The sequence below is a fragment of the Apodemus sylvaticus genome, chromosome X, assembly GCF_947179515.1.
Source record: "Apodemus sylvaticus chromosome X, mApoSyl1.1, whole genome shotgun sequence".
Classification (NCBI taxonomy): Eukaryota; Metazoa; Chordata; class Mammalia; order Rodentia; family Muridae; genus Apodemus; species Apodemus sylvaticus.
The window spans coordinates 16,557,336-16,629,424 of NC_067495.1; the positions used below are offsets into that span (position 1 = coordinate 16,557,336).

General features: G+C 40.5%; 3 protein-coding genes across 3 annotated transcripts; all 3 read right to left on the reverse strand.

Annotated features, from left to right (window-relative positions):
- Positions 1–1,072: 1,072 nt before the first annotated feature.
- Positions 1,073–1,826, reverse strand: LOC127675565 (protein FAM156A/FAM156B-like). Its single transcript, XM_052171629.1, has one exon. It carries the CDS (start codon positions 1,625–1,627, stop codon positions 1,073–1,075), a length of 555 nt encoding a protein of 184 aa, XP_052027589.1. The 5' UTR covers positions 1,628–1,826.
- Positions 1,827–12,036: 10,210 nt separating this feature from the next.
- On the reverse strand, positions 12,037–37,655 carry LOC127675566 (protein FAM104A-like). The gene is made up of 3 exons (XM_052171630.1): positions 37,642–37,655; positions 37,237–37,336; positions 12,037–12,279 (listed from the first exon to the last, which is right to left on the reverse strand). The coding sequence occupies exons 1-3, from the start codon at positions 37,653–37,655 to the stop codon at positions 12,037–12,039; spliced, it is 357 nt and encodes a 118-aa protein (XP_052027590.1).
- A 16,340-nt stretch (positions 37,656–53,995) lies between these two features.
- Positions 53,996–63,553, reverse strand: LOC127675359 (protein FAM104A-like). The gene is made up of 3 exons (XM_052171462.1): positions 63,464–63,553; positions 62,964–63,063; positions 53,996–55,729 (listed from the first exon to the last, which is right to left on the reverse strand). The coding sequence occupies exons 1-3, from the start codon at positions 63,469–63,471 to the stop codon at positions 55,469–55,471; spliced, it is 369 nt and encodes a 122-aa protein (XP_052027422.1). The 5' UTR covers positions 63,472–63,553; the 3' UTR covers positions 53,996–55,468.
- Between the last annotated feature and the right edge of the window lie 8,536 nt (positions 63,554–72,089).

Consider the following 72,089-nt stretch of genomic DNA (forward strand, 5'->3'; position numbering starts at 1 on the left):
ATCCACTGTTTGATATTGTCACTTGGTCATGTATTCCAATGTTGATATTCACAATTATTTTTGTATACCTGTCTTGTGATTCTTACTTGGTCATGTATATCCATGATGTTATTCACAATTGATCATGTATACATATATATGTGCATATATATGCATATATGCATGTACACATATACACATATACATATATACATATATTCATATATACATATATACTTATATACATGTATACATATATATATACATATACATATACATATATACATATATACACACATTTATACATATATGCACACACATATTTTATACATATAAGCATATATGCATTTATACATATAGATATATATGCATTTATACATATAGACATATATATGCATATATGCATATATGCATATACACATACATACATGCACACACACATACATATATAAATACATACATATATACATATACACACATATATACATGTATACATATATACATATTTACATACACATATACATAAACACATGTAAACATATATATACCTACACATACACATACATGCATATATACATATATACATATATATATACATGCATACACTATATATACATACAATATATATTTATACTTGAACAATGTATACATGCATACATAGATACATTCATACATATATACATAGATGCATAGATAAGTAGATAAATATTTACCTAGTTTCATAGATACATAGATACATTGATACATACATATATGAGCTCTCTCTTTTGTTTTGTTTTTGTTAAGCTCATTTAACTTTGCATTACAACCTGAGAGAATGCATGGTGTTCTAAATGTCACTATTTGCTCTCTTCTCTAATGTGTGTGTGTGTGTGTTTGTGTGTGTGTGTTGTTCTCCAATCTTCAGAAATTATCCACCCATCAGATCTCAGACACCGAGGAATACCCATTTTAACACTTTTATCAAAGTGCCCTGCACACAAGTATCAAGGTCATCTACACAAAAGAAATAGCATCTGTGGCCAGAAGTCATGGATTGTTCACAGACAACACCAACATGAGGAAACAAAGTAACCAATCTGCATACTCTCACTCAAAACCAATGACCCCTGCAGCTGGTGGCCAGTTTATGTCCACATCCTCTGTTGGCTCCCAGGCTGAGGGTGAGGCCATTGAGGCCCTGCACCAACATTTCCCAGGAGGGAGGGTTGGGGGCTGCGTTCCTCGGCCCACTCATCACAGCAACATTCTGCACGTGGCTCTGGCATTGAAGCTGATTCTGAGCTTTGTTGCCTGAGGGAAAGCCTCTGACATCTCTTTCAAGCAGGTAAGGGGCCATGTGATCCCGGTGCCAGCGTCTCGAGTGCCTCAGGAAGACTTTCTTCCTCTGAGGAAAGCCCTGCTTCTCCCAGTACTGCTGCCACAGAGCCGCCTTCTCCCGGGCCTGCTGCTGGAACAGCCGCTCTGACAGAGGAGCAGGGACACTGGAACTGGGGCTGGGGTTGATACTGAGGATGCTGAGGCCCATGCTTAGCTTTTCTGAAGAGGAAGGCTGAGGGGCTGTTGAGGCCTCTTGGGAGCTCGTCACAGTGGCTATGCGGGAGGGCACAGAAATTGACATTGGATCCCATTTCTGCAGTGGATCCATGGGGGTCTAATCTGAGCTGGGGGGCCACACTGAGCCCTGGTTCCAGGAAGAAAAGTGAAAGTGGAGGCTTGTGGAATAACTAGGCGAGAGCGAGGAGGGATGTGTACAGGCAGGAAAATCCAGACTGTAACAAGAGGTGAGAAGAGAAGAAAGAAAGCTCATGATTATTCATCTCACTTTGTCTGTCCCTCACCTTTAACGTGGGGCCACCTCCCAGGCTTCTTCTGAGGGTTACATGAGAAGATACATGTAGCTAGCTCAGGGCAGTGTACATCAACAGCATCTCTGGCACAACTGCAGTATTCTCTCATCTGACAGCTCATGAGGAAGGTATCATCACAAGGCAAATCACATTGACTCTCATGTGTTCCTCTCCCCCTCCCCCAACTCTCAGAGGCAACTCTACTGCAATGTGTTGACAATGATAGCCATTCTTCATCATGGTGCTCCCATATATTTGCAGGGCAGGATTTTATGAGCTTACAAGGAGTTGTCCTCCAGAAGCTCACCCATCTCTGACTTCTCGCCTTACTGATCATTGGCTCGCATGCTCTCCTAGAATCTCTCAGTTACCTGTGTGAACTCTTCCATGACATGTACAGATCATAAGCAAATCTCCCTCTGTGATAAGAATGGAAGGATACTGACAGATGACTTTGACTCTGAGGTGGCTCCTTCCTGTGATCCAACATGTGATATTAGGCAAAAGCCTGAAAGTAACCAATCCTGAAATTAGTTGTTGGACAGGCATTTCCTGATATGGCACTGAGAGCTGTCTACTGGTCCTCAATTTGATATGGTATCTCCTTTACCTTCTAAGTTCCTTGAGCCACTCATCATTTGGCCTGTAAATACTATTTTGGTCTTCATTTTTGGCTGATGTTCATTTTTTGCATTCTGCAACTGAGGTTCAATGTCCTTTCAACTTGTGACTGTGAACTGCTTCCCCATGGCATGGCTGATTGCTGCAAACTGCTGTGTCACCCAAAGGAGTCTCCTTACCCATAGGAAAGAAGGGAAGGTGAAACACTGTGAGTAAAACAAAAGAGGGACCAGATGACCTGGGGATGGGAAACATCTGCCACAGAGGGCAAAGTCCGGAGGGCAAAGTCTTGCTGTCACTTATGGATGGGACCCTAGGAGTCACATCTCTGTCCACAGATAGCAACAAGAAGGAGCTGACAAAGCACGCAGTGTCCTTAGTAACTATGTCAAGCACTGTTGACCTTTCTCCCTGAGGCAGAAATGCTGAGATCCAAGAGCAAACCATCTGGTCTATGCTACCCTTTCTGTAAAAACTAACCTTGGATGTTTTTTGTCATACTGTCCCTTCCAATTCAGAATAGAAGTCAGTGCTAACACAGATCACTTCCATGTAACTCAGATATAAAATTCCATGACCATGTGAGATCAAAGAGGTCACACTGAGGTGTAGTGGCATTGCTCAGCTGACCTGCTTCCTGCTTTTCTGAGGTGAATTTGGAGAGACAATCACAGAACCATGCAGGCTTGGGCAGCCAGCATCAGGAAGCCTCCCTCACATTGCTAGGCATTAGGAGACAGCCAAAGAAAGACATAGCCCATGCTTGGTAATCCATTCATGGGAAGATCAAGGTAAGAAAGCTACTGCATAGGTGTGGAGAAATAGCTTCTAAGGATCAGGTACTTAAACATGTCTTTAGGCAGTACTCCAAGTCAGATCTCAAATATCCAAGCTCATGAGCTGGAAATTGGAGAGATAGAGCAAGGAGAGAGGGGTGGGGAGACAGAAGAAAGAACACAAAGAAGAGACTATCAGAGAAAGTGATGGAGGGAGGGAGGAACAGAGGGAGGGTGGGGTTCCAACAGTGTCCATCAAAGTCATAAGAAAATGCACCACTGCCCACTTTAACCTGCTCTCAACATTGTTTTTGCTTTTTCATGCAGTCACTGAACAAGGTCCCTTGCATGGCTGCAGTAACTGTCCCTTCCATTTCACTGGCAACTGCACACAGGAGCCATGGTCAGAAGGATCATGTATAGTTTCACGGTGCCTAGTGAGAGGGGAGCCACAGCACAATGGTTTTCTCTTGTAGGTCTTTCCTTACTATTATCAAATGCTTCTCAAGATATTCAAAATCTTCTACAAACCTTTCTCACTCAACAGGTGCTTCTCTGGGTCTTTCCTGGAGGCAATGCTTTTAGAGGAATCCAACTTATTACTCAAATGCAAACTTGTCTTTCTCCAAGGTATGGATCTGTCCACACAGATTATCTCTGTACTGCAAAGGAACCCTTCTTATTAGGCATATGAGGTCCAGTCTGTCAGACAGGTATCCATACAACAACACATCAATCTATCAAACCCTGAGAGTTCTCACATGTTATCACCTGCAACTGAGAGAGAGAGGCATGTTTTATTGAGTGAGAACAAGGGAGGCAGAGGCCTCTGTATTCAGCCCTACTGTATGATATTTGGAAAGGTGGACCATTTATTTGTGTGGGTGCCCATGTGAAAGTTCATCTTTGTGGAAGGCTGCTGATACCATCATCCCTGCTGTGTGACAGCCTCTAATCCACACTGGAGAGTAGCTTTCTGGTCAGGTCTCTCACATGCCTTCCTGTACTCGGTACATGATATTAATTAGAAGCTTCCAAGTGCACTAAGGCCTGAGCTGTGAGTTTACATGCATTCTTTTTTTTTTTCTGGAGGGTAAAGGGTTGTGAAAGGCCATTGTTGCACCCACAAATCAGTATTTATTTGGTTCTAGACTGTATTCATAAACAAAAATGCATTATGTTCCAGGATCAACTACCACAGGAACCAAACTGAGTAAGCCCAGGATACCTGAAAAAGCTGCTAAGGCATGACCTTTCCTGTGGGACTCATAGGAAGACATTGCAGTCTACTGCTACAATAGTGCAAACTACAGACTTCTGGGTAAAAGGAGAGTGTGGTTTAAGGGTCTGAGGTTCAGAGCAGGGTGGCACCAGATGAGCCCAAAATGGTAGCCCTTGACCCTGATAGATAAGCATGCCTTTTGGGGAAAAGGTATGGATTTGGACATATTACCTTTAAAGCAGTGGCCAGGCTTGTGTGGCAGCTAAGAGGGTCCCAGTTCCCTCCAGACATCCCTTTACTGATACTTCTATTTTGCACTATTGATTGAGAATGCATTCTACCCAATATTTCTATAGAAGTATGTACTCAACCATACTCATCATTATAGAGCTTGGAGCAGAATAATGCCCTCAAATTACTTTATGAATTCAATGGTACCGCGATATCTCATCCAGCCAAAGGCTGGGAAGGGGATCGTTCTTACAATGGTCCAAATCAAGCAGGCTGTTGGGACAATGGTGAAGCTGCAGCTTAGTGGACAAATTCTATATTGGGCATCTAAGAGAGAACTTTATAGAGACCATGATGTTGACGGTGGACAAAAGGAATAAGAGCAACTTAGAGAGTTGTATATAGCTAATGGGTTATTAAGATCATGGTTGAAATCTACAAGTTGGAGAGGACTGAGATCTTCACTTGGAGACCTGTAGGAGGGGACATAAACCATGTGGCAGAGAGGACTTTCAGGCATACTAGGTGCTATATATTTGAACCTTCTTAGCACAGACTTATGCCTCATCAGGGTTGAGGCATTGGCTATCACTAGTGAGCAGAAACGATCATTGAAAACTATGCCTTGAGGCATTCCACAGTGATAGTCCCAGGCTAGATGGTTGGGCTAAACTGAGAAGAAGAAGGCAAAAGGAAAATAAAATACAGTGTGTCACATAGCTAAGCCATCATTTAATAGATACAGTGTGGAAGCAAGAGTCTCACCTCAGTCTTGTACCCCTTAATCGAGGAACCACATTCTCTTTCTTCAACAGTCCCTACCCTGTCAAGGAAGCACAATTCTAGCAAGCAATATCTGAGTTAGATTATAGAATTTATGTGGTCTTGAGTAGTATATGGGTGACCTTTATGTGCTTCTCTTGAGTGAGACAACTGCTCCAACACCCATGGAAGCTGCTTCAGTTTTAAAGCATAATATGTCTTCAGCTATGTAACTCACTGTTCTGTCGTCAGAAAAGTCAGACTCTATTATCTAACAATTTTTATTAATTTATTATCATTTATTCTCCTACATTATTTCTTTTTAATTTTTATTTCAGGTCTCACTTTAATGTACCTTAGGCTGGAACTCACATTGTGGCATAAAATCTGGTCAGAAGTATAGTCACTTTCCTGCCTTGGCCCTCTTAAATATTATAGGAATAGGTTGCTGTGTCTTTTGTATACGCATTGATGTGAGGTGTGTGTGTGTCCGCGCACGCGCGCACGCGCCATTGTGTGTGACTATGTCTCATGCTCATATCAATTGGTCCTTAAAAAGTACTAAGACATTTAAGTTCTTCAGCTCAATGTTGTAAACATGGCTCTCCCAGTATTGGCAAATATTTCCTACTAGACTACATATTCTATACCAAATCTACATGTTTCTCAACAGGAATGAGGCTATTCTAATAGAGGGGGGGAGGGGAAATTCACTACTTCATTACGTCTGAGAAGTCGTCTTTAAACTCCTCAGAAAATATTTGAAAATTTTTTTTCAATGGCTCCACACAATGAAAGAGCACATTTTAGTTTGTAGATTCTCTGCAACAGACTGTTTCATCCAAATGACTTTATCCATGGAAACAGATAAAGCATGACTCTGGACCCCAGTTTAATACCCTCACAACTTGCCTCCAGTTATTTTATATTTCACTGTGAAGTACCATTGCCCTTGTGCCAAAAGCAGCTGCTTTGTCAGTTTTTATGCTTCGCATCTGGTGTGTATGTCTGCCTTTTGAAATTAGGGTTTGAGTTGGAGGTTAACTAGGCTAATTTCTTCCTGATTCATCTTCCCTCTGATGATGTCCAAAGGCAAGAGTTTCAGACTGTGTCTTTGACATGTCTAGATGAATGGACTCTGAAAACATATGCTACTATGAGTCTGCAGCTCTAAGCAGACACACCTTGCAATGTCCTAGGGTGTACCTGCAGAGCACTATGGGGCATAGCCAAAGACCAAAATATAACCACAACAGTACCATACTGCACACAGTCCCCTTCATGGCTGGATGTTGCCAGTCAATACAAGGCACTGTTCCTACTTCAGTAATTGGACCTGAGGCCACACACAGAGCTGAGAAGTGACCCAAAGACCAAAATATAACCACAACAGTACCATACTGCACACAGTCCCCTTCATGGCTGGATGCTGACAGTCAATACAAGGCACTGTTCCTACTTCAGTAATTGGACCTGAGGCCACACACAGAGCTGAGAAGTGACCACGGATGTCTCAAGTCCACATCAACAGTGAGGGCCTGTGGGACATAAAGGAGACTCAAGACTGACCATGCTTAAGAAGAGTGGTGGCCAAGGTCATGGCCCAGTTTGGTCTTAGGGTGACCATCACAAAAAGCCTTAGTAAAGAGGGTATCACCAAGGCTTATGGTTGCATGTGTACAGTTTCAGCAGTAGAGTAATTTACCAAGTTGTTGTCTCTGTGCACTATTTCACCACTGTGAATCCTTGCACTAGCAAGAAAGAAACAGCCAGTCTGGTGTCATACATTGACTACTGAGAGATGAATACATAGGATGCATCTTCCAATCCAGTTTTGGGCATTATAAAGGGTTTTCATTTATTGTCATATGTTTACATTTGCCTGTATAGGGTATAGAATATGCTACCAGTGAGATATATTTCCAACCTTCTTTTTAGACTTTTTCTTTCTACATAAAGGCTCCAAACAGGGCACTGACTGTCCTTGAAATTACTCTCTACCTCTGGAATAGAGGTTGTGTTCCTCCTGGCTCAGTATTACAGAAAGTTGAAATTAAAGGTTTATACTTGCAGGCTTGTGTATTATTTCTGTTTGAAGACAAGCACGGCCCTTCCTTTTTCAAGTGAAGAATTGGACAGTAATCTTTCTTCCAGGAGATGGACATCAATCCTGTCCTCTTTATCTTAAGGTTCATTTACCTGGTATGCCCCATGGTGTATTGAGAATTGACAACTAATTCTTATGTTGTCCCTCACAGGAAAACTCAGTGTACAAAAATGCAGTCATGACATGTAATAGCCAGCCAGTCATGATTGGTACCAGTAATGATTGACTTTGGACCTCCCTCAAAGTAAAAAAGTTATGTACTATTTATGTACCTGGTCACTATCACAATCTCACAGGGAAACTTGAATTATACAAACATGTCTGAGAAGCCCATGTTGGGAAGAGTGCTTCCCATATGATGATTTATTCCTTTCAGAAATCATCCTGAACATGGTTCCCAAAATTTCTGGCAATATGCAGAGGAATTAACCGTCTGTACTCAGTGACAGCTGCCTTACTGGTAGGGACACAAGCAACATTATTACACTGCCCTCATGGGAAACAGGCACATAATGATGATGAAGAGGATGAGACAAGAGCTCAGAAAATCCTTCAATATCTAGGGTATGATAAGAGCCCAAAGTGACCTTTGCTTCTGTCTGTTCTGTCTTGTGGTCAGGTAGATAGAGAGAACTTCCCAAGAGGAAATATTCTGATGAATATCATAATGTGCAGCAGGGATGTTGTACAGGGAAGGAGAAAACAGCACAAGGACTGTGATATACATCATGCAGGTGACTCTCACTCTTCTCAACCAAAAATCACAAGTGAAATGAGGGTCTTCTGTCACTGCCTAAGGGTAGAATTTACAGAGGATAACTGAAGAACTCTTCAGTTATACATGTTCTATAGCGTTCTGTGAGAAATACAGAGGCACAAAAGCAAATCATCAGCTCCTTAGCATTTTCCAGTTATTATTCAGTGGCTACATGACCACCAGACAGTTGGACTCTAAAATTCTTTCTTGTTTACCCTGAGTCAAGCCATACCTCTTATCTGTGGTCATGAAAAGACAAGGACTTCATGGCTAGAGGTGCTGAAAGGACCCTTGGATCAAGTAGTAACTGTGTATGTAAGGCCATCAGAAGAATGGGAATCCAGGTCAGATTTCTTGACAAGGAGATGGGGGAGGAAGGGAAGGAGAGGTGTGAGAGAAAGGGGATGGAGAGAAAGAATGGACAGAGTACAGATGTGAGAGAGAAAAGAAGAGTGACAAGTGAGAGGAGGAAAAGAGAAAGTTCCTTAGGTTCTAAGGTCTATGGAGTGTACTCATACTTGTGTCTGAATCACTGAGCTCAAATATGGCCAAGATGCACAGTGAGAATAAATGGGCACTTCCAGCTCTAGCTGCTAGAATCAAACATGCTATGGCTAAAAATGCCAATTTGAGGTTGAGGATATGCAGCTCAGAAAAACTGGAAAATAGTTTTTTTTCAAGTCCTGTGCTACTACTCAACACTTAAGTACCTTAAGCTCATTATGGACTCCTGTCACCCTCTTCAGGACCTCATAGGACAGGTAAAAGACTGGATGTAAGGTCCCCTTGCTGCCTGTTACTTGTAAAGCTCACCCTACTTCTATATCAAGGGTGAGGTATGGAAGTGATGGGTTCTTAGTACTTACTAGGTTGTTCTTAGAGGTAAGTTAGGTCCTTACTCCCTGGGCAAAAAACTCTGGGTCATCCTGAGTGAAAAATGCTTTTCTTGTTACATGTATTTAATTCTTCATGGGAAAAGAATTTTTTCATCCCCATGCTATACTAAAACAAAACAAAAAATATATTGTACTTTTACAGGAAAGACATTTGAGATGGGTGATGTTCCATCCCTCCAATCAATTATGAGATATTGTAGGACAGAGGATGTTTATAAATTAAAGGAGTTCTACAAGACAGTAAGGTGAAGACTTATGTCTTTATCAGAACAAGAGATTTATAGTGGTGAAGTAGGCAGATTTGTATGAGTTTGAGGCAAGCAAGAGGTAGAAGCAATACACTTACAGCTTGTTCACATGGTAATATCCTGATTTTTTTTTAAAAAATAGATTTTTGATGTGTTCTTGGATTCATTTGGCAAGAATTTTATTGAGTATTTTTGCGTCGATATTCATAAGGGAAATTGGCCTGAAGTTCTCTTTCTTTGTTGGATTTTTGTGTGGTTTTGGTATCAGCATAATTGTGGCTTCATAGAACGAGTTGGTTAGTGTTCCTTCTGTTTCTATTTTGTGGAATAGTTTGAAGAGTATTGGTGCTAAGTCTTCTTTGAAGGTCTGATAGAATTCTGCACTAAAGCTATCTGGTCCTGTGCTTTTTTGGATTGGGAGACTTTCTATGGCCCCCTTTATTTCTTTAGAGGTTATGGGACCATTTAGATGATCTATTTCATCCTGATTTAATTTTGGTGTTTGGTATCTGTCTAGGAAACTGTCCATTTCCTCCAGATTCTCCAGTAGTGTTGAGTATAGGCTTTTGTCATAGGATCTAATGATTTTTTGAATTTCCTCAGTTTCTGTTGTTATATCTCCCTTTTCATTTCTAATTTTGTTAATATAGATACTGTCTCTGTGCCCCTTGGTTAGTCTGGCTAAGGGTTTATCTATCTTGTTGATTTTGTCAAAGAACCAGCCCCTGGTTTTGTTGATTCTTTGTATGGTTCTCTTTGTTTTTACTTGATTGATTTCAGCCCTGAGTTTGATGATTTCCTGTCTTCTACTCCTCCTGGGTGAATTAGCTTCTTTTTGTTCCAGGGCTTTCAGATGCATTGTTAAGCTGCTAGTGTATGCTCTCTCCATTTTCTTTTTGGAGGCACTCAGGGTTATGAGTTTTCCTCTTAGCACTGCTTTCATTGTGTCCCATAGATTTGGGTATGTTGTATCTTAATTTTCATTAAATTTTAAAAATTTTTCGATTTCTTTCTTTATTTCTTCCTAAAGGATACTATCAAAAGGACAAAATGGCAACCAACTAATTGGGAAAAGATCTTCACCAACCCTACATCTGATAGAGGGCTAATATCCAATATATACAAAGAACTCAAGAAGTTAGACCCCAAGGAAACAAATAACCCTATTAAAAATGGGGTACAGAGGTAAACAAAGAATTTTCGCCTTAAAAAAAATACTCAACATCATTAGTCATTAGGGAAATGCAAATCAAAACAACCCTGAGATTTCACCTCACACCAGTCAGAATGGCTAAGGTTAAAAACTCAGGAGACAGCAGGTGTTGGCAGGAATGTGGGGAAAGAGGAACACTGCTCCACTGCTGGTCGGAGTGTAAGATGTCACAACCACTCTGGAAATCAGTCTGGCGATTCCTCAGAAAACTGGGCATGACACTTCTTGAGGACCCGGCTATACCACTACTGGGCATATACCCAGAGGATTCCCCTGCATGCAATGAGGACATATGCTCCACTCCATTCATTGCAGCCTTATATATAATAGTCAGAAGCTGGAAAGAACCCAGATGTCCCTCAATGGAGGAATGGATACAGAAAATATGGTACATTTACCCAATGGAATACCACTCAGCAATTAAAAACAATGAATTCATGAAATTCTTAAGCAAATGGTTGGAACTGGAAAATATCATCCTAAGTGAGGTAACCCAATCACAAAAGAATACACATGGAATGCAATCTCTGATAAGTGGATATTAGCCCAGAAGCTCTGAATACCCAAGACAAAATTTACATACTAATGATTCCAAAGAAGAAGGAAGGAGAGGGCCCTGGTCCTGGAAAGGCTTAGGGGATTACCAGGAGAGAGAAGTGGGAGGGGGTGATTGGGTAATGGGTGGAGAGAAGAGGGCTTATGGGACTTATGGAGAGGGGGTAATCGGGAAAGGTGAAATTATTTGGAATATAAACAAAGAATATAGAAAATAATAGGGAGTACCAGGACAGAGAAAAATGAGGGAAGTGATTGGAGAATGGGTAGAGAGAAGAAGGCTTCTGGGACATATGGGGAGGGGGGAACCAGGAAAGGGGAAATCATTTGGAATGTAAACAAAGAATATAGAAAAAAAATTAAAAGACGAAAGAAAAATTCAAGCCTATAAAAAAGAAAATAATAATAAAAAACAATAAACCCTAAACAATAAAAAAAGTGAAAGTGCTGCTGAGAGATCACTCTCTCCTGGAGGGCTGTGCACAGAAGTCTGTGGAGTCTCCTGGCTCTCTGGTGTGAATGGTGGCAGGAAGACTTCCCTTGATTTTTCAAAAAAGAAAATTACATCTTGAATGACATTTAAAATGGATACCCTAAATTAGTATCTTGGAAACAAACCTGAATTGGACATGTAATATGTTCAGTCTCAGGAGAAGTCATTATGCTAACATTTTAACATGAATACCATTTTGAGATTAAAGTGGTAGAGCATCACAACAAAAGAATACAAAGCCCATTGACCTCTTACTGAAAATACAGACAAAAGACAGGACTGCTTTGCATGTATGCCATTGAAATTTACATACAAGAAAAGAATTCTTAGTTGGTCAGGCTTGACTGTCCTCTCTGCCTGCGGCTGTAAAGATGAGCTTCCTTCAAGATGTTGTTAATGTGGGAGTAAAGATGTACCTCTTGGCATACTTCATAGTCCTCCTCTTGTGATAATTCATGAATGTTGGAATATTCTTCAGCAGTGCTCTCGCTTAAGTTGTTACCTGGAACTCTCTCACAATTGGTGTTATTGATGTTGCTGTGGTTACGTCCATTGTCGTTGTTTGTTAACTGGAAGAAAACAGAAAGTGAGTGGCTCTCATGTACTCATCATTTCTTGTGCCCCTTGAAGAATATTGGCATCTACAAAAGACTTCATATACAATAATATGCAATTGCTTGTGCAATTCATCCCCTCCTGACAGCAGTCCTGTTGGTGAAGCAGTGTCAAATACAACCCATCTGACAGGACAGGAAAGCATTCTCCAATGGGCCTCAAAGCCATTTCCTGGGAATTGTCAGGGAGAAGGTTCAAAGAGAGGCTCTCTTGCTCCAGATTATTACATGTATCCACTGGCAATGCTTGAAGCAGGCATTCCAACTACATGTATCACGGAAGAAAGTTCCCATCCTCCAGGATCAAGCAGCAAGCAATTCTGCAGAATGGGGTAGGGATTGGGTCCAAAGCAAGTAGATGGAATACAATTCCAACTGCCAGTGTGGCAAAGAAATAATGGGAAACACTCCATTCACATATATGGGCACACATACTTACCTACAAATAACAGGATCTTTCACTACATATCTATGAGAGCAGACAGATGTGCACCTCCTCCAGCAATTCTAGGCTCTTCTCATATCTTATATGTTTTTGACATTTTTCAATTAAAGCTATAATAAGTGACAGATCAGCATTTTTGATGACTAACACCCATTGGTCTACTATTTGTGGCCTTAGTATATCGTGTTTCTGCGTTTTCTCTTAAAATTGTCTTTTCTTGAGATTACTTCAATCTATCATATTGGCAATACTATGTGAGATCTCCAAAACAGAGTCATACTCTAGAATTCTGTTGACCAGGGATGTAAGTCAGTGCTAGAATATTTTCCTATCATGCTTGGGACCATGGGTTCCATGTCTTTAGGTATAGGAATACACGTTCATGTTCATACACACAGCAACATCTTTCTCCAATATTAGGACTATCAAAGGAAGAGGATGTGATCACAGTGAGCCTTATCTAAAACACTGAACAATATTGGCTTTTATAGCTCCTGAGGCCATTTTTCCCAAGGTGGCTTTAAGAAGGACTGAAACCAAGACATGTCACCATTCTCAGATTATGTGAAGTTCCTCAGCTCTGTACATCACCCACATGTATCAAATAACAGTAATCATGCAACTAGACTCATGCATTCAAAGACTGTCTGTAAGACACGCTGAACCAAAAGCACCTGTGTGTGAGTATCTGAGAAATGTGTTTGAATGGTTTAAGGGCTATCTACATGTGTGAAAGGAGTCTCAGAGGAAAGTAGAGAAAGAATAGCCCATGTAAGTACTACAGTAATAATCTGCAGGTAGCACAAAATTTATTTACTTATTTATTTACTTTCTTGCTTACTTATTTTTATACATAGCACTTTTACCATATAATACACACATACATATACATACATATATATATGTGTGTGTGTGTGTGTGTGTGTGTGTGTGTGTGTATTTACATGTAGCACTTTTCATATATATATATGGTATATACCAGACCTAGTGTTCCCAACTGCTGAGACATTGTTCCAGCTACACAACACCCACTCATGATACCTATGCACTTTCAACGCAGATATGCACATGTTTTCAGGAAGTACTTGCCAATCCACACACACTGCAAGATAAAGTACACATCTGTGAAGTTGCTGGAGAAGAATTCTCACTATTCAAAATTTTCAAGTGTGCTTCACAATGGCTAGGTAGGTTCTATCTATGTGCAAAAGCAAGGCTGTATTTGGTTCAAAGTCTTCGTCAAATTTGCAGGGTTACTTCAAATCCAAAGAAGCTGAGGACAACATGAAACTGCTAAAGTTCTATTTGAGGACAGGCAAAAGAACCACCTTGCAGGAGGCAGTTTCTCAGTTTGCCTCACAGCCTACTTACCTGGGCTACACTTGTGGGCGAATGCTGGGTAGGAATATGTCCTTTTAATGCCCAGTCAATCAAAACAGTTGCTTATCTGTTTACTAACTGAATAAGAATTTCATCCCATACCCAGTGACCACCAGCTGGAACTGACATGAAATCTTTCTCCTGTAGGACTAGCTTTGATAAAGCCTGGCCTTCATGAAGACAAGCTTCCAAACCAGGGAATCAACCAAAAGCCCTACACAACTATGATACCTGTGAATCACCATATAGTCAGTGTGGTACTTAAAACCTAAGGGGGCACAAGTGGCACACATATGTTTGTGGTAACCTATAGCTCACTCACCTCTCATCAGACCTTCTCAAAGGACAAGAAAAATGCCTAATGCAAGAAAGCTAGCCACCTTCTTAGAAAAATATATTTAAGTAAATGGGGACAGAAACACTATCTGCCACTTTACCAAACCAGCATAATCCCTAATGGCATTCCATATATTTTCCCTATACCCACAGAGCAGTGCAGTGCCAGGCCACATAAATAAAACATCTCTTCCATCAGACTATTAAAAAAATACACCTCATAGAATGGAGAATTGTGAACCTCAGTCTCAACTGATACAACAAATAATTGTTAAAACCACAGGGTCAAAGACTGTGCTGTGAGACTATGTCTCTGAAGAATGTCAAATAGTCAAACCATACAATCTAACAATGATGACTATATAAACATGAACTGAAGAGAACAACCACAGTAGACATGACAATGAACAAGGAATACCTAGGAGAACTCAATGCTACAAAAGAACTACAGGCAACTAAGAAAAGCTGATGGAGGATAAGGGAAGCTGATAGGGGGAAACCATACCACAACTACTGGTTATCCACACCAAATATCTGTCCTAAAAATGTACATAAAAGTAATATGATACATACTGGACAGCATGTATTTCTAAGTAAGAAAGTGTGTGTGTGTGTGTGTGTGTGTGCGCGCATGTGAAAGAGAGTTTGTGTGCATTGTAAGATCAACTAATTACAAAGAAGACATGATTTAGTGAGCAAAAGGAGGCATATATGAAAGGGTTTAGAATGAGAAATGGGAATGAAAATATGCTATAATATCAAAAATATATTATGCTATAATATCAAAAAGTAAATGATTAAAACAAAAAAAGTGACCCACACTACACATTGCAGGAAGGGAGGAATATTAGCAAGAAGAGTCTGCCTACTAAGGAGAACAAGAACCTGAGAAGGGTGAGAAGAATTTCAAGGGGCAGTTATATGCTGCTAGGATAGAGATCTGTGGCCTTTGGGAAATTTTTAAGCCATGGATATGCAAGAGAAGACATGTCAAGAACAATCAGAGGACTTGCCTGTCCAGTGAGAACTCTACAGGAATAGGGTACCTAACTGAGCTGAACAGACATATATCCTAATGGATGGCTGTAATGGAAGAAGGGTAGAGGAAGATGAGGAACACAGAGACCACCCAGACTGTTTCGCAAACTATCCAGGAACAGGTTGTGCAGGTCATTATTCTGTTGGCAGAAACACAAGGGACAATCCAGTGATGCCCACAGAAGAGGAGGAAGGACTTGAGGAAAGCACACTACAGACACAGAGAGTGTACACACAAGTCACACAAGGTGTACTTGCCACCTCTGCAGGCAACACTTGGCATTTTAAACATTTCTGTGCTTTAAGTTGGCAGGTGACCCAGATTGAGTTCTCCCCATATGCTATAGAAAAGCAAGATAGCAGATGTCAAAAGTAAGGTGGAGTGAGCAGGTGGAGGAAAAAAGCTGCCAAAGGCTAGGTGGCAGGAAGGAATGCAGACAGCAGGATAGAATCACAGGGCAGAAGAAAGACAGCACCTTAAGAAGCTTCACAGACCTTCAAGCTTCACAGTAGGTGGAAAGAGAGTGAGCCTCAGTGGACTAAAGACACAAAATCTGGGAAAATGGACCTGTAAGAAAGAAACTTATCATGGAAGACCATGACAAGATCAGAATGGTAATTCATGTGTATTCACGATGTAGAACTGTAAATGCTTCCTAACTGGAGAACCTAGTTAATTCAACGTTTTTTTTTTTTTTTATATATCTTCAGTTCTGGATTTCCACCCAATTCCATTCTGGTATACCTTAGAGATTCTCATTTCTATGAACCCCAAGAGTGTAATGAAATTCAATTCTTCTATGTCTGAACTCCTGGAATTACATGTTGTTGTCTACCACCTGAAACTGACAAGGCAAGGCAAATTCACTGGAGTCCTTTGATTATGAACTCCCAGAGGCCCCTCACATTCAAAATGACTCCCTCACTTTCCCTGATCCCACCAAACAGTTCACAACCTCTTGAGCTAGGGGACAGCCATGGAAACAGGCTGTTAAATTAATACCACTCTGCAAAGGACCAAGGGATAAATGACATTCATCTGTGAAATTCTGTGCATAGGTAGGTGGCTCAGCTAGGCTTTTTGAAGACCAGAAGTTGAAATTTGATCAGACCTTAAGCTGTGAGCAATTTTCAAAATAAAATTAATTACACCACACCTGTAGAACACAAGTGGGCTTCAGACAGCAACTCAGACTCTAAAGTGAACTGTAGTAACAGAGTGCTTACCTAAAGCTACAAGTTAGCAAATAAGTGTCAGCACCACAAACAATTTAGCTCCCTATGGTTAGGTCAGCCCCAGAGGTAGCCATAAGAATACATGCTATTGTCACTGGTCTGGACTCTAGTTTAGACACTTCTCGGTTTTGTTAGTGTGCACGGGGAAATCAGTTTTGAACTCACCTGAAACTCTCTGAGATAGCTAATGTCCCTATAAGTAGAAGGTTTTATGATGCCTATCATGAGTGAAAACATCATGAGTGGACTTACCTGTGGGTAGACCTTCTAAAGTATAATACTGACCTCGAAGGCATGAGCAGGCCAATGGTATAATACTGGCAATTCTGTTCCTGGGGTAACCAAATGCTCTCCTGACTGGATCTGAAGAATGTGCCACATGAGTATGTGTATGCCTGGTATTGTAAACATGGTCAAACACTACTGCTGCTGAGCCCATTGTTCCTGCATGGTTCCAGGCACCATCCTCACTGAGATTTCAATGCCAAGAGATCTCAATACCAGTAGCCATCCCCACCTAGATTTCAATGCCAGGAGATCTCAATACCAGGAGTCATTCTCACTTAGATCTCGATGCCAGGAGTCTTTCTTCCTTAGATCTCAAAACCCCTTCCTCTCAAAGCTCATCTGTAGATAGGTTACAATAGCAACTCCTTTCCACTTCACCTCTTCATAACCCCCTTTATCATGCCAAGATTCCAGCCGCAATAACTAGCTTTTCCAAGAATCTCTGATAAACTGTGTCTGAGAAATGATGTCAGCCCCCTGAGACTATTCACCCTTAACCCTTCCCAAACCTTGTGTGCTTCCCTTTAAATTGCCTTGTGTGAAAAATATAATTTGACAGCTTGATCAGAATACTGTCTTGCTGTCCATCTCTTGTGTCTCTAGTCTCCTGCCTTCTTCTAGGTGGTCCAGGGACCCTGCTGACTGTCCTGTGGGTCGGGCCACTCTGGAGCTCAACAGTGAATCCCCTGTGGAGTGCTCAAGGAGAAGGAGACCATAGGACTCAGGGAAGAGCTCTACCTGCACAGCTCCAGGAGTGGATTAGGTCAAGGCACAGTTGACCCACCAGTGCTTGGCCAGGGTAAAATCTCCATGGGGACATCGTCTTGAGAAGGTGAGACATGGGACAAGCATTTATTCAGCCTGTTTTAAGGCTCAAGGAATCTCTCAAGATGCGAGGGGCCAGGGTGAAAAAATGTCAGACAAATTTGTCCCTGGTTCCCAGAGGAAGGAACCATAGATAAGAAAACATGGACTAGAGTAGATGATTGTTTTAGAGATTACTATGCAACTTTTGGTCCAGAAAAAAAATCCAGTTACTGCCTTTAGCTACTGGACTCTTATTAATGATATTATTAAGAATTACTCCTGCTTCCAGGATCTAGCTTCTGAGGGAGAGCGTTCTCTGAAAAAGCACTCCTCTAGACACTGTCTCTGTGCTCTCTTATCCGTACCGCCACTGTTGTGATTGATATGGAGGAGAGGCATTTAAAACAGTCCCTGTCTATGTCTGTTCTTTTCTCTAATTTCTCAAAAACACCAAAGTCCATCCTTTTCTACAAACTCTGAAATCTAGTCATAGTCCAGGTGCTGACACTCTATCTCCCGGGGAGCATGCTAACTTGGAGGAGAAAGCTGCCCGCAGGAGAGCCACTGTAGAGATTTCTTCTCTCCACCAAATGGTAGAGAGCTGCAGGGAGCAAGTAGCCCTCTTAAACGTGCTATGAGATTTAGAAGGACAGATGACTCTAACTTCAGGATTTATTTCAAAGACAAATACCCAGAAAAAGCCAGAGCCAAAACAAGCCCTTTGACTTTAAAATTTTAGAAATATTAAAACCTGCAGTCACAGCATATGGGCAGACTGCTCTCTTCAGTTTGGCACTTAGAGCCTTCCACAGAGGGCTGGCTCATACCTAAGGAATTTATCCAGCTTGTCCGAGCCACTCTCTCTGGAGGAGAATTTGTTCTTTGGAAGTCCAAGGCAACTGAAGCAGCTAAAGAAATCAAAAGTAAAAACAGCTCACAGGCAGAGTGTAAGTCCTGAATTGCAAAGAAACTCTTGGGCTCTCTCCTCCCCTTCCACCTTTCTCCATATGGTCATGGCCGGTCTCTACTTCTCTACACACTCTCTCTCTCTGCCTTTCTCTGCCTCCACTACCCCATTTAATTTCATCCTCCGTTCTGAATAAGCTCTATTCTATACCACGTCTGTGTGTGTGTGTCTGCCTAGACACTCCCCTTCCTCCACACCACCGTATACCACATTCTCTAAATCTCTTTCTCTTTTTTTAAAAATTTTTTAAATATTTTTTTGCACTACCAACTGACAGTACATGCATGAATTTTTCCTTCTTTACTTTCTTTCTCTTTTTTTGTTATTCAATATAATTTTTTATTTACATTTCAAATGATTTCCCCTTTTCTAGCCCCCCCACTCCCCGAAAGTCCCATAAGCCCCCTTCTCTCCCCCTGTCTTCCCACCCACCCCTTCCCACTTCCCCGTTCTGGTTTTGCCGAATACTGCTTCACTGAGTCTTTCCAGAACAAGGGGCCACTCCTCCTTTCTTCTTGTACCTCATTTGATGTGTGGATTATGTTTTGGGTATTCCAGTTTTCTAGGTGAATATCCACTTATTAGTGAGTGCATACCATGATTCACCTTTTGAGTCTGGGTTACCTCATTTAGTATGATGTTCTCTGTATATCTACACAATGGAGTACTATTCAGCCATTAGAAACAATGAATTCATGAAATTCTTAGGCAAATGGATGGAGCTAGAGAACATCATACTAAGTGAGGTAATCCTCTTTCTCTTTTTATGAACCCAACAGAGGTTTAAAAAAAGCAGGGCCATGGAGAGTAACTATTAGTGGCTGCCACTGTTCCTCCCCTCCCTTCTCTGGCAAAATTCCCAGACAAAAAAAGAAGAGAAGGAGTTAAATCTTAACCAAGAGAGATAAAAAGCAGGTTTCAGAAAAGCAGTTTTTCCACATGCAGGATGTGATATCCAAAAAATAAAAATGGATAAAAGGTATTTCAAAACTCTCCTGGGGAGGAGAGGAAAGGTGGAGATGTCCTGCTTCCTCTCTGGATCCTACTGAAGATATCTTTAATTCTGGTTAAGATATTTGGATCTCTTTGGAATATTAAGTTCCCTCTCTGTCTATTGTCTGTCATTGGTGCACCAAAACCTGTCTATACGTGTGTCAATTTATGTTTGTCCTTGTTGTTTGGATGATTGTTTAATGTTTCATGTTAAAAAAGAAAAAATGGTAAAAACAAACAACAAATAAAGAAACAAAAAACATTATCTGCTGGCAGTATGCCAGTCGTAGTATACACAGAGGAAGCTGATTTAAGGTACCTCACATTCTTAACTAGGAGTCAAATACAGCTTGAGAAAAAGGGCCAGCAGTTCTGGGACAAGTAGACTAATGGATATTTCTCCTAGAAAATTTCTACCATGATGATGGTTGGGTTAAAGGTGCTTGATCCCCTTAAAATTACAGCTTGAAAAAAAAAAAAGAAAAATTTGGATTTCCAGGGGCGGCGGTGATGGCAGTAGCAGCAGCAGCGGCGGCGGCGGCAGCAGCAGCTTGTCCAGCAGAGAGGGCCACCACCAGTGGAACCAAGGCGTGGGCGTCCAGGCAGGCCCTGTGCCTGCTACCACTGGCCACTACCAGCCAGCGAAGCTGTGAGCAGCGGCAGAGTTACAACACTTTTCACTACACTGAGGCCACATTAGACCGGCCAGTCAGTTACGAGAGGCACTCCTCCATCTTGGCTCCTGGACACCAAAGAGATCTGACAGGCCCAGGTACACAGACGTAGTCCGAGGCTAACATCACTTGGGTCTAAGCCTGACAAGCATTGGCCTGCACCCAGGCCCTAGGCAGCTCGGTGGGCCATCTGTGTGCCAACCTGGCCAGGAGGTTGTTTACCCTGCAGACTGTCTAGCACTAGCAGAAGGTGCACTCTGCCATCTTGGCTACAGGACGCCAGAGAGCTCTAACAGACAAAGCCAGCTAACAGACATAGCCTGAGGCTAACATTACTTGGGTCTAAGCCTGACAGTCATTGGCCTGCACGCAGGCCCTGGACGTCTTGTGGGCCATCTGTGTGACAACCCAGCCAGGAGATCATTTGCCTGGCATACTGACTAGCACTTGTAGGGGTGCATGGCACCATCTTGGCTACCTGTCAGAACCAGTTAGGAGACATAGCCTGAGGTGAACATTGCTCGGGCCTAAGCCTGTCAGGCTTTTGCCTGGATTGAGGGCTGAGCAGCTAGGATAGCCATGTGTGTACCAAACTGGTTGGGGGATCTGTTGCCCGGCAGAGTGATCAGCACTCAGAAAAGGTCCCCGCAGCATCCACCATCCTCACTTGCTGAAGGAGCAAACGGGCATCACCAGTATCACAGAGACAACATGGGGCAAGGCACACTAGGGCTCCAAGGGCACCCAAGAGGAGGACAGCACATCAGTAATCTGTGCCAGGGGAAATCCAGCCATCCAGTGTTGGAGAAATAGCCTTACAGCCTCACAGGAGGCTCAAACACCAGCCAGTGACAAGACCAACTAACGCCAGAGATAACAAGATGACAAAAGGCAAATGTAGGAACATTACTAACAGAAATCTTGGCAATATGGCAGCGTCTGAACCCAACTTTCCAACAGCAGCAGTCCTGGATACCCCAACACACCAGAAAAACAAGATTTGGATTTAAAATCACTGGTCATGATGCTGCTAGAGGAACACAGAAAGGACATAAATGAATCTCTTAAAGAAATACAGGGGAACATGAATGAATTAGAAACCCATTTAATAGAAACACAAAAATAATTTAAAGAAATTCAGGAGAATAAGGCTCAAGAGATAGAAGCCAATAAAGAAGGAATGCAAACAAAAATAACTTAAAGAAATGCAAGAGAAAGTGAGTCAACTGACAGAAGTCATGAAAGAAAAAACACAAAAAACTCTTAAAGAATTAAAGGAAAATACAAACAAACAAATTAAGGAACAGATCAAAACCATCCTGGATCTAAAAACAGAAGTAGAAATAGAAACAACAAAGAAATCACAAAGGGAGACAACTTTGGAGATTGAATAACCTTGGGAAGAAATCAGGGACCATAGATGCAAATATCAACAACAGAATAGAAGAGATGGAAGAAAGAATCTCAGATGCTGAAGATACCATAGAAACCATGGACTCAACAGTCAAATAAAAAGTAAAATGTAAGAAGCTTGTAACCCAGAACATCCAGGAAATCCAGGACAAAAATGAGAAGACCAAACCTAAGGATTATAGGCATAGATGAGAGTGAAGATTTACAACTGAACGGGCCAGCAAATATCTTCAACAAAACTACAGAAGAAAACTTCCCTAACCAAAAGAAAGAGATGCCCATGAATATACAAGAAGCCTACAGAACTCCAGACAGGACCAGAGCAGAAATAACTCCCGTCACATAATAATCAAAACCCTAAATGTACTAAACAAAGAAAGAATATTAAAGGCAGTAAGAGAAAAAGGCTCAGTAACATATGAAGTCAGACCTATCAGAATTACACCAGACATCTCACCAGAGACCATGAAAGCTAGAAGATCCTGGGCAGATCTCATGCAGAATCTAAGAGAACACAAATGTCAGCCAAGAGTACTATACCCAGCAAAACTCTCAATCACTATAGATGGAGAAACCAAGACATTCCATGACAAAACCAAATTTACACAATATCTTTTTACAAACTCAGTCCTACAAAGAATAATGGGGAAAACTCCAATACAAGGAGGGAAACTGCATGCTGGAAAAAGCAAGAGAGTAACATTCTTTCATCAAACCCAAAAGAAGATAAGTACTCAAATATAAAAATAACATCAAAAATGACAGGAAGTAATAATCACTATTCCTTAATATCTCTTAACATCAATGGACTCAATTCCCCAATAAAAAGACATAGACTAACAGACTGGATAAGGAAACGGGACCCTACATTTTGCTGTATACAAGAAACACACCTCAGTGTCAAAGACAAAAACTACCTTACAGTAAAAGGCTAGAAGACAATTTTACAAGTCAGTGGTCTTAGGAAATGAGCCAGAGTAGCCATTCTCATATCAGACCGAATTGACTTTCAACCTAAAGTCATCAAAAGAGACACTGCGGGACACTTCTTGCTGGTCAAAGGAAAAATCAACCAAGAAGAGCTCTCAATTCTGAACATCTATGCGCCAAATGCAAGAGCACCTTCATTCGTAAAAGAAACTTTACTAAAGCTCAAAGCACACATTGCACCTAACACAATAATTGTGGGTGACATCAACACTCCACTCTCCTCAATGATCAGGAAAACAGAAAATAAACAGGGACACAGTAAAACGAATTGAAGCTTTGGACCAATTGGATTTAACTGATATTTATAGAACATTTCAGGGTACAGCAAAGAAATACACCTGTTTCTCAGCACCTCATGGTACCTTCTCCACAATCGCCCATATAATTGGTAACAAGACGGACCTCAAGAAATATAAGAAGTTCGAATTAATCCCATGACTCCTATCAGATCACTATGGAGTAAGAGTGGTCTTCAATAGCAACAAAACTAACATAAAGCCCACATACACATGGAGGCTGAACAATACTCAATGACACCTTGGCCAAAGAAGAAATAAAGAAAGAAATCAGAGACTTTTTAGAATTTAATGAAAATGAAGGCACAACATACACAAAACTTTGGGACACAATGAAAGCAGTGCTAAGAGGAAAACTCATAGCCCTGAGTGCCTTCAAAAAGAAACGGGAGAGAGCATACACTAGCACCTTAATGGAACTCATGAAAGCTCTGAAACAAAAAAGCTAATTCACCCAGGAGGAGAAGAAGACAGGAAATTATCAAACTCAAGGCTGAAATCAATCAAGTGATAACAAAGAGAACCATACAAAGAATCAACAAATCCAGGAGCTGGTTCTTTGAGAATAATCAACAAGATAGAAAAATCCTTATCCAGACTGACCAAAGGGCACAGAGACAGTATCCAAATTAACAAAATTAGAAATGAAAAGAGGGCTATAACAACAGAAACTGAGGAAATTCAAAAAATTATCAGATCCTAATACAAAAGCCTATACTCAACACAACTGCAGAATCTGGAGGAAATGGACAACTTCCTAGACATATAACAAATACCAAAATTAAATCAGGACCAAATAGATCATCAAACCAGTCCCATCTCCCTAAAGAAATAGAAGGGGTCATAGAAAGTCTTCCAACCAAAAAAAGTACAGGACCAGATGGAGTCAGTGCAGAATTCTATCAGACATTCAAAGAAGACCTAACACCAATACTCTTCAGACTATTCCAGAAAATAGCAGAAACACTACCAATTCCTTCTACAAAGCCACAATTACTCTGATACCAAAACCACACAAAGATCTAACAAAGAAAGAGTACTTCAGACCAATTTCCCTTATGAACATCAATGCAAAAATACTGAATAAAATTCTTGCCAACCGAATCCAAGAACACATCAAAATGATCATCCACCATGATCAAGTAGGCTTTATCCCAGGGATGCAGGGATGGTTCAATATAAGGAAATCCATCAATTCAATCCCCTACATAAACAAACTAAAAGAAAAAAAAAACATGGTCATTTCATTGGATGCTGAAAAAGCATTTGACAAAATTCAGCACCCTTTCATGCTTAAAGTCTTGGAAAGAACAGGAATTCAAGGCCCATTCCTAACCATAGTAAAAGCAATAAACAGCAAACTGGTAGCTAATATCAAACTAAATGGAGAGAATCTTGAAGCTATCCCACTAAAAACAGCGACTAGACAAGGCTGCTCCCTCTCTCCTTATCTTTTAGTATTGTACTTGAGGTACTAGCTAGGGCCATTAGAGAACATAAAGATGTCAAAGGTATACAAATTGGAAAGGAAGAAGTCAAACTATCACTATTTGCAGATGATATGATAGTCTACCTAAGGGCCCAAAAACTCCACCAGAGAACTCCTACAGCTGATAAACAACTTCAGCAAAGTGGCAGGTTATAAAATCAACTCAAGCAAATCAGTAGCCTTTCTATACTCAAAGGATAAGCAGGCTGAGAAAGAAATTATGGAAATGACACCCTTCATAATAGCCACAAACAATATAAAGCACCTTGTTGTGACTGATCAAACAAGTGAAAGATCTGTATGACAAGGACTTCAAGTCTCTGAAAAGGAAATGGAAGACCTCAGAAAACGGAAAATATCTTCCATGCTCATGGATTGGCAAGATTAATATAGCTAAAATGGACATTTTGCCCAAACAATATTCAGATTCAATGCAATCCCCACCAAAATCCCAACTCAGTTCTTCATAGAGTTAGAAAGACCGATTCTCAAATTCATCTCAATAACAAAAAACCCAGGATAGCTAAAACTGTTCTCAATAACAAAAGAAATTCTGGGAGATTCAGTATCCCTGATCTCAAGCAATACTACAGAGCAACAGTGTTAAAAACTGCACATTATTCGTACAGTGACAGGCCGGACAGATCAATGAAATAGGATTGAAAATCCAAAAATGAACCCACATACCTATGGCGACTTGATCTTTGACAAAGGGGCTAAAAACATCCAGTGGAAAAAAGATAGACTTTTCACCAAATGGTGCTATTTCAAGTGGAGGTCAGTATGTAGAAGAATGTGAATTGATCCATTCGTATCTCCTTGTACTAAGCTCAACTCCAAATGGATCAAGGACCTCCACATAAAACCAGACACTCTGAAGCTAATAGAAAAGAAACTGCGGAAGACCCTTGAGGACATCGGTATAGGGAGAAAGTTCCTGAACCAATAGCTTATGCTCTAAGACCAAGAATTGACAAATGGGACCTCATAAAATCACAAAGTTTCTGTATGACAAAGGACACCATCAAAAGGACAAATTGGCAACCAACAAATTGGGAAAAGATCTTCACCAACCCTACATCTGACAGAGGGTTAATATCCAATATATACAAAGAACTCAAGAAGTTAGATCCCAGAAAACCAAATAACTCTATTAAAAAATGGAATATAGAGCTCAACAAAGAATTTTCACCTGAAGAACTTCGGATGGCTGAGAAGCATCTTAAAAATGCGCAACATCATTAGTCATTAGGGAAATGCAAATCAAAACAACCCTGAGATTTCACCTTACACCAGTCAGAATGGCTAAGAATAAAAATTCAGGAGATAGCAGGTGTTGGCAAGGATGTGGAAACAGAGGAACACTCCTCCATTGCTGGTGGGGTTGCAAATTGGTACAACCACTCTGGAAATCAGTCTAGCAGTTCCTCAGAAAACTGGGTATGTCACTTCCGGAGGACACTTCTATACCACTTCTGGGCATATACTCAGAGGATTCCCCAGCATGTAATAAGGATACAAGTTCCACTATGTTCATAGCAGCCATACACACACACACACACACACACACACACACACACACACACACACAATGGAGTACTATTCATCCATTAGAAACAATGAATTCATGAAATTCTTAGACAAATGGATGGAGCTTGAGAACATCATACTAAGTGAGGCAACCCAGTCTCAAAAGATCAATCATGGTATGCACTCACTAATAAGTGGATATTAGCCTAGAAAATTGGATTACCAAAGACATAATCCACACATCAAATGATATCCAGGAAGAACTGAGGAGTGGCCCCTGGTTCTGGAAAGACTCAGTATAGCAGTATAGGGCAATACCAGAACAGGGAAGTGGGAAGGGGTGGATGGGGGAACAGGGGGAGGGAAGAGGGCTTATGGGACTTTCGGGGAATGAGGAGTCAGAAAAGGGGAAATCATTTGAAATGTAAATAAAAAAAGAAAAAACAATTTTGTTTGGTTTAAATTTATGAGATTTGTATAACCGCTTCTTCGTTATTTCTAATTGGTCTTAAAGGTATAAATGTTTTGCATGTCTTGACTATAGATTAGTGTCTCATAAGTTATTGGACATGATTTAAAAGGAATAATGATGGTAACAAAAGGTAAGTTTAAAACTGATAATTCAGGGTTAGAGCTATCTTAAGTAACATGTGACATGACACAATCCAAGAAAAACAGTCCTCTAAGATATTTCTAAATTTACATAATGTTTTATGTGGTTCTTATCCTAGACATTAGACTTATAAAAAATAAGATTTAAAATAATGTCTCTTCAATAAGTTACACTGTCATACATTCAAACATACAAGCTGATGGACAAACTTTGCAGTGCTAACGTAATGTATTCACAATTAATTTTGAGGAGAAAAGAATGTTTAAAACTGGGTTTTGCTTTCAAAAATTATAGTTATGCTTTGATATTACAGGTTCCTTTTGTTATTTGACCTTCATACAATGGTTCTGATTACAGCCTACTCCTTGCAGGACCGGTGGGTGTAGGTCTAGACTTATCTTATAGGCCTCACCTAGAGAGTTTCTGGCCAAAACAACATTTTAAACAGATTCATACAGATGTGGTTTAAAATAAAGTTCAAACTTAGATCTGTGAAAGATTAATAAGGCTATGCTAAAATTATGAAGGCATTAAAATTTGGCCTGCCTACTACATACAAAATTATTATAGATTTAAAGGGTTGTTTTTTTACTTTGTGGATCCTGATAATTATAAAAGCATTCGCTTCTAACCTTAAAAGAGCATAAGCTAACTTTAAAAAAACCAATAAAACAATTTCATTAAAATGTTTCTCTCAAGAAATGGCTAATAGTCTTACCTTATGTGGGAAAAATGTTTTTTTGTCTGCTTGAATACAAGAAGCTAAGATCTTAAATTTTGATATATATTGTTTAGAAAATTTTATTGCAGGCCTTTGCTCTTAACAATGGGCTTTTAAAATCTTGAAATAAATAATTTTCGAAAGGTGTTAAGATAAATCATTTGGCTAAGACACTGTTTTAAGCTTGCCACAAGAGGATTTAAGCCTCTGATATTCTCAAGGTAAATGCAAAATAAATATTGAGAGGCATAACTTGGAGAAAGCTACCATAAGTATTTGTCATCAGTTTATGATATATGTTCACTTCCACTTTTTTGTCTTAACATTTTTTATTCGATATAATTTTTATTTACATTTCAAATGATTTCCCCTTTTCTAGCCCCCCACTCCCCAAAAGTTCCATAAGCCCCTTTCTCTTTCTCTGTCCTCCCACCCACCCCTTCCCACTTCCCCGTTCTGGTTTTGCTGAATAATGCTTCACTGAGTCTTTCCCGAACACGGGGCCACTCCTCCTTTCTTCTTGTACCTCATTTGATGTGTGGGTTATGTTTTGGGTATTCCAGTTTTCTAGGTTAATATCCACTTATTAGTGAGTGCATACCATGATTCACCTTTTGAGTCTGGGTTACCTCACTTAGTATGATGTTCTCTAGCTCCATCCATTTGCCTAAGAATTTCATGAATTCATTGTTTCTAATGGCTGAATAGTACTCCATTGTGTAGATATACCACATTTTTTGCATCCACTCTTCTGTTGAGGGATACCTGGGTTCTTTCCAGCATCTGGCAATTATAAATAGGGCTGCTATGAACATAGTAGAGCATGTATCCTTATTACATGGTGGGGAATCCTCTGGGTATATATGCTCAGGAGTTGTATAGCAGGATCTTCTGGAAGTGAGGTGCCCAGTTTTCGGAGGAACCGCCAGACTGATTTCCAGAGTGGTTGTACCAATTTGCAACCCCACCAGCAGTGGAGGAGTGTTCCTCTTTTTCCACATCCTCTCCAACACCTGCTGTCTCCTGAATTTTTAATCTTAGCCATTCTGACTGGTGTAAGATGAAATCTCAGGGTTGTTTTGATTTGCATTTCCCTAATGACTACTGAATTTGAGCATTTTTAAGATGCTTCTCCACCACCCGAACTTCTTCAGGTGAGAATTCTTTGTTTAACTCTGTACCCCAATTTTTAATAGGGTTGTTTGGTTTTCTGGAGTCTAACTTCTTGAGTTCTTTATATATATTGGATATTAGCCCTCTATCTGATGTTCACTTCCATTTTTTCACAAAGAGAACGTTAATGTAAAATCTCTCCAAATAATGTTTTGACATCCTCCAATGAAGATTAGGCGCAATAATAAAATGTTACAAGATACAATCATAGAAATACTTTTAAGATGAATGTTTTAAGTGCCTGATGAAATGTTTGTTTCTTGTTTCAAGTGGCAGTTAAATTAGTTATTGTTAATGGTTTTCATAGCCTTTTTTGACAGAGTTGATGATTTTTATCCAAAAGAAAAATTATTAAAATTTACTTCCATAATGCTTTTATATTTCTATACATGCATCCTATAAAAATGCATCTATGATGAGAGTAAAGCTCATATAATTAGATCGCATGTTTATTATTTTGAGTTTCCCCTTGATTCAGCACAGATAATTGAATTGTGTGCTGTAGTTGCTATTTTTAAAATGTTAAAAATCAAACTTTTAATATATATATATATATGTATATGTATATATATATATACATATACATATATATATATATATCATGGCTTACAATTGCTTGAAATTGCTCCTTTTTAAGATACTGCTAATTCATAAAGTTTACAATTATTTATACAAATACAATTCAAGTTAAAAAATTAATTAAAAATATACATATGACTATTGACAACTTTTCAAGCTTTCTAGTTACAACTCTTTTAACAGAAGAAGCAACAACAAAAAATAAAATTAGTCATTACATGTTATTTTTCTACACTGAATGTTCCAAGTCAGATTAAAACAAGTATTATAACTGACTATTACAGTCAGTCATTTGAGATGTTTTATTAACAATTTGATATTAGTCACATTACTGAGATTCCTCATAATTCTCAAAGACAAAATATTGTGGAACAGGCCCATAAAACTTGACAACAATATTTTTATAAATAAAAAATGGGAGAATCACATCTCTGTATACCACAAAATTTTTAAAATTTTAATGCCAGGGAACTTTCTGAGTGTAGAGAAGAGGGCATGTTTGTATTTTTTTCTGCATGATGCCAAAGGAACATGCTAGCTGCCAGAGTATGCTAATACTGATACAAAGTATGATTCTGATATTAATCACTGAAAATGGCCACAGTCTTCAACACCTTTGGATGCCTCCTACTAATCTTGACATCGCAGACATCTACACACTCAACATCCCTCTTTTCATAGCAATTCTATTTAGCTGAAAATTAGACAAATTATAAACAGATTAAAGGAGAGATATTGGCTACTGCTGATTGCCCCCCTTCAGGATGTCAAAAGGCCACATATTTAAATTTTAGAGATTTTGAGTGTAGACCAAGTAAAACATGGCCTACCATTTCTTTTCTTTTCTTTTTTTGGATCATTTTTTTTATTAATTTTTTTATTTCATTCGATATATTTTTATTTACATTTCAAATGATTTTCCCTTTTCTGGTTCCCCATTCCCCGAAAGACACATAAATCCCCTTCCCTCCCCCTGTTCTCCCACCCACCCTTTCCCAATTCCCTATTCTGGTTTTGCCTTATACTGCTACACTGAGTCTCTCCAAAACCAGGGGCCACTCCTCTGTTCTTCTTGTACCTCATTTGATATGTGGATTATATTTTGGGTATTCCAGTTTTCCAGGCTAATATCCACTTATTAGTGATCTATCTTGTTGATTTTCTCAAAAAAAAAAAAAAACAGTCCTGGATTAGTTGATTCTTTGTGTGGTTCTCTTTGTTTCCTCTTGACTGATTTCAGCCCTGAGTTTGATGATTTTGTCTTCTACTCCTCCTGGGTGAATTGGCTTCTTTTTGTTCCAGGGCTTTCAGGTGTGCCATTAAGCTGCTAGTATATGCTGTCTCCATTTTCTTTTTGGAGGCACTCAGGGAAATGAGTTTTCCTCTTAGCACTGCTTTCATTGTGTCCCAAAGATTTGGGTATGTTGTGCCTTCATTTTCATTAAATTCTAAAAAGTCTGTGATTTCTTTCTTTATTTCTTCTTTGGTCAAAGTGTCATTGAGTAGATTATTGTTCAGCCTCCATGTGTATGTGGGCTCTCTGTTGTTTTTGTTGCCATTGAAGACAACTCTTACTCCATAGTGATCTGATAGGAGGCATGAGATTAGTTCGATCTTCTTATATTTGTTGAGGTCTGTCTTGTGACCAATTATATGGTCGATTTTAGAGAAGGTACCATGAGGTGCTGAGAAAAAGGTATATTCTTTTGTTTTAGGGTGAAAATCAGTCAAGTCCAGTTTGTCCAAAGCTTCAATTAGTTTTATTGTGTCCCTGTTTAGTTTCTGTATTCCTGATCGGTCCATTGAGGAGAGTAGAGTGCTGAAGTCACCCATAATTATTGTGTTAGGTGCAATGTGTGCTTTGAGCTTTAGTAAAGTTTCTTTTACGAATGAGGGTGTCCTTGCATTTGGTGCATAGATGTTCAGAATTGAAAGTTCTTCTTGGTGGATTTTTCCTTTGACCAGCAAGAAGTGTCATTCTGTATCTCTTTTGATGACTTTAGGTTGAAAGTCAATTTTATCTGATATTAGAATGGCTACTCCGGCTCGTTTCCTGAGACCATTGGCTTGTAAAATTGTCTTCCGGCCTTTTACTCTAAGGTAGTTTTTGTCTTTGACATTGAGGTGTGTTTCCTGTATGCAGCAAATAGTAGGGTCCTGTTTCCTTATCCAGTCTGTTAGTCTATGTCTTTTTATTGGGGAGTTGAGTCCATTGACGTTAACAGATATTAAGGAATAGTAATTATTACTTCCTGTCATTTTCGATGTTATTTTTATATTTGAGTGGTTATCTTCTTTTGGGTTTGATGAAAGAAGGTAAGTAACTATCTTGCTTTTTCAAGGGTGTTGTTTCCCTCCTTGTATTGGAGCTTTCCTCCTATTATTCTTTGTAGAGCTGGTTTTGTAAATTTAGTTTTGTCATGGAATATCATGGTTTCTCCATATATTGTGATTGAGAGTTTTGCTGGGTGTAGTAGTCTTGGCTGACATTTGTGTTCTCTTAGAGTCTGCATGAGATCTGCCCAGGATCTTCTAGCTTTCATGGTCTCTGGTGAGAAGTCTGGTGTGATTCTGATAGGTCTTCCTTTATATGTTACTTGGCCTTTTTCTCTTACTGCCTTTAATATTCTTTCTTTGTTTAGTGCATTTGGGGTTTTGATTATTATGTGACAGGAGGTATTTCTGCTCAGGTCCAGTCTGTTTGGAGTTCTGTAGGCTTCTTGTATATTCATGGGCTTCTCTCTCTTTAAGTTGGGAAAGTTTTCTTCCATAATTTTTTTGAAGGTATTTGCTGGCCCTTTCAGTTGTAAATCTTCACTCTCATCTATACCTATAATCCTTACGTTTGGTCTTCTCATTGTATCCTGGATTTCCTGGATGTTCTGGGATACAAGCTTTTTGCATTTTGCATTTTCTTTGACTGTTGACTCAATGGTTTCTATTGTATCTTCGGCATCTGAGATTCTTTCTTCCATCTCTTGTATTCTGTTGTTGATATTTGCATCTATGGACCCTGATTTCTTCTCAAGGCTTTCTATCTCCAAAGTTGTCTCCCTTTGTGATTTCTTAGTTGTTTCTCCTTCTGATTTTAGATCCTGAATGGTTTTGCTTAGCTCCTTCACTTGCTTGTTTGTGTTTTCCTGTAATTCTTTAAGAGATTTTTGTGTTTCCTCTTTCATGACTTCTGGTGTTTGACTCACTTTCTCCTGCATTTCTTTATTTTTTTGTGTGTTTCTTCTTTATTGGCTTCTATCTCTTGAGCCTTATTCTCCTGAATTTCTTTAAGTGTTTTTTTTTTGATTCCATTATACAGGTTTCTCACTTATTCTTGTTCCCCTGTATTTTTTTTTTAAGAGATTCATTTATATCCTTTTTGTGTTCTTCTAGCAGCATCATGAACAGTGATTTTAAATCCAAATCTTGTTTTTCTGGTGTGTTTGTGTAATCAGGACTTGCTGATGTTGGAGAGTTTTGTTCAGATGCTGCCATATTGCCTAGGTTTCTGTTAGTAGTGTTCCTGCGTTTGCCCTTCGCCATCTTGTTATTTTTGGCGTTAGTTGGTCTTGTCTCTGGCTGGTATTTGTGCCTCCTGTGAGGCTATATGGCTATTTCTACAACACTGGATGGCTGGGTTTGCCCTGTTACAGATTGCTAATGCGCTGCCCTCCTCTTGGGTGCCCTTGCAGCCCTAGTGTGCCTTGCCCCAGGTTGTCTGTGTGAACCAGGTGGTGCCCGTTTGCTCCTTCAGTGTGTGCTGATGGTCTATGCTGCCATGGGACCTTTTCCAAGTGCTGTTCACTCTGTTGGGCAGCCTATCTCCCAACCGGGTTGGTGCACACAAGGCTAGCCTAGTTGCCTAGGCCCTGAGTCTAGGCAAAAGCCTGGCAGGCTAAGGCCTGAGCAAAGTTCCCCTCAGGCTATGACAGTTAATTGGCTCTGTCAGGTGGCCAGGATGTTGGTGTGCGTGCCTGTGCTCCCTAAAAGTGCTGGGGGAGTCTGCTAGGCTAACAACCTCCTGCCCGGGTTGGCACACAGATGGCCCACCGAGCAGCCAAGGGCCTGGGGGTACTCCAAGGCCTGTCAGTCGTAGACCCCTGCTATGTTAGCCTTGGGCTATGACTCTTAGCTGACTTTGCCTGGTAGAACTCTCTGGCGTCCCATAGTCAAAATGGCAGGGAGAGTGTGCTGGGCCTGGCAAGCAACCTCCTGGCCGGGTTTGCACACCGATGGCCCCCCCGAACAGCCCAGGGCCTGGGTGCAGGCCAACGCCCGTTGGGCTTAGACCCCCGTGATGTTGGCCTTGGGTTATATTTGTGTACCACAGCCTGTCTGATTTCTCTGGCGCCCAAGATCCATTTGTTTTCTTTAAGACATCCACAGGATTTATAGCTTCTGTGTGGTGAAAGGCGCTATAAATCTGCCACAGCTTGCAGCTGGATGGCCAGCGAAGGTCAGTGGTAGCGGGCGCAAGGCCTGCCTGGACCCTGTCATCTTGGTTCCACTGCTGATCGCCATTTGTTTTCTTTAAGACATCCACAGGATTTATTTTGGTTGGTTGGGACCCTTGGGAGAGCTTCTGGACTTCTCCTCATGAGATTACATTCAAGTAAAACAGAATTGTACACCCCCAGCTAGTTTTCTAACAGATGATGAATCCTGAAAGGCCTCTAATCCCTCTACAAAGGGATGGTACACACCTTTACCAATTAAGTTTACCACCTATGCAAAAGTTCCCAATCTATATTTGCAAAAAGTTTATGAGTGGAGTCTTATGAGTTTATGAGTGCCTCTATGTACTTGGCTTCAATGCAGGTATTATTTTCTCGATTAAGCTCTTTAAAGTGCCATTATATCATGCCCAGAAAGTCCCAGTTGGACCAAATCTTGTGTTGGTACTTCATCCTGTTCCTCCTAAAGGAATTGAACAGGACACCACCCTACCTTCTGTATTTCCCCTCTGGCCACCAGCTAGGCCATCAGCCACTATTCTGCCTGTATAGCCAGCTCCCACTAAAAATCTTGTCCTTTCTTTAATCAGACTTTTCTTACCTTAAATGAAACTTCCCCTGTACTTGTTGAAGATTGCTGGTTGTGCTACCATTCCCCACCACCCTTTTATAAAGGAATTGCCATTCTCGGTGATCACCTCTATGCTGATAATCCATGGCACTGCAACTGGCAAAAGGGTGCTTGGCCAGGTCTTTCATTAACCCAAATATCTGGCCTGGGACTTTGTGTGATCTCTAGTGGAACAAATGTCCCCTCAATTTACGCTCACTTGTATAATGAAAGCTATTTCCCCCTCCTGGCAATTATTTTATTCTCCCCCTGGATGGAACCTGGTGGGCGTGCCTTAATGGCCTTATACCTTGCTTCTCTGTCTTGGTTTTTCAAAATTGGAAGAATGGAGAGAGCACTGAGTTTTGCGTCCTTATTTATATGTTTCCTTGTTTAGTTTATTATCACTCTGGAGAATTTTTTCACCTGTGAGATCAATCCACATCCCCTGGAGACTCCACTTATCTGAGTCGCTCCAGCATGGAAACTATCTTTGCTGTTACTATCTCTATGCTACTTGGCTTCAGAGCTGTGGGAGCAGGGACAGGTATTTCTTCTCTTGTTCTTTCTAACTCTACATACACAGAGCTATGTGCACCATTGAGCAAGACGTCCAATGCCTTCAGCAGGGGATAACTGATCTCTCGACTCCATTGACTCCATAGATGAGGTTGTCCTCCAAAATAGGCAGGGACTTGATCTCCTGTTCCTCCAACAGGGCAGATTTTGAGCAGCCTTAAAAGAGTGCTGGTTCTATACAATGTTGACTGTCCTGTGGGCTGGGACAGCACAGTGCTGAGGGGTACATACAGTTGTTCTGCTAAGTTATCTTTTTGTTAAACTGCTCTGTAAATATTTATGTGTACATCTGTATGTCTGAACTGCTCTTGGCTCTGATTAGAGAAGCTTCTAGGTGCAAGGAGTAGTAGACAATGCAGAAACACATAACTCTCCAATGTTCTGATACTAAACAACTGTGAGTGCTCAACCACACAGAGAACATCTCTATCCACCTTCCCCTCCCTAAAGGTTCAGGGAACACTGTCAACTAAGAGGCAGAAAGGATTTAAGAGCCAGATTACAGATAGGAACACGGTGAAATGTTGTCCTTTGGTGAATGTATGGCTGATGAACATGTGAACTCATATTTGTTATGGTTGCCTGCACAAGACCTGAACATGAAAAAGGCAAATAAATGAACTAGAAGGGCTTTTTTTTTTTTTTTGCTGCCGAACCTCTACTGAGGCACCGATGGTCACTAACGTTTGGTGGAGGAGAGTCACTTCCCTCAGTGTAGATGGTCACTGGTCAGTTATGTGTGATTCTGTGAGTGACCCCACAGTTTTGTGCACTTGAGTAGACTCAATGTACAGACTGATTTAAACAGTAACATACACATATAATGAAAAGGAGGAAATGAAAGTTGGAAGGGCATGTGTTGGGAGTCATCCAGTGGAGAGGTGCAGGGAGAGATTGCTGATGAATATGAGGAAGACATATGGTATCTATGCATTAAATTTCAAAGATTAAAAAATAGTATTAAAAAGAGATTCTCCTCTCAGGCCTTTTGATGTCCCATTGGGATGATGATTACATAACCCAGCAAAGGCTACATACTGCTAATACCAGAAAGAAATAAAACAGTTTACCAAACATTCCATCAGACACCTGAACATACCTTGTTGACTGGCAAATAGCCATTAAACCAACATTTGCAGGAAATTGAGCATGCACAGAACTCTAACTGAAGTATATGTGACATCCCTAATGGATTTCTCTCATTGGTCTTATTACTGTTTCTTCCATGGAACTTGAGCACAAAGACTTAAACCAGTTCCCATGAGATCACTAGCATAGTAAAGGCCTGGCATTTGTACTAGTGTAATCTAAACACTTGCTTTACACTCTCCATGGTATGTTCGACTCAGTCATCAGAGGGCAAACACTGAGAAGTGATTGTTCTGTATCTACAATACAGACATGCACAGAAGCTTCCAGGCGTCGGGTTGGGACAGCCATGTCTCATAACTTTGATCCAGGAAGCACATTTACATTCAAATGCCTAAAGATGCTGACCTTGGAAATAAAGGCCAGTATTTATACTCGGGTGACTGTAGGCAACAGGAGCAGGAAATTCTATTGCTCAAGAGAACTAATTCACTGACAGGGGTAGACCTGAGACCCAGACTCTAGGTACATTTTATCCAAAACCTACCTGTGTTTATGTCCTGGAGGCAGGAGTGGTACATGCTGATAAACCATTGTTCTCTTTCTCAAGAAAGGTAAAAGTGAATCATACTTACTCATTGCCTGATGAGACTTGTCCAGAAAGCCTTTACAATGCTCTCTCCTTACCATGTTATACTTGAATTCAAAGCCTGCAGTTATAACTGCCCAACACTAGTTATTAAATGTAAGACTTCTGGAGTTGAAATGCTAGCTGTTCAGTGTAAGGGTCACTAAAGCTTTCCAAAATGCCTTCACACAACCCCCAGTTTGCTTTCAGGTTTGCCAGGGAGGACAAAGAAGAGCACTGTAGCTAGCTACTATCAAAGCACTATGCTCTTCAAGTTCTTTTGTGTCCTAAACATACCAGGTGGCATGTGATTTCTCCTTCCCATTTGTGCAGTGGAGAAAATACTTGAACCCAATCCCTCCTGGATTGCTTGGGAAAGCCTTTATTAACTGTTTCTCTGTTTTACTGCACAGTGAAGCCATGCTCAAGACAACATTAAAAGTCCTGCTCTGGCTCAAAGCCTCTACAGCCCATGAGAAGACTTTCATGAGGGCACCTGGGATGGTTCTTTTGCCATTGTGGGGATGGAAATGTACACTGAATTGTGAGCAGTGAGTCAGAATGGTCATCTATGTGGCCATGGTTCCTACCTGTTCAGCATGAGTGTCCTGTAAGGCCTGGTCTGTCTTAGTCCTCTTGGGATGAGGTGGCTGGAGGTTGTCATCCTCGTTGTCATCTGGTCTTCGTTTTCTGAAAACAGTTTTTAAAGGGAGAGGGACATTTGTGATTTAGTAATTGATCTTGGAAGCTTAACTTGCAGCCCTGTCCCAATACCTAATTCTGGGATCTCGTCTAAGAAAGAACCATTCAGTGCTGCTCTGATGGACTTCCATTCTGCAGCAGGTGGCATTCATTAGTCAGTGGAGGAAACATGTCAAACAGGAACTCTGTGTGTACCAAAAGCCCAAGTTCAGTTTCCCCAAATCAGCATCTCAATTTCAACCACTGTTTCAAACCAGAAACAAAGAATATTAGGATCAATGTTAAAATCCTACCTGACCAGGTCCATTATTGTGTTCTTGACCCACTCCAGTTTAGAAAAATCTAAGCCCTGCCATAGGGCAATTCTCAGGATAAGAGTAACTTCTCCTGTTTATATGTTCCCTTTGGCCAGTGGCTAGGGACACTGAACAGATACTCTCTGGGTACTGCCAGGTCATTTCTGTTGCTATAACAACAATTATTATGTCATGTGACTGCCAGCATCACACCATGGCTGATTACTTGCTTGAAGCCATGTCTAAAAACTGCTTTAATGAAACCAGATATAGTGATTTGTGCCTGTATTAACATCCCCAGGGAGGCTAAGACCTGAAGGCCTATTTGTCTTTCCATTGTAACCTAGGCTGTATTATAAGTTTCAAGCCTGCTGGGTTCTTTTATAGTGACACACTGTTTCAGAGAAAAACCACATAATTCCTCAATATTTTTGTTGTGGTGTTTGCCATTATAATCTATATCTTTCTATTTTCTTCTATTTCACAATGGTCTCCCTCTATAGACCAATTTGTCATCAATTGACTACCACGGCTTGGCTGGTCTTGAGTGTCCTGTAATTTTCCTGCTTCACCTTCAAGAATAGTCTACTTGCCTGATCTTAAAAGTTTTTCAGAAATCCTATAGCTGATTAGAGAAACATTCTTTTTATCTGCTTAATTAGAAATTATCTTATGTGTTTGGTATTCCTTAGGACTATAAATTTACTGATATCGATTCTTTCATTAGTCTTCAATCTTATGATCATCTTTTAAGAAAACTCAATATGCTATCAGATTTTTTGAATATCTTCTCCATTGCATCTTCCTTGTTTCTATAAGCAACGTCTAATAGAAAACTGAGAGCTACCTTGGAGGTTTAAGCACATCCCTCCCCGGATCTCTTTTCCCATGTCAAGGGCTAACCTTTCATAATGAGTAAGAATGACAAGAGTGACTGGAAGAGAAGTTCTCTTGAATGCTGACTCAGCCTCCTCTTCTACACTAAGGGAAAAGTCAGTTCACAGTTGAATAGCTTATCAAACATTTTCTTTATGTCATAGAAGTTGACAATGTAGTTAATGTGGTATTATCTGTGTTATTTTAAAAAGTGTTATTTAAAAAGAAATTTCTCAGAATCAAACACAAAATTTTGTTTCTAGGTATTTCACACATACCAAAACAGCATCAAAACCTAGTACCTAGCTTTGGGAAATACAGAGTATTGCAGAAAAGTAAAGCTTCCCTTCACACTGTTTCCTGCCAAATTACTGTGTTCTTAATTACTATAGTAGTTTAGTAGTTTGGCTTCTAACTTCACATATATTCTTCTGAGCCCTCCTATCTCATCACATGATCCAAATCACTAACAATTTAAGCTGACTCCAGACCTTGTTTACCTTAACATTAAATCTTGAGATGCTTTCCAAAGTCTTAGTTGATATGAATTGACTATGATCCAGGACAATGTCTGTGTAGAAAGTTAGCAAATATACTGAGAGCCAATCAAAACAACACATAAAGCAACAATAACAGGCCCACCATACTACCCAAATAAGTTTCATGCTGTAGAGCATTTACTTAAACTTCACATAATGAAGGCATACACATTCAACCTGGAAAGATCTGGGTTCTGTTACTACCAGCCAGCTACATGTTTTTCCCTTAAGTGAACTAACCTGGATGGAACTGATAACATTGATTTTCAAGACAAAATAGTAAAGTTTGTAAAATAGAAAATAGAAAAATTATATGGAAAAACTGTTACAGACCACATGAAGCTCAAGAAGGAAGACCAAATTGTGGATACTTTGATTCTTCTTGGAAAGTGGATCTAAATGCCAAAGGCTAATAGTCATCCAATAGAATGAGCATAGGGTCCACAATGGAGCAGCTAGAGAAAGCACCCTAAAAGTTGAAGAGGTCTGCAACCATGCAGAAGGAACCATAATATGTATCAACCAGTACCCCCCAGAGCTCCCAAGGACTAAACCACCAACCAAAGAGTACACATGGAGGGACATATGGCTCCAGCTACTATGTAGCAGAAAATGACCATAGCCCATGTCAGTGAGACTAGAGGATATTGGACCTGTGAAGGCTCAATTCCTCAGAATATAGGGATGCAAGTCTGGAAATTGTGGGGGCTTCATCAGGGGGTGTTGGGGGGCATATGGGGTTTTGGAGGGGTAGTGAGGTAAGGGGATATCATTTGAAATGTAAATAAAGCAAATATCTAATAAAAAAAGAAAAAAATCAATCTTCAAAGAAGATTTGAATAAATTGTTCCCATTGAAAATCTCCAACTTTATGAAGATGTCATTTCATCTAATACTTTTATATAAGTGTAATTTTAAATCATTTTATGTTAATTAACACACTGATATATAAGAATCCCAGGTAAACTTTTTAAAAATTTGAAAATACCTTTGATAAAATTATAATTATGAAATATAATTATGAAATAGTATGTTTATTACTAACATACCAGCAAAAAATATATAAATACTTTCAAATGTATAATAAAGTGTAAGCAAAGATAAAAAAGGAGAAATTAGGGAAATACTACCCTTCATGATAGCTGCAAACAATATAAAGTATCTTGTTGGGACTCTAATAACAAGTGAAAGATACGTATGGCAAGAACTTCAACTCTCTGAAGAAAGAAATCAAAGAAGACCCCAGAAGATGGAAAGATCTCACATTCTCCTGGATTGTCAGGATTAATATAGTAAAAATGACCATCTTGCCAAAAGCAATCTACAGATTCAGTGCAATCACCTTCAAAATTCTGATTCAATTCTTCATAGAGTTAAAAAGAGAAATTCTGAAATTCATCTGGAATAACAAAAAATCCAGGATCACTAAAACTATTCTCAGCAATAAAAGAACTTCTGGGGGAATCAGCATCATGGACCTCAAGCAGTACTACAGAGCAATAGTGATAAAAATTGCATGGTACTGGTACAGTGACAGGCAGGTAGATCAATGGAATAGAAATGAAGACCCAGAAATGATTCCACATACATATGGTCACCTGATTTTTAACAAAGGAGCTAAAATCATCCAGTAGGAAAAAGATAACCTATTCAACAAACGATGCTGGTTCAACTGGTGGTTATCATTAAGAAAAATGCAGAAAAATGCAAATTGATCCATGTACAAAGCTCAAGTCCAAGTGGATATGGTACCTCCACATAAAACCAGACACACCAAAACTAATAGAAAAGAAAGTAGGGAAGAACCTTGAGCACATGGGCACAAGGGAATATTTCCTGAGCAGAACACCAATAGCTTATGCTCTAAGATCATCAATTAGCAAATGAGATCTCATTAAATTACAAAGTTCCTGTAAGGCAAAGGACACTGTCAACAGGACAAAAAGGCAACCAAAAAATTGGGAAAAGATCTACACCGAACAGAATGCTAATATAAAATATATACAAAGAAATCAAGAAGTTAGACTCAACAGAACCAAATAACCCAATTAAAAATGGGGTACAGAGCTAAACAAAGAATTCTTTTTCTAAATCTATGGAGATCAATCATTTTATTACATTCTGATTATAAATTAATAATCACCCATAAATACAGATCATACTCAGTTAAGATATGATAGATAACATTGTTAAATCCAGTCATGATTGGTATATACATTTGCTATGTCTCTTTGAGATGGTTCTCTTACAAGTGCCCTTAATCATAAGCATCATACATGAAACATTCTTTTTTTATTATTTTCTATATTCTTTGTTCACATTTCAAATGACTTCCCCTTTCCAAGTTCTGCCCTCCCCATAAGTCCCATAGGCCCTCTTCCCTTGGCCCATTCCACAATTAACTCCACCTCCCATTACTCTGTCCTGGTAATCCCCTACAATGCTGCATCAAGCCTTTCCAGGACCAGGGTCCTCTCCTTCCTTCTTGGAAATCATTTGATATGTGAATTTTGCCTTGGGTATTCAGAGCTTCTGGGCTAATATCCACTTATCAGTGACTGTATTCCATGTGTATTCTTTTGTGATTGGGTTACCTCACTTAAGATATTTTCCAGTTCCGACCACTTGCCTAAGAATTTCATGAGTCCGTTGTTTTTAATTGCCGAGTAGTATTTCATTGTGTAAATATACCACATTTTCTGTATTTCCATTCTTCCATTGAGGGACATCTGGGTTCTTTCCAGCTTCTGGCTATTATAAATAAGGCTACTACGAACATAATGGAGCATGTATTTTTATTGGATGCCGGGGAATCCTTTGGGTATATGTCCAGGAGTGGTATAACAGGATTCTCCAGAAGTGTCATGTCCAGTTTTCTGAGGAACCACCAGACTTATTCCCAGAGTGGTTGTAACAGCTTTCAATCCCACCAGCAGTGGAGGAGTGTTCCTCTTTCTCCACATCGCAGCCAACACTCGCTGTCTCCTGAGTTTTTAATCTTACCCATTCTGACTGGTGTGAGGTGAAATCTCAGGGTTGTTTTGACTTGCATTTCCATAATGGTTAATGATGTTGAACATTTCTTAAGGTGCTTCTCAGCCATTTGAAATTCTTCAGGTGAAAATTCTTTGTTTGGCTCTGTACCCCATTTTTAATAGGGTTATTTGGCTCTCTGAATTCTACCTTCTTGAGTTCTTTGTATATATTGGATATTAGCCATCTGTCTGATGTAGGGGTGGTGAAGATCTTTTCCCAATTTGTCTGTTTCCATTTTGCCCTTTTTAGTATATGTGCTGCCAAAGCAAGCACCTGTTTTGTCCTTTTGACAGTGTCCTTTGCCTTACAGAAACTTTGTAATTTTATGAGGTCACATTTGTCAATTCTTTATCTTAGAGCATAAGCTGTTCTGTTCAGGAACTTTTCCCCTGTGCCCATGTCCTCAATGGTCTTCCTCAGTTTCTTTTCTATTATTTTCAGTGTGTCTGGTTTTATGTGGAAGTCCTTTATCCACTTAGAGTTGAGCTTAGTACAAGGATATAAGAATGGATCAATTTGCATTGTTCTGCATGCTGACCTCCAGTTAAACCAGTATCATTTGTTCAAATGGCTATCCGTTTTCCACTGGATGGTTTTAGCTCCTTTGTCGAAGATTGAGTGACCATAGGTGTGTGGGTTCATTTCTGGGTCTTCAGTTCTATTCCATTGATCTACCTGTCTGTCACTGTACCAATACCATACAGTTTTTTTTTTTTACCATTATTGCTCTGTAGTAGTGCTTGAGGTCTGAGATATGGATTCCCCCAGAAGTTTTTACTGTTGAGAATAGTTTTTGCTATCCTGGATTTTTTTGTTATTCCAGATGAATTTGAGAATTAGAAACAATGAATTAATGAAATTCTTAGACTAATTGATGGAGCTGGAGAACATAATACTAAGTGAGGTAACCCAGTCTCAAAAGATCAATCATGGCATGCACTCACTGATAAGTGGATATTAGCCTAGAAACTTGGAATACAAAGACATTATCTACATATCAAATGATGTCCAAGAAGAACGGAGTAGTGGCCCCTGGTTCTGGAAAGGCTCAGTGCAGCAGTGTAGGGGAATACCAGAACAGGGAAGTGGGAAGGGGTGGATGGGGAAACAGGGGGAGGGAAGAGGGCTTATGGTATTTCAGGGAGTGGGGAGCCAGAAAAGGGGAAATCATTTGAAATGTAAATAAAAAACACATTGAATTTAAAAAAGTAAAAATAAAAGAGAATTGCTCCTTCTAACTCTACAAAAAACTGAGTTGGGATTTTGATGGGGATTGCACTGAATCTGTATATTGCTTTTGGCAAGATGACCATTTTTACTATATTAATCCTTCCAATCTAACAGCATGGAAAAATTTTCAATTTTAAGCAAAGTATTCTTAACAAAGGAATACTGAATGGCTGAGATACACCTAAAGAAATGTTCAACATTCTTAGTCATCATTGAAATGCAAATCAAAACAACCCTGAGATTCCACCTCACACCAGTCAGAATGGCTCCGATCAAAAACTCAGGTGACAGCAGGTGCTGTCAAGGATGTGGAGAAAGAGGAATACTAGTCCACTATTGGTGGGATTGCAAGCTGGTACAACCACTCTGTAAATTAGTTTGTTGGTTTCTTAGAAAATTTGACATAATACTATCAGAAGACCCAGCTAGGCCACTTCTGGGCATATACCCAGGAGATTGCCAACATGTAATAAGGACACATGCTCCACTATGTTCATAATAGCCTTATTTATATTAGCCAGAATCTGGAAAGAACCCGCATGTCCTTCAACAGAAGAATGGATACAAAAATGTGGTACGCTTACACAATGGAATATTACTTAGCTATTAAAAATTTTGAATACATGAAATACTTAGGCAAATGGATGGAACTAGAAAATATCATCCTGAATGAGGTAACCCAACCACAAAAGAAGAGACATGGTATGTGCTCATAAAGAATTGGATATTAGCCCAGAAGCTTGGAATATCCAAGACAAAATTCACAGACCATATTAAGATCAAGTAGAAGGAAGACCAAAGTATGGACACTTTGGTCCTTCTTAGAAAGGGGAAGAAAGTACATATGGGAGGAGATATAGAAAAAAAGCATGGATCAGTGACTGAAGGAAAGGCCATCCAGAGGCTGCCACACCTGGGCATACATCCCATATAGAGTCAGCAAACCCAGACACTAATGGGGATGCCAACAAGCGATTGCTGACAAGAGCCTGATATTGCTGTCTCCTGATATGCTCTGGGAATATCTGACAAAAATAGAGGAGTATGCTCTCAGCCAACCATTGGGCTAAACACTAGGTCCCAAATAGAGGAGCTAGAGATAGGACCCAAGGAGCTGAAGGATCTTTCAGCCCCATCAGAGGAACAACAATATGTACAATCCAGTACCCCCAGAGTTCCCAGGGACTAAACCACCAACCAAAAAGTACACATGGAGGAACCCATGGCTCCAGCTACATATATAGCAGAGGGTGGCCTTGTTGGACATCAAAGGGAGGTGAGGACCTTGGTCTTGATGAGGATCAATGCCGCAGTATAGGGAAATGCCCGGACAGGGGAGCAGGAGTGGGTTGGTTAGTAAGCAGAGGGAGGTGGGATGGTATAGGGTAATTTCAGAGGGGAAACCAGGAAAGCAGATAACATTTGAAATGTAAATAAAGAAAATATTTAATAAAAACAGTTTAAAAAAAAAGAAGAGTGGTGGCCAAGGTCATGGCACAGTTAGATCACAGGGAACCACCACAATACTCCTTGGGAAAGATGGTATTATTAAGGCTTATGGTTGCATGGGTTTAGTTTCAGTAGTTGAGTAACTTACAGGCTTGTTTTCTCTGTGTGATTCTTCACCACCTTGTATAATTGCTTTAGCAGGAAAGAGAGTCACTCTGGTGTCATACTTATATTGACTCCTAAGAGATGAATACACAGAACATATCTCCCAATCCAGCTTTGGGCATTAGAAAGTGTTTTCATTTATTTGCATACATATACTTTTGTCTGCATGGGGTAAGGAATAAACTACCACTGAGAAATGTTTCCAACCTTCTTTCTAAACTTTTTCTTTCTACATAAAGGCTCTAAACAGGACACTGGCTGTCCTTGAACTTACTCTCTAGCTCTGGATTAGAGGTTGTGTTCTTCCTGGCTCAGTAATCCAGAGAAATGAAATTACAGGCTTACACCTGCAGGCCTGTGTATTACTTTTTTTTTAATTCAATATATTTTTATTTACATTTCAAATGATTTCCCCTATTCTAGCCCGCCACTTCCCAAAAGTCCCATAAGCCACCTTCCCTCCCCCTGTTCTCCCACCTACCCCTTCCCTCTTCCCAGTTCTGGTTTTGCCCTATACTGCTTCACTGAGTCTTTCCAGAACAAGGGGCCACTCCTCCTTTCTTCTTGTACCTCACTTGATGTGTGGATTATGTTTTGGGTATTCCAGTTTTCTAGGTTAATATCCACTTATTAGCGAGTGCATACCATGATTGATCTTTTGAAACTGGGTTGCCTCACTTAGTATGTTGTTCTCCAGCTCCATCCATTTGCCTAAGAATTTCATGAATTCATTGTTTCTAATGGCTGAATAGTACTCCATTGTGTAGATATACCACATTTTTTTGCATCCACTCTTCCGTTGAAGAATACCTGGGTTCTTTCCAGCTTCTGAGTATTATAAATAGGGCTGCTATGAACATAGTGGAGCATGTATCCTTATTACATGCTGGGGAATCCTCTGGGTATATGCCCAGGAGTGATATAGCAGGATCTTTCAGAAGTGAGGTGCCCAGTTTTCCGAGGAACCACCAGACTGATTTCCAGAGTGGTTGTACCAATTTGCATCCCCACCAGCAGTGGAGGAGTGTTCCTCTGTCTCCACATCCTTACCAACACCTGCTGTCTCCTGAATTTTTAATCTTAGCCATTCTGACTGGTGTAAGGTGAAATCTCAGGATTGTTTTGATTTGCATTTCCCTAATGACTAATGAAGTTGAGCATTTTTTAAGATGCTTCTCCGCTATCCGAAGTTCTTCAGGTGAAAGTTCTTTGTTTAGCTCTGTACCCCATTTTTTAAATAGGGATATTTGGCTTTCTGGGGTCTAACTTCTTGAGTTCTTTGTATATATTGGATATTAGACCTCTATCTGATGTAGGGTTGGTGAAGATCTTTTCCCAATTTGTTGGTTGCCGATTTGTCCTTTTGATGGTGTCCTTTGCCTTACAGAAACTTTGAAATTTTATGAGGTCCCATTTGTCAATTCTTGATCTTAGAGCATAAGCTATTGGTGTTCTGTTCAGGAACTTACCCCCTGTACCAATGTGCTCCAGGGTCTTCAAAAGTTTCTTTTCTATTAGCTTCAGAGTGTCTGGCTTTATTTGGAGGTCTTTGATCCATTTGGAGTTGAGCTTAGTACAAGGAGACAAGGATGGATCAATTTGCTTTCTCCTGCATGCTGACCTCCAGTTGAAACAGCACCATTTGTTGAAAAGGCTATCTTTTTTTCTATTGGATGTTTTCAGCTGCTTTGTCGAGGATCAAGTGGCCATAGGTGTGTGGGTTCATTTCTGGATCTTCAATCCTATTCCATTGATCTGCCTGCCTGTCACTGTACCAATACCATGCAATTTTTAACACTATTGCTTGGTAATATTGCTTGAGGTCAGGGATACTGATTCCCCCAGAATTTCTTTAGTTGTTGAGAATAGTTTTAGCTATCCTGGGTTTTTTGTTATTCCAGATGAATTTGAAAATTGCTCTTCTTAACTCTATGAAGAATTGAGTTGGGATTTTGATGGGTATTGTGTTGAATTTGTATAGTGCTTTTGGCAAAATGGCCATTTTAACTATATTAATCCTGCCAATCAATGAGCATGGGGGGTTTTTCCATTTTTTGAGGTCTTCTTCCATTTCCTTCTTTAGAGTCTCAAAGTTCTTGTCATATAGATCTTTCACATGTTTGGTAAGAGTCACCCCAAGGTACTTTATACTGTTTGTGGCTATTGTGAAGGGTGTCATTTCCCTAATTTCTTTCTCAGACTGCTTATCCTTTGAATATAGAAAGGCTACTGATTTGCTTGAGTTGATTTTATAACCTGCCACTTTGCTGAAGCTGTTTATCAGCTGTAGGAGTTCTCTAGTGGAGTTTTTTGGGTCACTTAGGTAGACTATCATATCATCTGCAAATAATGATAGTTTGACTTCTTCCTTTCCAATGTGTATCCCTTTGACCTCCTTATGTTGTCTAATTGCTCAAGCTAGTACCTCAAGTACTATATTGAAAAGATAAGGAGAAAGGGGGCAGCCCTCTCTAGTCCCTGATTTTAGTGGGATTGCTTCAAGTTTCTCTCCATTTAGTTTGATGCTGGCTACTGGTTTGGGGTATACTGCTTTTACTATGTTTAGGTATGGGCCTTGAATTCCTGTTCTTTCCAAGACTTTAAGCATGAGAGGATGCTGAATTTTGTCAAATGCTTTTTCAGCATCCAAGGAAATGACCATGTGGTTTTTTTCTTTGAGTTTGTTTATGTAGTGGATTGCATTGATGGATTTCCGTGTATTGAACCAACCCTGCATCCCCGGAATGAAGCCTATTTGATCATGGTGGATGATCGTTTTTATGTGCTCTTGGATTCAGTTGGCAAGAATTTTATTGAGTATTTTTGCATCGATGTTCATAAGGGAAATTGGTCTGAAGTTCTCTTTCTTTGTTGGATCTTTGTGTGGTTTTGGTATCAGCATAATTGTAGCTTCATAGAAGGAATTGGGTAGTGTTCCTTCTGCTTCTATTTTGTGGAATAGTTGGAAGAGTATTGATGTTGGGTCTTCTTTGAAAGTCTGATAGAATTCTGCACTGAAGCCATCTGTTCCTGTGCTTTTTTTTTTTTTTTTTTTTGGTTGGAAGACTTTCCATGACCCTTCTATTTCTTTAGGGGTTATGGTACTGTTTAGATCTATTTGGTCATGATTTAATTTTGGAATTTGGTATCTGTCTATGAAATTGTCCATTTCCTCCAGATTCTCCAGTTGTTCTGAGTATAGGCTTTTGTAGGAAGATATGATGCTTTTTTGGATTTCCTCAGTTTCTGTAGTTATATCCCCTTTTTCATTTTTAATTTTGTTAACTTGGATACTTTCTCTGTGCCCTTTGGTCAGTCTGTCTAAGGGTTTATCTATCTTGATTATTTTCTCTGAGAACCAGCTCCTGGATTCTTGATTCTTTGTATGGTTCTCTTTGTTTCCACTTGATTGATTTCAGCCCTGAGTTTGATGATTTCCTGTCTTCTAATCCTCCTGGGTGAATTGGCTTCTTTTTGATCCAGGGTTTCAGGTGTGTCCTTAAGCTGCTAGTGTATGCTCTCTCCATTTTCTTTTTTGTGGCACTCAGGGCTATGAGTTTTCCTCTTAGCACTGCTTTTATTGTGTCCCAAAGATCTGTGTATGTTGTGCCTTCATTTTCATTAAATTCTAAAAAGTCTCTGACTTCTTTCTTTATTTCTTCTTTGGCCAAGGTGTCATTGAGTATTGTTCAGCCACCATGTGTATGTGGGCTTTCTGTTGTTTTTGTTGCTATTGAAAACCACACTTACACCATAGTGATCTGATAGGAGGCATGGGATTAGTTTGATCTTCTTGTATTTGTTGAGGTCTGTCTTGTGACCAATTATATGATCGATTGTGGAGAAGGTACCATGAGGTGCTGAGTAAAAGGTATATTCTTTTGCTTTAGGGTGAAATGTTCTGCAAATATCAGTCAAATCCAATTGGTCCAAAGCTTCAATTAGTTTTACTGTGTCCCTGTTTAGTTTCTGTTTTCCTGGTTGGTCCATTGAGGAGAGTGGAGTGCTGAAGTCACCTACAATTATTGTGTTATGTGAAATATGTGTTTTGAGCTTTCGTATAGTTTCTTTTACGAATGAGAGTGCTCTTACATTTGGCGCATAGATGTTCAGAATTGAATCTTCTTCTTGTTGGATTTTTCCTTTGACCAGCAAGAAGTGTCCTGTGTCTTTTTTGATGACTTTAGGTTGAAAGTCAATTTTATCTGATATTAGAATGGCTACTTTGGCTCGTTTCCTGAGACCATTGGCTTGTAAAATTTTCTTCCAGCCTTTTACTCTAAGGTAGATTTTGTCTTTGACCCTGAGGTGTGTCTCCTGAATGCAGCAAAATGTAGGGTCCTGTTTTCTTATCCTGTCTGTTAGTCTATGTCTTTTTATTGGGGAATTGAGTCCATTCATGTCAAGAGATATTAAGGAATAGTGATTATTACTTCCTGTCATTTTTGATGTTATTTTTATATTTGAGTGGTTATCTTCTTTTGTGTTTGATGAAGGAAGGTAACTATCTTGCTTTTTCCAGGGTGTAGTGTCCCTTCTTTTATTGGAGCTTTCCTATTATTCTTTGCAGAGCTGGGTTTGTGAAAAGATATTGTGTAAATTTGGTTTTGTCATGGAATATCTTGGTTTCTCCATCTATGGTGAATGAGAGTTTTGCTGGGTATAGTAGTCTTGGCTGACATTTGTGTTCTCTTAGGTTCTGCATGAGATCTGCCCAGGATCTTCTAGCTTTCATGGTCTCTGGCGAGATGTCTGGTGTGATTCTGATAGGTCTTTCTTTATATGTTACTTGGCCTTTTTCTCTTACTGACTTTAATATTCTTTCTTAGTTTAATGCATTTGGGGTTTTGATTATTATGTAACAGGAGGTATTTCTGCTCAGGTCCAGTCTGTTAGGAGTTCTGTAGGCTTCTTATATATTCATGGGCATCTCTCTCTTTAAGTTGGGAAAGTTTTCTTCCATAATTTTGTTGAAGATATTTGCTGACCCTTTCAGCTGTAAACCTTCACTCTCATCTATACCTATAATCCTTAGGTTTGATCTTCTCATTGTGTCCTGGATTTCCTGGATGTTCTGGAATACAAGATTTTTGCATTTTGCATTTTCTTTGACTGTTGAACCAATGGTTTCTATGATATCTTCGGCATCTTAGATTCTTTCTTCCATCTCTTATATTCTGTTGTTGATATTTGCATCTATGGCCCCTGATTTCTTCTCAAGGTTTTGTATTTCCAAAGTTGTATCCCTTTGTGATTTCTTAGTTATTTCTACTTCTGTTTTTAGATCCAGGATGGTTTTGCTCAGTTCCATCATTTGTTTGTTTGTGTTTTCCTTTAATTCTTTAAGAGATTTTTGTGTTTCCTCTTTCATGACTTCTGCCTGTTGACTCAAGTTCTCTTGCATTTCTTTAAGGTTTTTTTGTGTGTGTGTTTCTTCTTTATTGGCTTCTATCTCTTGAGACTTATTCTCCTGAATTTCTTTAAGTGATTTCTATGTTTCCATTATACATGTTTCTAGCTTATTCATGTTCCCCTGTATTTCTTTAAGAGATTCATTTATATCCTTTTTGTGTTCTTCTAGCAGCATCATGAACAGTGATTTTAAATCCAAATCTTGTTTCTCTGGTATATTGGCATAACTAGGACTTGCTGATGTTGAAGAATTTGGTTCAGACGCTGCCATATTGCCTAGATTTTTGTTAGTAGCATTCCTGCATTTGCCCTTTGTCATCTTGTTCTCTGGTGTTAGTTGGTCTTGTCTCTGGCTGGTGTTTGTGTCTCTTGAGAGGCTCTAGGGCTATTTCTGCAACACTGGATGGCTGGGTTTCCCCTGTTGCAGATTGCTGATGTGCTGTCCTCCTCTTGGGTGCCCTTGCAGCCCTAGTGTGCTTTGCCCCAGATTGTGTCTGTGAACCAGATGGTGCCCATTTGTACCTTCAGGGATTGCTGAGGGTATATTCTGCTCGACCCTTTCTGAGTGCTGATCACTCTGCTGGGCAGCTGAACTCCCAACTGTGCTGGTGCACACAAGGCTAGCCTAGCTGCTCAGGCTACGAGTCTAGGCAAAAGCCTGGCAGGCCAAGTTTCCAGCAAAGTTCCCCTTGGGCTATGAGTGCTAATTGGGTCTGTCAGGTGGCCAGGATGGCGGCATGTGCATGCTCCCTGAAAGTGCCCAGAGAGTCTGCCGGGCTAACAACCTCCTGTCTGGGTTGGCACACAGATGGCACACCGAGCAGCCCAGGTCTTGGTGGCAGTCCATGGCCTGTCAGGGCCAAGACTCCTGCTATGTTAGTCTCGGGCTATGCCTGTTTGCAGGCTTTGCCTGCTAGAACTTTCTGGCATCCTGTAGGCAAAATGGTGGTGCGCTTTGGGCTGGGCAAACAACTTCCTGGCCGGGTTGGCAACCCGATGGCTCCCCGAACAACCCAGGGCCTGGGTGCAAGCCAAGCCCTGCAGGCTTAGACCCCCGCGATGTTGGCCTCGGGTTATGTTTGCGTACCTCAGGCTGTGTGATTTCTCTGGCATCCGAGAACCAAGATGGAGGGAAGTCTCTTGTAACTGACTGGCGGGAGGCAGAGTTCTGAAGTGTCTTCTGTGCAGTGAAAGGCACTGTAAATCTTTTGCTGCTTGCAGCCTGGCTGGCCAATGATGGTCAGTGGTCATGGGCACAGGGCCTGCCTGGACCCTGTCACCTTGGTTCCACTGCTGATGGCCCTTCCTCTGGACCAGCCACTGCTGCTATTGTCGCTGCCGCCCCTCGAGGAGGATCTGTGTATTACTTCTGTTTGAAGACATGCAGGTGGACTTCTTCCTCTTTCAAGCAATGAACTGAACAGTAATCTTTCTTCCAGGAGATGGACATCAATCCTCTCCTCTTTATCTTAAGCTTCATTTACCTGGTATGCCCCTTGGTGAGTTGAGAATTGACAACTAATTCTTATGTTGTCCCTCACAGGAAAACTCAGTGTACAAAAACACAGTGATGACACATGTGGTAATAGCCAGCCAGTCATGATTGCACCAGTAATGGACTTCCCTCAAAGTTAAGAATTTGTGTACTATTTATGCTCCTGGTCACTATCACAATCTAATAAGGAAACGTGAACTATACAAGTCCATGTATGGAAGAATGCTTCCTTTCCACCTGCTGTCTTGCTCCATATGCCGATTTATTCCTTTCAGAAATCATCCTAACCATAGTTCCCAAAATTTGTGCCAAGATGCAGAAGAATTAACCATCTGTAGTCAGAGACAGCTGCCTTACTGGTGGGGACACACACTACATTATTACACTGCCATCATGGGAAATGGGCATATAATGATGATGTAGAGGATGAAACAAGAGGTTAGAAAATCCTTTAATACCTAGGGTTTTATATTGAAGAGCCCAAAGTGACCTTGGCTTCACACTGTTCTGTTTTGTGGTCAGGTAGATAGATAGTGCTTTTCCAGAGGAAATGGTCTGATGAATATGTTAGTCTGCAGTAGGACTAATGTACAGGGAAGAAGAATATGCATGTCATATTTCATTCTGGGAAAAATACAGAGGCAGAAAAGCAAATCATCAGCTCCTTAGGATTGTCCAGGTATCATTCAGGGGCTACATTACCACCAGACATTTGGACTCTCATATTCTTGTTTACACTGGGTCAAACTATCCCTTTTATACTTGGCCATGAAAAGACATGGACATCATGGCTAGAGGTGCTGAAAGGCCCCTTGGTTCAAGTAGTAACTGTGTAGTAAAGGTCATCAGAAGAATCCAGGTCAGATTTCTTGACAAGGAGATGGGGAGGAAAGGAAGGAGAGTAGTGAGAGAAAGGGGATGGGGGTCAAGAATGGACAGGGTGCAGATGTGAGAGAGAAAAAAAGAGTGACAAGTGAGAGGGGGAAAAGAGAAGGTTCCTGAGGTTCTAAGGTCTATAGAGTGTACTCATACTTGTGTCTGAATCACTGAGCTCAAATATGGCCAAGATGCACAGTATGAATGAATGGGCACTTCCAGCTCTAGCTTCTAGAATCAATCCTGCTATGTCTAAAAGTGCCAATTTGTAGTGGAGGATAGGGAGCTTGGACAAACTGGAAAATACTTGGTTTTCAAGTACTGTGCTACTACTCAACACTTACCTGATTAAGCTCATCATGGACTCCTGCCACCCTCTACAGGACCTCATTGGGCAGGTAAAAGACTGGATGTAAGGTCCCCTTGCTGCCTGTAACATGAAAACCTCACCCTACTTCTACGTCAAGGGGTTAGGTATGGAAGTGTTGGGGTTATGCTACATAGTTGGTTGTTCTTGGAAGTAAGTTAGGTCCTTACTCCCTGCACAAAAAGTACTGTCTCACCCTTAGGGAAACATTCTTTCCTTGTTCCATGTATTTAATTCATCAATGGAAAAGAATCACTTTTCCCATGTTATGCTATAAAAAAAAAACAAAACAAAACTTGTACTTTATAGGAGAGACAGTGGTAATGGGTGATGTTCCTTCCCTTCAAACAATAATGAGATCTTTTAGGACAGAGGCTATTTATAAATTAAAGGAGCTTTACAAGACAGTAAGGTGATGACATATTGTCTTTATCAGAACAATAGATTTACAGTGTTGAAGTAGGCAGATTTATATGAGTTTAAGGCGAGCAGGAGGTACAGAGGCAATACACTTGCAGCTTGCTTGCATGGTATATCCTGACTGGAAAAAAATAGAAATACATTTTAAGGAAAGCCAGACAAAATGACACAAGCATTCCATGATAGCATAGGGCAGGCAAGGCACTTTGACATCCTTCTGGTCAGCGCTATCCTGGTCTACATAGAGAGTTCGAGGCAAGCCTTAGCTAGATGTAAGAAAAGAAGAGAAGAGAGACATAAATGGAGAGACAGAGAGAGAGACAGAGAGATAGAAAGAGAGATGGAGAGGGAGAAAGTTACAGGCAGAAACAGAGAAAGAGACTGAGACAGAAGAAGAGAGAGTATGAATATATTTCTCTTCAAGTGAGCAGAGGACCACTTTCTGGAGATAGATTTTCTTCCACCTCATGGGTATAGGGATAGGACTCAGGTTGTCAGGATACTTTGGTGGTGGACGTGAACACCCACCAAGGTATATCATCTTTGTGACTGTGGTTCCTAAACATGGTGCAATGCTTGCTGCATATCTTCCCTGACATGTGCTCATGGACTGTGTTGAGTGTAAGCAGGTTCCAATTTCAGATAGCTTCTCCTCTTTATTGTTTTGCTGTTCACTTTATTTTTACAGAGAATATGTTATCCCAGATACCTATTCAATTGTCCCCTGCCAAGAAGCCCTGGTTCTTCAGCAGAGAAGTTACTGGTAATTATAAATCCTTGCAGATCATGAAGTTCATTTGTAGAGACTGTGCTTAGCAAAGAAGGTTCATTTCTCAGTAAATTTAAAACCAGTTATAGGCTTCACAACCACAGGGCACAAGGTATGATGCCTTTGGTTCTTTGATCAGGAAAAAAATGTGGGCATTACACAAGTCAATCCACAGGCTGGGCTGGCTGCCCAATATGACTAAACACCAGGCCAGATTCATCAGTAAGGAGAACTGTCTGCTTCTTTTAATGGTAATTCAGCTCAACCATAACTAGCCACATTAACTGTGCTGAGAGCTTTGCCATTCTGAGGCTATGCCAAAAGCTAGCCATGCAATGTTTTACTGGTCCATCCAGCCCCAAACATTTGTATGGATTTTGAAAACTTGAGATGCTCTCTTTCCTGTGAATGATTTGTTAGACAATGGATAGTCATGCACCCAGCTTTACAATACCTCTCAAGTCACATATCCTTTGCAATAACTGAGATTTTTTTTTAACAACATTAGACATAATAGATGGGACAGTAAGAGACAACTCAGAAGTAGTAAATATTGAAAGTTTGTGCTTAAGCTACAGCATTGCTATGTACTTCTCTGAACGAATTATAAGTGTTTGACCCGAGTCTTAAGAGCACACACAGGAACATTAAAGGGAGAAGGATTCTCCCTTAGAATACAAAGAATGTACTTATTAGAAACAGGTTTCAAGTTCACAGCCCACCTCGGATGATTTTTACTCCAGTATAGGTGGAGAAGTATTTCTGTAGATGTTTCCATTCTGAGGATCAGCCCATGTTCATATCAGAATGAGAACACACCACCCACATTTCCCCTTCTCGCCAATGCTCATTACTATTGGCTTGGTAATGGCCCCTCCATGATTTGTTCTTTGACATTTCAAAGTAAAACACATAAACTTTATCGGGCCACTTAATTTTCCAAAATAAGAAAATTACATTTTAAATGACTTTTAATATGAATACCCTAAATAAGCATCTTGGAAACAAACCTCAATTGGACATGTAATCCATTCAGTCTCAGGAGAAGTCATTATGCTAATATTTTAACATGAATGTCCTTCCGCGATTACAGTGGTGGACCAACACAACAAAAGAATACAATGCCCATTGACCTCTTACTGAAAATACAGACAAAAGACAGGACTGCTTTGCATGTATGCCATTGAAATTTACATACAAGAAAAGAATTCTTTAGTGGTCAGACTTGACTGTCCTCTCTGCCTGTGGTTGTAAATATGAGCTTCCTTCAAGATGTTGTTAATGTGGGAGTAAAGACCTCTCTCTTGGCATACTTCATAGTCCTCCTCTTGTGATAATTCATGAATGTTGGAGTCTTCTTCAGCAGTGCTCTCACTTAAGTTGTTACCTGGAACTCTCTCACAATTGGTGTTACCTATGTTGCTGTGGTTACGTCCATTGTCGTTTGTTAACTGAAAGAAAACAGAAAGAGAATGGCTCTCATGTACTGTCATCATTTCCTGTGCACCTTGAAGAATATTGGCATCACATTCTACAAAAGACTTCATATATAATAATATGCAATTGCTTGTGCAATTCATCCCCTCCTGACAGCAGTCCTGTTGGTGAAGCAGGGTCAAATACAACCCATCTGACAGGACAGGAAAGCATTCTCCAATGGGCCCCAAAGCCAGTTCCTGGGAATTGTCAGGGAGAAAGTTCAAAGAGAGGCTCTCTTGCTCCAGATTATTACATGTATCCACTGGCAATGCTTGAAGCAGGCATTCCAACTACATGTATCAGGGAAGAAAGTTCCCATCCTCCAGGATCAAGCAGCAAGCAATTCTGCAGAATGGAGTAGGGATTGGGCCCAAAGCAAGTAGATGGAATGCAATTCCAACTGCCAGTGTGGCGAAGAAATAATGGGAAACACTTCATTCACATATATGGGCACACATACTTACCTACAAATAACAGGATCTTTCACTACATATCTATGAGAGCAGACAGATGTGCACCTCCTCCAGCAATTCAAGGCTCTTCTCATATCTTATATGTTTTTGACATTTTTCAATTAAAGCTATAATAAGTGACAGATCAGCATTTTTGATGACTAACACCCATTGGTCTACTATTTGTGGCCTTAGTATATCGTGTTTCTGTGTTTTCTTTTAAAATTGTCTTTTCTTGAGATTACTTCACTCTATCATATTGGCAATACTATGTGAGATCTCCAAAACAGAGTCATACTCTAGAATTCTGTTGACCAGGGATGTAAGTCAGTGCTAGAATGTTTTCGTAACATGCTTGGGACCATGGGTTCCATGTCTTTAGGTATAGGAATACACGTTCATGTTCATACACGCAGCAACATCTTTCTCCAATATTAGGACTATCAAAGGAAGAGGATGTGATCACAGCGAGCCTTATCTAAAACACTGAACAATATTGGCTGTTATAGCTCCTGAGGCCATTGTTCTCAAGGTGGATTTAAGAAGGACTGAAACCAAGACATGTCACCATTCTCAGATTATGTGAAGTTCCTCAGCTCTGTACATCACATGTATCAACAGTAATCATGCAACTAGACTCATGCATTCAAAGACTGTCTATAAGACACACTGCGCCAAATTACCTGTGTGTGAGTATCTGAGAAATGTGTTTCAATGGATTTAAGGGCTATCTACATGAGTGAAAGGAGTCTCAGAGGAAAGTAGAGAAAGAATAGCCCATGTAAGTACTACAGTAATAATCTGCAGGTAGCACAAAATTTATTTATTTATTTATTTATTTACTTGCTTACTTATTTTTATACATAGCACTTTTACCATATAATACACACATACATATATACTTATATATATATACATATATATGTATATATATGTATTTACACGTAGCACTTTTCATACATACATATATATATAAAGATATATATATATATATATATATATATATATATATATATATATATATATATATATATATATATATATGGTATATACCAGACCTAGTGTTCCCAACTGCTGAGACATCTTTCCAGCTACACAACACCCACTCCTAATACCTATGCACTTTCAACGCAGATATGCACATGTTTTCAGGAAGTACTTGCTAATTCACACACACTGCAAGATAAAGTGCACATCTATGAAGTCGCTGGAGAAGAATTCTCACTATTCAAAATTTTCAAGTGTGCTTCACAATGGCTAGGTAAGTTCTATCTATGTGCAAAAAGCAAGGCTGTATTTGGTTCAAAGTCTTCATCAAATATGCAGGGTTATTTCAGATCCAAAGAAGCTGAGGACAACATGAAACTGCTAAAGTTCTATTTGAGGACAGGCAAAAGAACCACCTTGCAGGAGGCAGTTTCTCAGCTAGCCTCATAGCCTACTTACCTGGGCTACACGTGTGGGAGAATGCTGGGTCCTGCCAATGCCCAGTCAATCAAAACTGTTGCTTATCTGTTTACTAAATGAATAGAAATTTCATCCCATCCCCAGTGGCCACCAGCTGGAAATGACATGAAATCTTTCTGGTAAAGACTGGCCTTCATGAAGACAAGCTTCCAAACCAGGGAATCAACCAAAAGTCCTACAGAACTATGATACCTGTGAATCACCTAAGGGGGCAAGAGTGGCACACATATGTTTGTGGTAACATAAAGCTCACTCACATCTCATTCATACCTTCTCAAAGGACAAGAAAAATGCCTAATGCCACCTTCTCAGTGAAAAATATATTAAGTAAATGGGGACAGAAACACTACCTGCCACTTTACCAAACCAACATAATCCCTAATGGCATTCCATATATTTTCCTTATGCCCATAGAGCAGTGCCGTCTCTAGGTTGCATAAAAGAAACATCTCTTCACATCAGACCATTAAAAAAGTGCACCTCATCGAATGGAGAATTGTGAACCCCAGCCTCAACTGATACAACAAACAATTGTTAGAACCAGAGAGTCAAAGACTGTGCTGTGAGACTATGTCTCTGAGGAATGTCAAATACTAAAACCATACAATCTAACAATGATGACTATATAAACATGAACTGAAGAAAACAACCACAGTAGACAGGACAATGAACAAGGAATACTAGGAGAACTTAATGATATAAAAGAACTACAGGCAACTAAGAAAAGCTGATGAGGGATAAGGGAAGCTGATAGGGGGAAACCATACCACAACTACTGGATATCCAAACCAAAGCTCTGTCCTAAAAATGTACATAAAAGTAGCATGATACATATTTGACAGCATCTATTTCTAAGTAAGCAAGTGTGTGTGTGTGTGTGTGTGTGTGTGTGTGTATGTGAAAGAGAGTATGTGTGCATTGTAAGATCAACTAATTACAAAGAAGACATGAGTTAGTGAGCAAAAGGAGGCATATATGAAAGGGTTTAGAATGAGAAATGGGAATGAAAATATGCTATAATATCAAAAATATATTATGCTATAATATCAAAAAGTAAAAGATTAAAATAAAAAAGTGGCCTACACTACACATTGCAGGAAGGAAGGAATATTAGCAAGAAGAGTCTGCCTACTAGGGAGAACAAGAGCCTGAGAAGGGTGAGAAGAATTTCAAGGGGCAGTTATATGCTGCTAGGATAGGGATCTGTGGCCTTTGGGAAATTTTTAAGCCATGGTTATGCAAGAGAAGACATGTCAAGAATAATCAGAGGACTTGCCTGTCCAGTGAGAACTCTACAGGAATAGGGTACCTAACTGAGCTGAACAGACATATATCCTAATGGATGGCTGTAATGGAAGAAGGGTAGAGGAAGATGAGGAACACAGAGACCACCCAGACTGTTTTGCAAACTATCCAGGAACAGGTTGTGCAGGTCATTATTCTGTTGGCAGAAACACAAGGGACAATCCAGTGATGCCCACAGAAGAGGAGGAAGGACTTGAGGAAAGCACACTACAGACACAGAGAGTGTACACACAAGTCACACAAGGTGTACTTGCCACCTCTGCAGGCAACACTTGGCATTTTAAACATTTCTGTGCTTTAAGTTGGCAGGTGACCCAGATTGAGTTCTCCCCATATGCTATAGAAAAGCGAGATAGCAGATGTCAAAAGTAAGGAGGAGTGAGCAGGTGGAGGAAAAAAGCTGCCAAAGGCTAGGTGGCAGGAAGGAATGCAGACAGCAGGATAGAATCACAGGGCAGAAGAAAGACAGCACTTGAAAAAGCTTCACAGACCTTCAAGCTTCACAGTAGGTGGAAAGAGAGTGAGCCTCAGTGGACTAAAGACACAAAAGCTGGGAAAATGGACCTGTAAGAAAGAAACTTATCATGGAAGACCATGACAAGATCAGAATGGTAATTCATGTGTATTCATGATGTAGAACTGTAAATGCTTCCTAACTGGAGAACCTAGTTAATTCAACGGTTTTTTTTATATCTTCAGTTCTGGATTTCCACCCAATTCCATTCTGGTATACCTCAGAGATTCTCATTTCTATGAACCCCAAGAGTGTAATGAAATTCAATTCTTCTGTGTCTGAACTCCTGGAATTACATGTTGTTGCCTACCACCTGAAACTGACAAGGCAAGGCAAATTCACTGGAGTCCTTTGATTATGAACTCCCAGAGGCCCCTCACATTCAAAATGACTCCCTCACTTTCCCTGATCCCACCAAACAGTTCACAACCTCTTGAGCCAGGGGACAGCCATGGAAACAGGCTGTTAAATTAATACCACTCTGCAAAGGACCAAGGGATAAATGACATTCATCTGTGAAATACTGTGCATAGGTAGGTGGCTCAGCCAGGCTTTTTGAAGACCAGAAGTTGAAATTTGACCAGACCTTGAGCTGTAGCAATTTTCAAAATAAAATTAGTTACACCACACCTGTAGAACACATGTGGGCCTGTTTATCTTCAGACAGCAACTCAGACTCTAAAGTGAACTGTAGTAACCGAGTGCTTACCTAAAGCTACAAGTTAGCAAATAAGTGTCAGCACCACAAACAATTTAGCTCCCTATGGTTAGGTCAGCCCCAGAGGTGGCCATAAGAATACATTCTTTTTTTTTTCCTTTTTTTTTTAAATTTTTTTATTCGATATAATTTATTTACATTTCAAATGATTTCCCCTTTTCTAGCCCCCCCACTCCCCGAAAGTCCCGTAAGCCCCCTTCTCTTCCCCTGTTCTGGTTTTGCCGAATACTGTTTCACTGAGTCTTTCCAGAACCAGGGGCCACTCTTCCTTTCTTCTTGTATCTCATTTGATGTGTGATAAGAATACATTCTATCATCACTGGTCTGGACCCTGTAGTTTAGACACTACCCAGTTTTGTTAGCGGGCATGGGGAAATCAGTCTTGAACTCACCTGAAACTCTCTGAGACAGCTAATGTTCATATAAGTAGAAGGTTTTATCATGTCTATCATGAGAGAAAACATCAAGAGTGGACTTACCCGTGGATAGACCCTTTAAGGTATAATACTGACCTAGAAGGCACGATGAGACCAATGGTATAATACTGGCAACTCTGTTCCTGGAGCTAACCAAATGCTTTCCTGACTGGATCTGAAGAATGTGCCACATGAGTAAGTGTATGCCTGGCACTGTAACATGGTCAAGCCCTACTACTACTGAGCCCATTGCTCCTGCATGGTTCTGGATGGTACAAACTGTTGTTCTGCTAAGTTATAACGTTGTTAACCTGCCTTGTAAATATTTATGTTTATATCCATATGTCTGCACTGCTCTCGGATCTGATAACAGAAGCTTCTAGTTGCAAGGCAATGTAGAAACATAACTCTCCAGTGTTCTGATACTAAACAACTGTGAGTGCTCAGCCACACAGGGAACATCACCATCCATCTTCCCCTCCCTAAAGGCTCGGAACATTGTGGACTAAGAGGCAGAAAGAATTTCAGAGCCAGATTTCAGATAGGAACACGGTGAAATGTTGTCCTTTGGAGAAAGAATGGCTGATGAACATGTGAACTCATATTTGTTGTGGTTGCCTGCATAAGACCTGAATATGAAAAACGCAAGTAAATGAACCAGAAGGGCTTTTTTGTGGCCAAACCTCTACTGAGGCACTGATGGTCACTAACGTTTGCTGGAGAAGAGTCACTTCCCTCAGTGTAGATGGTCACTGGTCAGTTATGTGTGATTCTGTGAGTGACTCCACAGTTCTGTGCACTTGAGTAGACTCAGTGTACAGACTGATTTAAACAGTAACATACACATATAATGAAAAGGAGGAAATGAAAGTTGGAAGCGCATGTGTTGGGAGTCATCCAGTGGAGAGGTGCAGGGAGAGATTGCTGATGAATATGAGGAAGACATATGGTATCTATGCATTAAATTTCAAAGATTAAAAAATAGTATTAAAAAGAGATTCTCCTCTCAGGCCTTTCAATGTCCCATTGGGATGATGATTAAATAACCCTACAAAGGCTACATACTGCTAATATCAGAAATAAATAAAACAGTTTACCAAACATTCCATCAGACACCTGAACGTAACTTGTTGACTGGAAAATAGCTATTAAAACAACATTTGAAGGAAATTGAGCATGCACAGAAGTCTAACTGAAGTATATGTGACATCCCTAATGGATTTCTCTCATTGGTCTTATTACTGTTTCTTCCATGGAACTTGAGCACAAGGACTTAAACCAGTTCCCATGAGATCACTAGCATAGTAAAGGCCTGGCATTTGTACTAGTGTAATCTAAACACTTGCTTTACACTATCCATGGTCTGTTCGACTCAGTCATCAGAGGGCAAACACTGAGAAGTGATTGTTCTGTATCTACAATATAGACATGCACAGAAGCTTCCAGGCGTCGGGTTGGGACAGCCATGTCTCATAACTTTGATCCAGGAAGCACATTTACATTCAAATGCCTAAAGATGCTGACCTTGGAAATAAAGGCCAGTATTTATACTTGGGTGACTGTAGGCAACAGGAGCAAGAAATTCTATTGCTCAAGAGAACTAATTCACTGACAGGGGTAGACCTGAGACCCAGACTCTAGGTACATTTTATCCAAAACCTACCTGTGTTCATGTCCTGGAGGCAGGAATGGTACACGCTGATAAACCATTGTTCTCTTTCTCAAGAAAGGTAAAAGTGAACCATACTTACTCATTGCCTGATGAGACATGTCCAGAAAGCCTTTACAATGCTCTCTCCTTACCATGTTATACTTGAATTCAAAGCCTGCAGTTATAACTGCCCAACACTAGTTATTAAATGTAAGACTTCTGGAGTTGAAATGCTAGCTGTTCAGTCTAAGGGTCAGTAAAGCTTTCCAAAATGCCTTCACACAACCCCCAGTTTGCTTTCAGGTTTGCCAGGGAGGACAAAGAAGAGCACTGTAGCTAGCTACTATCAAAGCACTATGCTCTTCAAGTTCTTTTGTGTCCTAAACATACCAGGTAGCATGTGATTTCTCCTTCCCATTTGTGCAGTGGAGAAAATACTTGAACCCAATCCCTCCTGGATTGCATGGGAAAGCCTTCATTGACTGTTTCTCTGTTTTACTGCACAGTGAAACCATGCTCAAGACAACATTAAAAGTCCTGCTCTGGCTCAAAGCCTCTACAGCCCATGAGAAGACTTTCATGAGGGCACCTGGGATGGTTCTCTTGCCATTGTGGGGATGGAAATGTACACTGAATTGTGAGCAGTGAGTCAGAATGGTCATCTATGTGGCCATGGTTCCTACCTGTTCAGCATGAGTGTCCTGTAAGGCCTGGTCTGTCTTAGTCCTCTTAGGATGAGGGGGGTGGAGGTTGTCATCCTCGTTGTCATCTGGTCTTCGTTTCCTGAAAACAGTTTTTAAAGGGAGAGGGACATTTGTGATTCAGTAATTGATCTTGGATGCTTAACTTGCAGCCCTGTCCCAATACCTAATTCTGGGATCTCGTCTAAGAAAGAACCATTCAGTGCTGCTCTGATGGACTTCCATTCTGCAGCAGGTGGCATTCATTAGTCAGTGGAGGAAACATGTCAAACAGGAACTCTGTGTGTACCATATATTTAGTATTGCAGAAAAGAAAAGCTTCCCTTCACACTGTTTCCTGCCAAATTACGGTATTCTTAATTATTATAGTAGTTTAGTAGTTTGGCTTCTAACTTCACATATATTATATTCTTCTGAGCCCTCCTACTTCAACACATGATCCAAATCACTAACAATTTAAGCTGACTCCAGACCTTGTTTACCTTAACATTAAATCTTGAGATGCTTTCCAAAGTCTTAGTTGATATGAATTGACTATGATCCAGGACAATGTCTGTGTAGAAAGTTAGCAAATATACTGAGAGCCAATCAAAACAACACATAAAGCAACAATAACAGGCCCACCATACTACCCAAATAAGTTTCATGCTGTAGAGCATTTACTTAAACTTCACATAATGAAGGAATACACATTCAACCTGGAAAGATCTGGGTTCTGTTACTACCAGCCAGCTACATGTTTTTCCCTTAAGTGAACTAACCTGGATGGAACTGATAACATTGATTTTCAAGACAAAATAGTAAAGTTTGTAAAATAGAAAATAGAAAAATTATATGGAAAAACTGTTGCAGATCACATGAAGCTCAAGAAGACCAAATTGTGGATATTTTGATCATTCTTGGAAAGTGGATCTAAATGACTAAGGCTAATAGTCATCCAATAGAATGAGCATAGGGTCCACAATGGAGCAGATACAGAGAGGACCCAAGGAGTTGAAGAGGTCTGCAGCCCTGCAGAAGGAACAACAATATGTATCAGCCCATATTCTCAGAGCTCCCAAGGACTAAACCACCAACCAAAGAGTACACATAGAGGGACTCATGGCTTCAGCCACATATGTAGCAAAAGATGATTATAGCCCATGTCAATGAGACTAGAGGACATTGGACCTGTGAAGGCTCAATTCCTCAGTATAGAGGGATGCAATTCAGGAAATTTGGGGGGGGGGCTTCATAAGGGGGATTTGGAGGGGATAGAGGGTTTTGAAGGGGTAGCAAGGTAAGGGTACATAATTTAAAATATAAATAAAGCAAATATCTACTAAAAAACAGAAAAAAAATCAATCTTCAAAGAAGAATTGAACAAATTGTTCCCAAAGAAATTCTACAGGTGCTCTGGTGAATCCAGCGGGCCTTGGCGGGAGCCTTCAGGTGTCTGCTTCGGGGTCTGAACAGCCTGGGCCACAGCACTAGGTCTCCAGGAAGTACTGGAGACCTGGTTTGCACCCAGAGGCAGACTGGGAGCGCACAGCTTGCTCTGGTGGCATGGAGCTTAGGTTTCAGTCCGGAGGCCTCTGGCGGGAGCCCTCAGATCTCTCAGCTTCCGGATACAGAACAGCCTGGGCAGCAAAGCCACATCTCCAGGTCCTGCAAGAGGCAATAGGGTCTTCTGGGAGCCCGGCTGGGAGGAGTCAGTGTGCTCTGATTAATCCAGCAGGCCCCGGCGGGAGCCTTCAGTTGTCTGCTTCAGGATCTGAACAGCCTGGGCCACAGCACCCTGTCTCCAGGCAGTTCAGGAGGTAAGCTGTGCACCAGAGGCCACCTGGGAAGAGGCAGCTCACACTGGTGAGTCCAGCATTGACAAGGCCAACTAACACCAGTGAGAACTAGATGGCAAAAGGCAAACGCAAGAACGTCACTAACAGAAATCAAGGCAATATGGCAACATCTGAACCCAATTCTCCTCTACCAACATGTCCTGGATACCCCATCACACCAGTAAAACAAGATTTGGATTTAAAATCACTGGTCATGATGCTGGTACAGGAACACATGAAGGACATACTTAAAGAAATTCAGGAGAAAATGGATCAAAAGTTAGAAGCCCTTGCAAGGGAAACACAAAAATCATTGAAAGAAATTCAGGAGAATACAAAAGCCAATAAGGAGGAAATGCAAAAAAAAAAAACAACAACAAAAAAAAACCACTTAAAGAAATACAGGAGAACTTTGGTCAACAGGCTGAGGTCATGAAAGAGGAAACACAAAAATCTCTTAAAGAATTACAGGAAAGCACAAACAAGCAAGTGAAGGAGCTAAGCAAAACCATCCAGGATCTAAAATCAGAAGTAGAAACAAAGGGAGACAACTTTGGAGATAGAAAGCCTTGGGAAGAAATCAGAGGACAGAGATGCAAATATCAACAACAGAATACAAGAGATAGAAGAAAGAATCTCAGATGCTGAAGATTCCATAGAAACCATGGACTCAACAGTTAAAGAAAATGCAAAATGCAAAAAGCTTGTAACCCAAAATATCCAGGAAATCCAGGACACAATGAGAAGACCAAACCTAAGGATTATAGGCATAGATGAGAGTGAAGATTTAAAACTTAAAGGGCCAGCAAATATCTTCAATAAAATTATGGAAGAAAACTTCCCTAACCTAAAGAGAGAGATGCCCATGAATATACAAGAAGCCTACAGAACTCCAAACAGACTGGAGCAGAACAGAAATACTTCCTGTCACATAATAATCAAAACACCAAATGTTCTAAACTAAAGAATATTAAAGGCAGTAAGAGAAAAAGGCCAAGTAACATATAAAGGAAGACCTATCAGAATCACACCAGACTTTTCATCTGAGACTATGAAGGCTAGAAGGTCCTGGGCAGATCTCATGCAGACTCTAAGAGAACACAAATGCCAGCCAAAACTACTATACCCAGCAAAACTCTCAATCACCATAGATGGAGAAACTAAGATATTCCATGACAAAACCAAGTTTACCCAATATCTATCCACAAACCCAGCCCTACAAAGGATAATAGGAGGAAAACACCAATAAAAGGAGGGAAACTTCACCCTGGAAAAAGCAAGATAGTAACCTTTCATCAAACTCAAAAGAAGTTAAAAATTCAAATTTAAAAAATAACGTCAAAACTGACAGGAAGTAACAATCACTATTCCTTAATATCTCTTAACATCAATGGACTCAATGCCCCAATAAAAAGACATAGACCAACCGACTGGATACAGAAACAGGACCCTACATTTTTCTGCATACAGGAAACACACCTCAGGGTCAAAGACAAACACTACCTTAGAGTAAAAGCCTGGAAGACAATTTTACAAGCAAATGGTCTCAGGAAACAAGCTGGAGTAGCCATTCTAATATCAGATAAAATTGACTTTCAACCCAAAGTCATCAAAAGAGACTCTGAGGGACACATCTTGCTGGTCAAAGGAAAAATACCTTTTTCTCAGCACCTCATGGTACCTTCTCCAAAATCGACCATATAATTGGTCACAAGACAGACCTCAACAAATATAAGAAGATAGAAATAATCAATCCAAGAAATAGTTCTCATGGGCGGCGGCGGCGGCGGCAGCAGCGGCAGCAGTGGCTGCTCCAGCTGAAGGGCCATCAGCAGTGGAACCAAGGCATCACAGGGACCAGTTAGGCCCTGCGCCCACGACCACTGACCTTCGCTGACCAGCCGGACAGCAAGCAGCTGCAGTTGTGCGGCGCCTTTACTGCACGGAGGCCACTTCAGAACTCGGCCTCCCACCAGTCAGGAGAGGAGCATCCATCTTGGTTCCGTACTCCAGGAATCGGACAGACTGAGGTACACAAACATAATCCGAGGCCAACACCGGCCAACACCGCGGTGGTCTGAGCCCGACAGGCGTTGGCCTGCACCCAGGCCCTGGGCGGGTCGGGGGGCCATCGGGGTGCCAACCCAACCAGGAGGTTTTTTGCCCAGGCCTGCGAGCGCGCCGCCATTTTGCCTGCAGGGCGACAGAGAGCTCAGGCGGGCAGACCTGTAACAGGCATAGCCTAAGGCTAACAAAGCGGGGGTCCAGGCCCCAAAAGGCACAGGACTGACCCCAAGAACTGGGCGGCTTGGTGGGCCATCTGTGAGTCAACCCGCCCAGGTGATTGTTAGCAAAGCAGACTCTCCCGGCGCTTTCAGGGAGCGCGGGCGCGCACGCCCGCCATCCTAGTCACCTGGCAAACCCAATTAACAGTCAAAGCCCTAGGGGAACTTTGCTCAGACCTTGGCCTCCCAGGCTTTTGCCTGGACTCAGGGACTGGGCGGCCAGGCTAACCTTGTGTGCGACAGCCCGGTTGGCGGATCGGCTGCCCAGCGGAGTGAGCGGAACACAGGGGAGGTCACAGTAGCATACACCGTCGGCACTCCCTGGGAGTGCACACGGGCTCCATCTGCTCCACAGACACAATCTGGGGCAAGGCCTCAGGCAGAAGCCCTTAGCTCTACTCTCTCCGCTTCCGGATCCAGATCAGTCTGGGCGGCAGCATTACATCTCCAAGTCCTGCAAGTGGCTAGCTGGGCTTCCGGGCGGCCAGCTGGGAGAAGTCAGTGTGCTCCAGTGAATCCAGCGGGCCCCAGCGGGAGCCTTCGGGTGCCTGCTTTGGGATCTGAACAGCCTGGGTAGCAGCACACTGTCTACAAGCAGTGCAGGAGGTAAGCTGTGCACCAGAGGCCAACTGGGAAGGGGCAGCTTGCACTGGTGAGTCCAGCACTGACGAGATAAACTAACACCAGTGAGATCTAGATGGCAAAAGGCAAACGCAGGAACGTCACTAACAGAAATCAAGGCAATATGGCAACATCTGAACCCAATTCTCCTCTACCAACATGTCCTGGATACCCCATCACACCAGTAAAACAAGATTTGGATTTAAAATCACTGGTCATGATGCTGGTACAGGAACACATGAAGGTCATACATAAAGAAATTCAGGAGACAATGGATCAAAAGTTAGAAGCCCTTGCAAGGGAAACACAAAAATCATTGAAAGAAATCCAGGAGAATACAAAAGCCAACAAGGAGGAAATGCAAAAAACACTTAAAGAAATACAGGAGAACTTTGCTCAACAGGCTGAGGTCATGAAAGACGAAACACAAAAATCTCTTAAAGAAATACAGGAGAACTTTGGTCAACAGGCTGAGCTCATGAAAGAGAAAACACAAAAATCTCTTAAAGAATTACAGGAAAACACAAACATGCAAGTGAAGGAGCTAAGCAAAACCATCCAGGATCTAAAATCAGAAGTAGAAACAACTAAGAAAACTCAAAGGGAGACAACTTTGGAGATAGAAAGCCTTGGGAAGAAATCAGGGGACAGAGATACAAATATCAACAACAGAATACAAGAGATAGAAGAAAGAATCTCAGATGCTGAAGATTCCATAGAAACCATGGACTCAACAGTTAAAGAAAATGCAAAATGCAAAAAGCTTGTAACCCAAAATATCCAGGAAATCCAGGACACAATGAGAAGACCAAACCTAAGGATTATAGGCATAGAGGAGAGTGAAGATTTAGAACTTAAAGGGCCAGCAAATATCTTCAATAAAATTATGGAAGAAAACTTCCCTAACCTAAAGAGAGAGATGCCCATGAATATAGAAGAAGCCTACAGAACTCCAAACAGACTGAACCAGAACAGAAATACTTCCCGTCACATAATAATCAAAACACCAAATGTTCTAAACAAAGAAAGAATACTAAAGGCAGTAAGAGAAAAAGGCCAAGTAACATATAAAGGAAGACCTATCAGAATCACAGCAGACTTTTCACCTGAGACTATGAAGGCTAGAAGGTCCTGGGCAGATCTCATGCAGACTCTAAGAGAACACAAATGCCAACCAAAACTACTATATCCAGCAAAACTCTCAATCACCATAGATGGAGAAACTAAGATATTTCATGACAAAACCAAGTTTACCCAATATCTATCCACAAACCCGGCCCTAAAAAGGATAATAGGAGGACAACACCAATACAAGGAGGGAAACTTCACCCTGGAAAAAGCAAGATAGTAACCTTTCATCAAACCCAAAAGAAGTTAAGCATTCAAATTTAAAAAATAACGTCAAAAATGATAGGAAGTAACAATCACTATTCCTTAATATCTCTTAACATCAATGGACTTAATGCCCCAATAAAAAGACACAGACTAACTGAATGGATACGTAAACCGGACCCTACATTTTGCTGCTTACAGGAAACACACCTCAGGGTCAAAGAGAAACACTACCTTAGAGTAAAAGGCTGGAAGACAATTTTACAAGCAAATGGTCTCAGGAAACAAGCTGGAGTAGCTATTTTAATATCAGATAAAATTGACTTTCAACCCAAAGTCATCAAAAGAGACCCTGAGGGACACTTCTTGCTGGTCAAAGGAAAAATACAAAAAGAAGAACTGTCAATCCTGAACATCTATGCCCCAAATGCAAGGGCACCCTCTTTTGTAAAAGAAACTTTATTAAAACTAAAAGCACACATTGCACCTAACACAATAATTGTGGGTGACTTCAACACTGCACTTTCCTCAATGGACCGATCAGGAAAACAGAAACTAAACAGGGACACAATGAAACTAATTGAAGCTTTGGACCAATTAGATTTAACAGATATATATAGAACATTCTATCCTAAAACAAAAGAATATACCTTTTTCTCAGCACCTCATGGTACCTTCTCCAAAATCGACCATATAATTGGTCACAAGACAGACCTCAACAAATATAAGAAGATCGAACTAATCCCATGCCTCCTATCTGATCACTATGGAGTAAAAGTGGTCTTCAATAGCAACAGAAACAACAGAAAGCCCACATACACGTGGAAACTGAACAATACTCTACTCAATGATACCTTGGTCAAGGAAGAAATAAAGAAAGAAATTAAAGACTTTTTAGAACACAATGAAAATGAAAACACAACATACCCAAATCTATGGGACACAATGAAAGCAGTGCTAAGAGGAAAACTCATAGCCCTGAGTGCCTCCAAAAAGAAAATGGAGAGAGCATACATTACCAGCTTAATGACACACCTGAAAGCCCTGGAACAAAAAGAAGCTATTTCGCCCAGGAGGAGTAGAAGGCAGGAAATCATCAAACTCAGGGCCGAAATCAATCAAGTAGAAACAAAGAGTACCATACAAAAAATCAACAATACGAGGAGCTGGTTCTTTGAGAAAATTAACAAGATAGATAAACCCTTAGCCAGAATGACCAAAGGGCACAGAGAAAGTATCCAAATTAACAAACTTAGAAATGAAAAGGGAGATATAACAACGGAAACTGAGGAAATCCAAAAAATCATCAGATCCTACTACAAGAGCCTATACTCAACACAACTGGAGAATCTGGAGGAAATGGACAATTTCCTTGACAGATACCAAATACCAAAATTAAATCAGGACCAACTAGACCATCTAAACAGTCCCATAATGCCTAAAGAAATAGAAGGAGTCATAGAAAGTCTTCCAACCAAAAAAAGCACAGGACCAGATGGCTTCAGTGCAGAATTCTACCAGACCTTCAAAGAAGAGTTAACACCAATACTCTTCAAACTATTCCACAAAATAGAAACAGAAGGAACACTACCCAATTCCTTCTACGAAGCCACAATTACGCTGATACCAAAGCCACACAAAGATCCAACAAAGAAAGAGAACTTCAGACCAATTTCCCTTATGAACATCGATGCAAAAATACTCAATAAAATTCTTGCCAACCGAATCCAAGAACACATCAAAACGATCATCCACCATGATCAAGTAGGCTTTATCCCGGGAATGCAGGGTTGGTTCAATATACGGAAATCCATCAATACAATCCACTACATAAACAAACTCAAAGAACAAAACCACATGGTCATTTCATTGGATGCTGAAAAAGCATTTGACAAAATTCAGCATCCCTTCATGCTTAAAGTCTTGGAGAGAACAGGAATTCAAGGCCCATACCTAAACATAGTAAAAGCAATATACAGCAAACCGGTAGCTAGCATCAAACTAAATGGAGAGAAATTTTGAAGCAATCCCACTGAAATCAGGGACCAGACAAGGCTGCCCCCTTTCTCCTTATCTTTTCAATATTGTACTTGAGGTACTAGCTCGGGCAATTCGACAACATAAGGAGGTCAAAGGGATACAAATTGGAAAGGAAGAAGTCAAACTATCATTATTTGCAGATGACATGATCGTCTACCTAAGTGACCCAAAGAACTCCACTAGAGAGCTCCTACAGCTGATAAACAACTTCAGCAAAGTGGCAGGTTATAAAGTCAACTCAAGCAAATCAGTGGCCTTCCTATACTCAAAGGATAAGCAGGCTGAGAAAGAAATTAGGGAAATGACCCCCTTCACAATAGCCACAAACAGTATAAAGTATCTTGGGGTGACTCTTACCAAACATGTGAAAGATCTGTATGACAAGAACTTCAAGACTCTGAAGAAGGAAATGGAAGAAGACCTCAAAAAATGGGAAAACCTCCCATGCTCATGGATCGGCAGAATCAATATAGTTAAAATGGCCATTTTGCCTAAAGCACTATACAGATTCAATGCAATACCCATCAAAATCCCAACTCAATTCTTCACAGAGTTAGAAAGAGCAATTATCAAATTCATCTGGAACAACAAAAAACCCAGGATAGCTAAAACTATTCTCAGCAACAAAAGGAAATCTGGGGGAATCAGTATCCCTGACATCAAGCAATACTACAGAGCAATAGTGTTAAAAACTGCATGGTATTGGTACAGTGACAGGCAGGAGGATCAATGGAACAGGATTGAAGATCCAGAAATGAACTCACACACCTATGGCCACTTGATCCTCGACAAAGAGGCTGAAAACATCCAATGGAAAAAAGATAGCCTTTTCAACAAATGGTGCTGGTTCAACTGGAGGTCAGCATGCAGAAGAATGCGAATTGATCCATCCTTGTTTCCTTGTACTAAGCTCAAATCCAAATGGATCAAGGACCTCCACATAAAGCCAGACACTCTGAAGCTAATAGAAAAAAAACTGGGGAAGACCATTGAGGACATCGGTACAGGGAGAA

What these genes read in the sequence shown, in the direction of transcription:
- LOC127675565 (XM_052171629.1), bottom strand. Translation starts at nt 1,627, where the DNA reads ATGGATCCACTGCAGAAATGGGATCCAATGTCAATTTCTGTGCCCTCC.
- LOC127675566 (XM_052171630.1), bottom strand. An exon ending in AGGACACTCATGCTGAACAG is followed by an intron (nt 12,280 to 37,236) that starts GTAGGAACCATG and finishes GTTTTCTTCCAG; the next exon opens with TTAACAAACAACGACAATGG.
- LOC127675359 (XM_052171462.1), bottom strand. An exon ending in AGGACACTCATGCTGAACAG is followed by an intron (nt 55,730 to 62,963) that starts GTAGGAACCATG and finishes GTTTTCTTTCAG; the next exon opens with TTAACAAACGACAATGGACG.